The 71,906-nt window shown below is 35.5% G+C and overlaps 7 protein-coding genes and 2 long non-coding RNA genes across 11 annotated transcripts; 5 read left to right on the forward strand and 4 right to left on the reverse strand.

Annotated features, from left to right (window-relative positions):
• Positions 1–2,469: 2,469 nt before the first annotated feature.
• On the reverse strand, positions 2,470–4,727 carry LOC144568778 (putative membrane-associated kinase regulator 2). 2 transcript variants are annotated; one of them, XM_078319165.1, is made up of 3 exons: positions 4,370–4,727; positions 3,647–4,249; positions 2,470–2,865 (listed from the first exon to the last, which is right to left on the reverse strand). In XM_078319165.1, exons 1-3 carry the CDS (start codon positions 4,629–4,631, stop codon positions 2,786–2,788), a joined length of 945 nt encoding a protein of 314 aa, XP_078175291.1. In that variant the 5' UTR covers positions 4,632–4,727; the 3' UTR covers positions 2,470–2,785. The 2 variants fall into 2 exon arrangements, with proteins under 2 accessions (XP_078175291.1, XP_078175290.1); XM_078319164.1 differs by having other exon boundaries at positions 3,647–4,727.
• Positions 4,728–5,490: 763 nt separating this feature from the next.
• LOC144568353 (uncharacterized) lies at positions 5,491–6,971 on the forward strand. Its single transcript, XR_013515647.1, has 2 exons — positions 5,491–5,891; positions 6,550–6,971. It is a non-coding gene; the product is annotated as an uncharacterized LOC144568353 (long non-coding RNA).
• A 13,292-nt stretch (positions 6,972–20,263) lies between these two features.
• On the reverse strand, positions 20,264–32,910 carry LOC144568319 (uncharacterized). Of its 2 annotated transcripts, XM_078318626.1 has the most exons (3): positions 31,519–32,904; positions 20,828–21,757; positions 20,264–20,737 (listed from the first exon to the last, which is right to left on the reverse strand). In XM_078318626.1, the coding sequence occupies exons 1-3, from the start codon at positions 32,897–32,899 to the stop codon at positions 20,343–20,345; spliced, it is 2,706 nt and encodes a 901-aa protein (XP_078174752.1). In that variant the 5' UTR covers positions 32,900–32,904; the 3' UTR covers positions 20,264–20,342. The 2 variants fall into 2 exon arrangements, with proteins under 2 accessions (XP_078174752.1, XP_078174753.1); XM_078318627.1 differs by lacking the exons at positions 20,264–20,737; positions 20,828–21,757 and adding an exon at positions 30,128–30,610 and having other exon boundaries at positions 30,721–32,910.
• On the reverse strand, positions 25,591–26,976 carry LOC144568437 (putative receptor-like protein kinase At3g47110). Its single transcript, XM_078318792.1, has 2 exons — positions 26,177–26,976; positions 25,591–26,082 (listed from the first exon to the last, which is right to left on the reverse strand). Exons 1-2 carry the CDS (start codon positions 26,901–26,903, stop codon positions 25,688–25,690), a joined length of 1,122 nt encoding a protein of 373 aa, XP_078174918.1. The 5' UTR covers positions 26,904–26,976; the 3' UTR covers positions 25,591–25,687.
• A 3,699-nt stretch (positions 32,911–36,609) lies between the features above and the next one.
• Positions 36,610–37,507, forward strand: LOC144568321 (uncharacterized). The gene is made up of 2 exons (XR_013515625.1): positions 36,610–36,750; positions 37,130–37,507. It is a non-coding gene; the product is annotated as an uncharacterized LOC144568321 (long non-coding RNA).
• A 3,961-nt stretch (positions 37,508–41,468) lies between these two features.
• On the forward strand, positions 41,469–42,206 carry LOC144568675 (uncharacterized). The gene has a single exon (XM_078319047.1). The coding sequence runs from the start codon at positions 41,469–41,471 to the stop codon at positions 42,204–42,206; it is 738 nt and encodes a 245-aa protein (XP_078175173.1).
• An 87-nt stretch (positions 42,207–42,293) lies between these two features.
• On the forward strand, positions 42,294–48,381 carry LOC144568677 (uncharacterized). The gene is made up of 5 exons (XM_078319048.1): positions 42,294–43,592; positions 43,980–44,124; positions 44,272–45,011; positions 46,525–46,621; positions 48,065–48,381. Exons 1-5 carry the CDS (start codon positions 42,294–42,296, stop codon positions 48,379–48,381), a joined length of 2,598 nt encoding a protein of 865 aa, XP_078175174.1.
• Positions 48,382–49,065: 684 nt separating this feature from the next.
• LOC144568678 (uncharacterized) lies at positions 49,066–53,121 on the forward strand. The gene is made up of 4 exons (XM_078319049.1): positions 49,066–49,354; positions 52,099–52,167; positions 52,788–52,925; positions 53,047–53,121. Exons 1-4 carry the CDS (start codon positions 49,235–49,237, stop codon positions 53,119–53,121), a joined length of 402 nt encoding a protein of 133 aa, XP_078175175.1. The 5' UTR covers positions 49,066–49,234.
• A 1,157-nt stretch (positions 53,122–54,278) lies between these two features.
• LOC144567938 (GDSL esterase/lipase At4g10955-like) lies at positions 54,279–55,216 on the reverse strand. Its single transcript, XM_078318135.1, has one exon. The coding sequence runs from the start codon at positions 55,116–55,118 to the stop codon at positions 54,315–54,317; it is 804 nt and encodes a 267-aa protein (XP_078174261.1). The 5' UTR covers positions 55,119–55,216; the 3' UTR covers positions 54,279–54,314.
• Positions 55,217–71,906: the final 16,690 nt, after the last annotated feature.

Raw genomic sequence — 71,906 nt, forward strand, 5'->3', positions numbered from 1 at the left:
GATCCAAATCGTTCAACACGATGGATATATTAAAATGTGCTTGCGCATCAAATTTTACATTTTTTGAATAGTTTACTATTTATTAAGTATTTTACAAAATTGTTGTTTTTAGACCATTGAATTTTTGTAACCATCTTAATAAATAGTAAAAAAATTTTAAAAAAAATGTAAAATTTGATATGCTAGCATATTTTAATATATCCACCACGTTGAACGGTTTGAATTAACTGTTTGGACTTTAAAAATATACGATGTTATCTAGGGGTGTAAAGAGTCGGATACAGATCGGATAGTGGTCTTGCCGTATCCGTATCCGTTATAATTTTTCGGATACGAATACGGATACGGATACGGATTGGATATTAAACGTTAAGGATACAGATCGGATATTGGACGGATACAGATATTTTTCATAATTAGCTTGTTGGTTACAGAACATCTATTATATTATTAAAATATTAGTCACTGATTATGTTATAGTATTATATTGTTCATATCTATATGTCATTTAATAAATTAATTTAAGAACATATAGCATATATATTGTGGTTTAAAAGTGTAAACAGTCGGATACGGATAGTTAAAAGTCTTACTATATCTTTATCCGTAATAATTTTTCGAATACAGATACAGATCGAATAATTTAGATAATTTTTCGGATTTAGATCCGGATAAAATCGGATAATATCTGATCCATTTACACCCCTTTATCCAATTTCACAAAAAAAAAAAAAAAAGGTAAGGGTTGCGGATCCATCCTCTCATAGAATAGATATAATATTAGGAGTAAAAAGTACCAATTTTGCTAAATATCTCAAATCAATCAAATCCTGACCTTCAACTTACTAAAATATAACATAAGACAAATAAACTGTTTTATTCTTATCCAATCCTCCTAATGGTCTGTAGAAGCAGCCAATTGTTATTATTTATATACATACATATTACTTCTGTAGTTGTATCAATAATATGATATACATGAAATGACAAAATTGGGTCCACAATTTCTAATTGACCGTTACACTGCCCAGCTTGAGCTTAATAATGCCTAATAATATAACTACTCCAAAGTTGGGCTTTGTTAGACACCCAAACACCATATAATAAAAGGAAGAAAAACCATACTAAAGAGTAAAGACAAAATTTTAGTGATTTTTGTTTGCTAACAGTTCACAATTGAAGTAACTTTTTATGGTTTATGTCATTATGTGCGTATCATATCCACATTGTAGACCCCACCAACCACAATATCACAGAAGTGATCCATATCCCATTCAAACTTGTATACTCTTACAGTTAATTTATACAAAAGTTGTATGGATGTATAAAGTATAAACTACAATACTGTCCGAAATCAGACGACATTTACTGAAGATATGTAAAAGGACGTAGAAAGAGAAGGTGCATGGAGTGGTGGAAGCGAATAGCCGAATACCTACCTTGGTGTCTGTTTTTAATCGCTGTGCCGTGGCCTGTACAGCACGCCAAATAACTAATAAGCCCATATATTTTTCTTTTTTTATACAACCAACCAAAATAAACAATTTTGGGTCGATCATAATTTGAATATTGTCAAAACAAACAGAAGGAAATAACAATAAATTGTTAATTTATAAAATTCCTAGCTCTAAGTACTGATAGCTACAGCAACATAAACATGTTTTTTTTTTTTTATTAACGGCGATTGAGATTATTTACAGTTGAAACATGAAAGCATTGGAATTCTACGGTTGAGATTATTTACAGTTGAAACATGAAAGCATTGGAATTCTACGGTATATTATACGTAGACACTCGAAAAAAAAATATCAATGGCTTGGCAATAGATGCTAATCGCTATAGTAGACACTAGACAATAGCGTATACCGTACAGCTACGTCAATTCTTTCATTCGAAAGTTGCCCGTGCAAAAGAAAAAGTAGACAAATTGCCTCCCGTCCGTACCTGACTGACCAAGTGGTCCTGTCAGAGAAAACCACGAGCTTTGGTACAAACAATTGGATTTTAGCACTGTACTGTATAACTACTATTTTTCTCTTCATTCAAAAAAAAAAAAAAAACTATTTTCTCTTTTGAATTGATAACAGAAGCGCATCTCAAATAGTAAATGCATAACAGTAACAGTTACTACAATTTTTTTTTAATCCAAAAGGTCTCTGAGTAATTTAGTACTGTTGCCTTTTCTGTATGTTTGTTTGTCTACAGAATTTTCGCATAAAGGGATAGCACAGATGTACAGTTTAGACCACTGTCACTGAAAAGTGGTCCCTGTATGAGTCAAACAAAGTCTCTTTGTTTTCTCAATTTTCACAAACAACAATAAAACAGAGAAAGGACTGTTTCTTTGGGCATTGAACCCACGCTAATTCAACCTTCAAAAAAAAAGCTGAAAAAGGAAAACTATGGGTCTATGGCCAATGAAAAGATGAATATACGCCAGAAAATTTAATAATGACAAAGTAGAGGGAAGGATTTCATATCAAAAAAGTTAGCACACTCATAAGTTATAACTAATAATTTACAGAAACCAAGATAACAAAATCAGTGACTGAGACTCTGAGAGAGAGAATTGAGAGCACAAACTAACAACATCTTGGTCGCGGCGCGGCTAAAAGGAGCGCATTTGCGCCGCTCCGCTCTCTGCGGCCAAAACAGACAAAACATGACATGATATAATTAAACTATAGTTAATATTACTAATCAAGATCTAAACACCATAGAGATCCTAATATATTCCAACCTACATTAATTTTACATTTCCCTAGGGATATATCCGACGTCAAGATTAGACGCTTGGTCCGGATTCCATCTCCAGCCGTCCATCTCCTGGATCGCTCATGGATCGTTGTAATGGCGACTCTGATCCTGCCAAAATCAACGTGGTGATTCATATACTGACACTTGCATTGTGATAGTTTATGCAAAAGAAATATTTCTTGTTTTTGTGGTATCTGAGGAAGATATTTTTCTGGAATAGCTTTATAAAGGATCATTAAATTCTTCACGAGGAATGAATCAATTTCATGATCAACCTATCTTTTTATTCTTAAATGCTAAATAGAAGAACTTATGAAGAACTCTAAACACATCGCACCAGAATTTAAATAACTATAAACATCATTGAAGTTTGATGATCTTAAGCTTATGAAATTATAAAGAGGAGGGTTCAAAACTTCAAATGCACTCAAAATTTTGTGCACCCAAATGCACCCTATCTTTCAAGTCATTTTTCTCCATTTTCAAAGTCCGAATAGTCAATCCGAACTGTTAAATACAATCTATATATTAAGATGTGCTTGAAGACCAAATTTTATATTTTTTAGAATTTTTTTACTATTTATTAAGTCACTTCGAAAATCGCTGATTGAAAATTTGTCCAACTCGTTCTATTTCTATATTTTTCTCATAATAATATTATACTAAAAATAAACTTAATATTGGAAATAATAACAAAATTATGTCTCAATCAAAAAATTTCCCCACCTATCCAATAATCGGTGAGAATTGAGACAGTTAATTAGTTAAGAGTTGTATTAATTTTGCAATTACTTCAGGGGTTTTGCACAATCTCCAAATATTCACTGAATAAGTGAATATCAATAGTGAAACTGTGAAAGTAAAAAGATAACTACAAGTCAAAATCTACCAGTAGAAGAAGAGTTGAAGGAGCGCTTGCAATGAGCAATGGCACTCTGTATCCCATCCTGTTGCTGAATCAGCGAATCATCCCTCCTCTGCGGCGGCGGCGCCACCTCCGCCGCAGCCTTTGCCACCACTGTTGCCGACGCCGACCTGCTCTTTCCCAGTCTCTTACACACTTCCTTTAGCCCAGCTGGTACACTCGCTCTAGGTGCTCTTACTCCACACGCTACAACAACTGGTTGCGACACTTTCTCAGGCTCTACAACCGCTGCCTCCTTGGCCGGAGTAGCATTCGCAGGCACCACCGCCACCGCAACCTCCGTCTCAGCGTCGGTCTCCTCTCCTTCACTTGTAGTGAAACGGAGCTTGTCTCCGTATCTCTTGGAAACTCTGACATACAACGGCCTGATCTTGTTCAAATACTTCAACACTACTTCTTTCGCGAATTTTCTTTCCTCTGCTGACGCCGCTGCTTCCTCTTTGGAAGATTTGATTTGTTTCGCACCAGAGTCGCGCGAGAAGAGAGAGACAACAAGGAACTTTGATTTAGGCGAAACAACTGCTGATACGGTCTGATCAGGCGAGGCTGACTGAGATTTCTTCAAGCCTAAAAGGAATACTCTGATCTTAGTAGCAGATTTGAGAAGGGAAACGGGAAACTGATTGAGTGGCTTTGTATCCTGATCAGAAGAAATGACAATCGAGTTGCCTTTGAAGAACAAATCACCTGATGGAGATGCCGGTTCTGATCTGTGGAGGTCCACGTCAGTATCGCATGACAGCGAGGCGAGGTTGGATTCATCCCGGACAGAGAACTCCAGGTCGAAGAAGGAGCCTTCTTCGTCAGAGTCGGAGAGAGAGGATATTGTAGGGGACAGCACGGTGGTGGAAATGGTGGTGGTAGAGGGAGAGGATACGGTGGCGGAAGTGGTAGTAGTGGTGGTGGAACCAGTACTGCGCCAGTATTTGAGGAGGCTGAAAGTTTCCATTGTTGGCAAAGCCAGAGAGAGAGAGAGAAGCGAGGTGCTCTGTTTCTTTTGTTTAGGTTGAGGTCGCTTTCTCTGGCTTTTTTAAGAGGGGATGAGATTTGGAAAGGAGGTTAAAAAGGCTTGGAACAGAGGAAGAAAGAGAGGAGCGTGTGACAGGAATTCATATTAAATTTTTAACTGAGGTACCTTAAATGTAAAGTTTAAATCTGGACTGTCAGATCTGCACAGGCACGAATATTAAAAGGCTTTAGTTGTCCTGGATTCCGATCGAACGGTGATGTTATAAAAATAAATTTATGGTTACTTCAGAGGATTTTAATACCCGACAGAGAGCGGGAAGGAGATTTATTTTGTGGCCCTTATCTTTTTCGCTGACAGGTGGGGTCGTCCAGGACAAATGTTGCCCAAATATGTTTTTCCTAATAAATTATTCACCTAATGTAAGTTTTTTTATTCTTTATATCAAATTAAAATATGATTATTTGATCCATCTCAAAATTTTGAAAGATCTCATTTGAGAAATTCTGAGTTGACTGATAATGGGATTTCGCCAAACTAAAAAGCAAAAAACACATAATATTTGGAAAATAATAAAGCACGTGCCTAGAATTTGACATGAAGAAATTTGTGAAGAACTAAAAAATCCCTCCTTCAACTTTGCTAATGATTAGAAAGCGAGGCATCAATATAATCATTTGTACAGTCATTGCTATATCTAGTGTTCAACTTCATAATTATTAATGTACAGTTAAATTTATTTTTGTGTTCCATGAAAAATTGTAATTCTGAAAAAAAAAAAATGGTCAAACCGATCAAACAAAAACAATACAAGATTGTTTAATGTTTAATTAAAGGGAAAAAAAATTTTATGATATTTCAAAACATGGAAATTAGTTATTTGCCACCCAAAACATGAAATTAGTTATTTGCCACTCTAAAATCATTAAATTTATGAAATTGCCCCAATTATACATCTAATATATATAATTGATTAAAATTATTCTGAAAAGTATTGTATAAAAAACGTATTTTGATATTTCCAAAATTACCCTTCAATTAAGCAAATAAAATTAGAAAATTAATCTCTCCAGTACCCTTACCTTCGTCCCCTTCACCTCCTGCCTTCCCCTTCGCCTCTCTTTCACCCTTCCTCCGCCAGGCCGACGTCACCTCTCCTCCGCCGAACCTCCTGCCTCTCCGCCACCAGCACTGCTCTCCGCCGAACCTCCTGCCTCTCCTCCACCGCTAAATTTGTTTCAGGTAACTATCTGTCTCTATATTCTCTCTTTTCACATTAATTTTCTTTCATTCACATCTTCATTTGACCATAAATCTGGTAAATATGGTTGCTAGTTCGATTGAAGTTTTATTCTGTTGTATGAGCTTTGTTAAAATTTCATTTTTGTTTCCAATATCTCTTAAATCTGTAGCTTGACCACAAATGTGGTTTTCATATATGTTTCCACAATTACTCCATTAATCTGCACAGTATTGTACCAGTACTTGATGGGGTTACTGATCGGCAAACTAAAACATCATAATAATGGTTATAATTTAGTTCTTGAGGAGAAGATTCAAGAGTTTTTCTAACAACCCATCTCAAATAATCCAACATCATCTGAAAAAGCAACAGACACGGAAAGAAGAAACTTCATCTAATTGGGATGCAAATCAAGTTGCTGGACGTGGAATTATAATCAGAGACAGAGATGTGGCACCCAGAGCATTTGTTATAGATCTTAACCAAACTTGTGTGCCGATAATAAATTAACTCTTTCGTGTTATGTTTTATTTTATTTTATTTCCTTGTGTATTTTAATGTTTGTAGTAGTTGTATTTTTTATTATGAAGAAAGCAGATTTTGATGATCATAATAACAATCACGAGTTGTCTAATATATTATCTAATTTTATCTCAGATTGGTGATGAAATGGATGATTTTGATGCGACCCGCGAACCTGTGAGACCTGACAAAATGAAAAGTTACTATCTGGAAGATGAATAGGCAATGTCTAGTGATGTAAGAACATCAGTTTGTAGAGATGGGAAGGGAAAGAGAAAGATCACATGGCAAGATCAAGTTGCACTAAGAGTTTAGCTTAAGTGTTATTTATCTTTCTTTTAAGCTATTGCTGGTGTGCCTCTGGTAAAAAGATGATCAATGTAGTTGTGTTTGTCAAGCCTTAAGTTATCTTTGCATATGAAATGAAGGATCTCTAGAGGAATTAACATAAGAAATGTACTTGTTTCCCTTGCATAAAAAATGAAGAGTTGGATGCATTGACAAATACAAAATAACAACTTGTTAATAGATGTGATAATCTACTGGCACTTGAGATATTTTTTGCTGCTTCAACTGTAAAACTTGTAGGATTAGCAGATTACAAAATTTTCCTACATAAAACTAATAATATTTAAACTACACGTATACTATACTCATCTCTGCCTTGTTTAAACTTGTGAGTATTGGTTCCTCACATTTTTTTTCACTATAAGAGTTTGCTTCAAATAATTAGTCGTCATTGTTTGATTTACAACAAATCCTGCAGAACTTAGTTTTGCTCCCAAAGAAATATTTAAGCTTGTTTGCATCAATATTGGAATACAAGATAAAAAAAAAGACGCCCAATAGAAATCCATCTAACAAACAATTTAACCTCGGTAGATCTATAAAATCCATCTAACAAACAATTCTAACACATCAACGCCTAAATTTCCTACAGCTACACACTAATCACATCAACACCTCTTGTCAATTCCTCAACACTTGTTCTTTTACCCTACTCGGCAGGTTTCTCTTCCTTGTTAGCATCAGAACAAGTCGACGCCACGCTCACACATTTCTCAAAGCAGAAGCAGCTGACAAGGTGGTCATTCGTCACTCGTCAGACCAGTGACCAGCATGAAGGTGTAGATAACAATGGGGCCCACACACCTAAGGCCCCTGCATACCATATCCTTGCTAATTGTTTCGGCTTTGGAGGTCTTTATGGGCACCTGACGTGGGTACCTGAATCGGCTGACAATCGACTTGTGGTTCACAAAGCCCCTTATGTACCGATCGAATGATCCAAACTCATTTATTATCTACATGACAAGAAATTGCAAATGGTACATGAAAATTAAACATCCTAAACTCATCTATTATCTGCACAACAAGACTGGTACATTAAAATTAAACTATCCAAACTCATCTATTATCTGCACAACAAGAAATTGCAAATAGTACATTAAATTTAAACAATCCAAACTCATTTATTATCTGCACAACAAGAAATTGCAAATAGTACATTAAATTTAAACAATCCAAACTCATCTATTATCTGCACAACAAGAATGGTACATTGAAATTAAATGATCCAAACTCATCTATTATCTGCACAACAAGAAATTGCTAATGGTACATTAAAATTAAACAATCGTGGCAGTCAGATCAAGTTCAGATTGGGATTGATACCAACAGATGCATGCTGGTTCTCTCTATTTTGTGCTTTCATCTCTTGGGCAACAGCCAACAGGCTTCTTAGTTCCGGCTTTAGCAATAAAAAACAACTACAATAATAACTTAGATGATAGATACTGAGTTATGAACTGATATAGGGAGTGTACCTTTACTTACAAATATTTTAATTGAATTGTGTGGCTTGTGTGGGACTATTAATAATGTTTGGATATTATAATACCTTGAACACAGTAAGCACAAAATAATCCTACTGAGGTCAGTACCAAATAATCAATACTTGCATGTATGGGTACAACAGACTGGCACTGAGGACTTTTACAAACCTTTAAAATTTGTTTTGAATTCTCAATGACCGCACGCAGCTTTGCCTTTGACAAGAGGGATCTGGCAGGGCTTCCAAGTGCTACTAGCTTTTTCTCATTTATATGATTTGTGCACTAATTCCTATATTTCTACACAGGCTGTACTTGAATCACGAGGGACAATTATCAGATTCAAACAAACCTTGTATTTCTACAGCGGTGACTAATTGTTTCAAAAATCGCTGAAATTGCTAATATCAAAGAAAGGTGGAGGAAGGGTGAAAGGCGGAATCGGGTTTAGGGTGAAAGAGCAGAGGAAGGGTGAAAGAGAGGCGAAGGGGAAGGCAGGAGGTGAAGGGGACGAAGGGAAGGGTACTGGAGAGATCAATTTTCTAATTTTATTTGTTTAATTGAAGGGTAATTTTGCAAATATCAAAATACGTTTTTTATACAATACTTTTCAGAATAATTTTAATCAATTATGTATATTAGATGTATAATTGGGACAATTTCATAAATTTAATGATTTTAGAGTGGCAAATAACTAATTTCATATTTTAGGGTGGCAAATAACTAATTTTCATGTTTTGGAGTGGCATAAAAAAAAATTTCCCTTAATTAAATGAGATATACTTTCAAGGGATCTGAATAATTTATCATGGATCCATTCTATTTATTTCAAGATAGAGAACTAAAAATGAATGGTAGCTAACACGTCACACGTGGCATGCAACCAGTCAAAAGTGAGCTTCAAATTCAATAAAAGGGCTTTCCGACAAAAATAAACCGGGGATCGTGCATTGGTTAAAATATTTTAATGGTAAGTGTTAGTAAATGATTATTTAATGGTAAGTGTTGGTTAGTGTTGGATCCGGTGAAAATCTAACCGGTTAGGGAGGGATGAAATCGGGTAGAAAATAACTGAGAAAGAAAGTTAAAAACTGATGAGATTTTGATCGATTTGGTTATTTTTTGAAATTATGTGAAAAATTGAGTAGAATTTGAAATTTCATTATTGTTTTTTATATTAATAAAAATATACTCTGCATTCTTATCTCAGTTTTTAAAGTCCGAATAGTTGATTTGAATCATTCAATATGATTTTCGTATTGGAGACCAAACTTTTATATTTGATGGAATTTTTTTTACTTTATTTTTTGTATGGATACAAAATCTCTTTTTTTTTATGATCCAAAATTTTATGAAAATAGTAATTTTTGTACCTATCTAAAAAATAATATTTTTTTCAAAAAAATATAAAATTTGAAATCTAAGAAAATTATAATATGAAGATTATGTTGAGTAATTCAGATCGATTGTTTGGACTTTAAAAATAGATAAAAAAAAATGCAATATAAATGAAGCATAAAACCAATAATTATGTTTTTGTCACCTTCATTGGTTAGTTATCTCACAGATAGCAATAGTCCATAACTTTTTTTTTTAAATAAATTATAAAATTCAACCTATTGCCTATAATATTCCATATTTTTTATAATAAATATCCGCATTTCATCATTATTAATTACGCTGGTGCAGAGTCAATGAACTAGTTAATATAAAAAGAGTGAGGTTATGGTACTTTTCAACGCACGGATCATTCTGTGCATTGGATTTATATCTCTATTTTCGAAGTCTAAATAGTCAATCCGAATTGCTTAACATTAGTATTATATGAAAATATACTTGAAGACCAAATTTTATGTTTTTTTTATTTTTTTTTTATTTTTACTATTTTTTGAGACAAGTAGAAAATGACTTGATATAAAAATTATGGATCATCTGAAAGTAATGAATTTATATCTAACAAAAAAATAGTAAAAAGGTTCCAAAAATATATATAATTTGGTCTCCAAGTATATTTCTATATGATAATAGTGTTGAGCAGTTCGAATCGACTATTTAGACATAGAAGACAAAGATATAAATCCAATACACAGAACGATCCGCGCATTACAAAGTACCATAACCTCACTCTTTGAAAAATGAGTCAGCTTACTGTATAAGTGTATTTATCTCTATTCGTGGCCGAAATACAAATTATTTTAAATTTGATTGATCCCAAACCCTCCGTGCTTCCTATATATCAAAATCTTATAATTCTCGTATTTTACCATTTTTATAATTTTAAATATATTTTCGATTATTTGAAAAAAAAAATAGGTCAAAATAATGAAAAAAAAAATGCTAAGGTCAAATTTCAAAATTACAAAAAAAAAAATAGATAAAGGATCTAAAAATAAGTAAAAGGTATAATTTAATTTATTTTTATTTTATCCAAATATAAATATCTGTACAATTTTTTTCATAGTGAAATATGCTATATTTGACTGTGGTATAAGTCATAGAATTAGTAACTCATTATGCACTTATAGTGTCTAACATGAACAAAGTCCGAAAGAATAGCATGAAACAAAATATCACTCATGTCCTCACGAGTTAACCTGTTAGTGTAATAATCTACAAGTTAATAATACGATAAATTATCATAAAACTTTGTTCATGAATTGAATGTTTAATTATATATCATTTTGTTGCCTTATTGCATTTATGAATCATTCCGAGTTCATGACTGAAATTGTGAAACTTCATAATACAGATGATATATACTCTTAAAAAGTCTCTTGTTTTATAATTAGCAGGAACACTAATTACCGCTAGTGTGCGGATTAAAAGATGGTCAAGTTTTACAGACCATTGACAAGATATGTCATTTTAATCACACAGATATATGTTATAGGAACATGATATTAGACAGACCCCGAATGAAACATTAAATAGAATTGTGTTCGTGTCATTAATGTTTTCATTCAGTATCAAGTTCTACAGTATGAGGTATTCATCGTCCCTACTAAGAGATGTGTATGTGTAAGTGTTATCCAACGCTGTCTGTAAAAAGCATTCATAACGGTAGCACTTCCGTATGTATAGCTTAGCTGAGGAAGTGATGGTTTACCAAAAGTACTATTGTCCCTCGTATTTTGTACGAGCTATACCATCGCTGGGCCCCTTGGTAGAGTTAGATTATCTGCATGCGGTATAATTACAAGAGTAATTATATTTGATAATCTGCTCAAGATCAAGAAAAGATTAAGTTAGCAAGGATGACACACATCTACCTTGAAACTGATCTGATAGTTATGTGACAAAAGAACTGACACAAGTAAATTGTTTACTGGATCGTGATATTGTATAGTACAACATCATCTGTGTAATTGGATGGTCATAGTGTATACTGCCAGATGCCTCCTATGATTATAGAAGTTAAAACAGTTTTAATTCTATTTACCAACACAACACATATCCTACTGGGTCACACCATATAGGAGCTATTCGGAGAATCTTACTGATTAATTATAAATTGATTATAATTAATATTAATATGGTTATAATTAATTATACGTGATATAATTAAATTATAAATGTCATATAAAAATGACAAGCAGAAACAACGATTAATTTATAAACGTACACGTTACGTTGTATAAAAGTTACCGAAACAACAACTGCAAGAAATATAATTGTTCATAATAATTATACGGATATTAATTGTATTCGGGCCAAGGGCATTCGGGTCTTTTCAGATTCGTCCTTATCGGCATGACACGTCATCGATCCTATCTAGATGACACGTCATCGATCCTATCTAGATGACACGTCATCGATCCTATCTAGATGACACGTCATCAATCCTATCCACATAACACCTCACCCCTCTAGGTGGCATGCCTTGTCATAGGGGTATTTTGGTCTTTTCACACCATTTTAGAGGCTATAAATAGAGGGGTGCATGAAGAGATTAAAATACTAATTCACTTGTATCGTTTCGTGTCGAAACGAATCGGTATTTTCTCTCTTTCTTGGTTTCTCTCCCAAATAGTGTTTCGGTTAAGAAAAGAAAGTTAGACGTAGTTGACGTATAATCTTGTGGGTTGTTGTGAAGTATATTTACGGGATCGATGAATAGTATTTTCCCAAATTTCGCGGTATCTCAGTTTTGCTCATTGATGAAACTGAGTAACCAAAAATTCGTGTTTACGGGGTTTTGTCTTTTTATCTGTGAATAGTGTTTTTAAAGAATTCCGCGGTTTATAGTATTTCTGGCAAAAGAAATAAACCGCTCTCCGGTTAGTCCTGGTGGATAACCGATAGAGGCATCAGACGTCTGATGCTCCGAGACGAGTCATTCCAGATGTCGCTCTTCTCACTCGGTCTGCATTCCAATCCGAATTTGGAAACAATGTATAAATATGTTATATTAATCTATTTAATTGGTAAGTATATTAAAGTTTTAGAAATCAATCATGGAGTGGATCTGTAAAAGGATTAAATTGGGTTTTGATGCTAAAGGAATACTGAAGGTGGACCGCCTTGGAAGGTTTCCTGACATATCCCGTTTAATCCTTGGCTTAAGTTAGAAGTAAAATTTTGTTTTACGTTCTTTCCGCATATTAAGCAAATAAATGAGTTTGAACAACCAAAACCCCAACAGGCTTAATTAATGGGTTTGAACCGTCAAAACCCAACAAACCCATCTAAATAGGTGGATTAATTTCCAGGTTGTAATTGTTGTTAGTATCATTATTATTATAATTATCTTTGTCGTCATTATCATCATCATCATCATTATTATTACAGTAGTTGTTATTGTTGTTGTTTATTATTATTACAGTAATGTTAGTTTTTAATACTAAAAACCTTCGGTTGTATTTTTTTTTTTTTTTTTTTTTGTATATGCACATTAGTATGTTACATACATTAAAAATTTTACTATATAAAAATACATTTGGTTTATGTACAGCCAGCTAGCTAGTTTCAAATATAAGTAAAACTAAAATATTATTTATAGTTTTATAATTTTAAATTGTTTTGTAATTAAAAAACTTGTTATCATCAGATATGTAAGTAAGACACAATATAAAGATCAAGAAGTTCAACTTATTTCATCATAATTTTAATCAACAATCAAATAAAACATCTTATGCCATCTTAATTTGAAATAAACAACTTATTTCATCATTGATTTAACACATGACCAAAAATGAGATATATATCTTATATAGGTGACTTCTTATTAGGGATGATTAATGAGCGAGTTCGAGTGGGTTAGAGTATGCTCGTGCTCGGTTTATTAGTTTAATGAGCAAGTTGGTTCGAGTTGAAAGGATAATACCGAGTGAAAAGTTGTGCTCATTCTCGGTTCGTTAAATGCTCGAGTTGACTCATACTCATTAAGTGACTCGTTAAGAAATCAAGCTTGTTGCCAATTTGAATTTTATTTTGAGTTTTTTTTTGTTTCAAATACATTATTCAAAAATTAGTTTACATTTATAGAATTTAATAAATTGTCATAATCCAACCTGCTTAAACAGTACATAATTTAGCAAAAATTATTCATAAACAAATTTAACAAAATCAAACAACTATCTTTTTGTCGATTCTCACAGCCCTACATGTTACATGCTCACAAGTCACAACTATCTTTTTGGATTTGATATAGTTGAGATTAGATGTAGCATGATTTCATGCAACTTAGTTCTTAACGAGCAAGTTATGAACGAATTGGGATATGTTTATGTTTGATTCATTAAGTTAATGAACGAGTTAATAATGAGCGAATTGTTAACCCATTGATAATTAACAAATTATTAGCGAGTCACAGATTAGGAGCAATTCACCCTAATTCTCATAGTCCACAAACAAAATATATGGTCCGAGCGTACCTAGTAATAAATAGGATTAGGATACGGCCATACAGGCATGTTTGATTAATTTCTGAATTCTGACTTCCTGAGCCGCAGTACCATTACCATATACTGATTTGATGAGCTGCAGTATGCGACAGCGCTTTGGCAGGAGCTGGTGCTGGTCCCATTTCCAAATTCCTAATCCTCTATATCTATTATCTATAACAGGGGAGACTCTCCTAAAACATCTCTACTATTACATTATAAATTACTAGGTCCCAGTCTCACAAGAACAATAATAACTGGAATAAACCTTTCTACGAGACGAGACTCGGACTCTATCGGCAACCTATTACATAATTTCTTGTACAGGTTTCGTACCAGAAGATCCGGGCATTCGGCTTCCATAATATTTTCACGAGATCGGAGGAGGTTAAACTCACAGCACAAAAAGCTAACTGCACTAAGAAAATCTACGACATGATTAACGGAGGGACATAATGGCCTAAATTTTAGCTTATTGATGTGTGGTAGAAATTGGTGAGTTCCGAATGTGAGAATAGCGTGGCAGTATTAAATCGGATGAAATTTCTACTTCACGTCCGCTCTGCTCTGCTGCTGCACGTACAGAGTACAGGAATAAAAGTAAAAGAAATCACCTACCTATTCATCTCAGGTTCAACAGATAGGATGGAGATGTCAAATTGTCAACTTCTTTTTTCGGTAATTTGTTTTTTGGGCAAAAGATACGGATTTTACAAGACACGCCGTTGAGATGACCGTGAATTGATTTGTTATTTTATTATTATTTTGTTTTAAAGGATGCATAAATTTTTATCTATAAAAATTATTAAAATCAGACGTACAAAAATATAAACAGTTCATTATTTTTAATAAGAGGAGGGTTCTAATACCTCCATGTTTTTGTGCCTCCATCTTTCTTCATCATTTTCAAAGTTCAAACAGTCGATCTGAACCGTTCAACCTAACCTCCATACTAAAATATGTTTGGAGACCAAATATAGAAAGATTTAAATCATCAAATCCGATTCAAATATTATAGATCGGACTCATGATTCGGATCCATGTTTTTTTTTAGTTTAGATTCAAATTGTCCGATTAGAAGAGTATCAAGTTCTGGTCGTCGTATGATTCTAAAAAAGTATAATATTTGGATTTGAATTATTGAGTCAGATCCATATATATTTTAGATCTGACTCAATAATTCAGATATTTCTATATTTGTTGGAAATGAGACATTTTTTTTATTTATGTATTTCTAGATTTAATAATTTTTTATATAAAAAAAAGTTCTCGCAAATTAGTTTGTGATATATTTATTGGTTCAAAAATATGTGAAACATATTGTATAAATAACGAAGAAAAGAAAGAAAGAGTTTAACTTTTGAAGAAAAGAAAGAGAGAAACATAAGGAGTATATTAAGTTTTTAATTAATAGAAAGGTAAGTAGGATTTTTATTGATCTTAAAAATAAAAAAATTGAATCAGTAAGAATTCTATATCGATCCAAAACAGTTTTTCCTTTCAATTTTCTCTAGTAAAGTATAAAATGATTTTACGAAAAATAAATAGAATATCTTACAATATAGATATAATAGAAACATTCCATCTATTTTTTTTAAAACCTTTTTTATATTTATTAGAGATCTACTAGAAAATTCCCTCCATCTATATATCAGATTAGGGCTGCAAACGAACCGAATCGAATCGAATCTGCCTTAGTTCGAATTCGAATTCGAAATTATTTCGAACCAAATCCAATTCGAAATTAAATCTATTTCAAACCTAAAAGGCTAGTTCGAATTTGGTTCGGTATAATTCGAACTAGTTCGATTTGATTCGAAATTAGTTCGAAATTGATAACAATTTAATTAAATTGAGAGCAATTCGGGAAAGGGGAGAAGAAAAAGTAACTCTCAATTCGAATTCGAACTACGGGAAGGGGAGAAGAATAGCTCTACGGGGAAGAGGAGAAGAAAAGCAAGCGGATAACTCCAGAACCTTTTTAATTTAATAATATAAAAAAATGTTAGCGTGTACAAAGCATCCACTGACAGATACAGACATATAGGGAAATAAATCTGCTACGATTCCAACCTACGATCTCAAATCCCAGCCATTGATTTATTGGAATGCAGAATCTAAAAAAAAGTTACTTTTCGGTACACGAATCCCAAAACAAATCAATAGTTGAGATTGAGATCGCATGAACCTACAATCCGTAGGAATCGTAGCAGATTTATTTCCAGCCATATAGTAAAGGAGAGCATGAGTCAAAGAGACGACACGTGACAAGACCGCATAGCTAATGTATGGATCCATGTCAGATTGTCAGGCAGCTTCTCTCCTTTTATCGGTGCAAATGCATTATTCTATTCCAATTCTAGCTATTGATTATTAAAACGAGGAGAGGTCAGAGCCGGCTGCAAATGAATCGAACCCAAAAAAAATTCGCGAACTATCGAATCGAATCTGCTATGGTTCGAATTCGAAATTAATTAATTTCGAATCGAACTGGTTTGAATTAATTTCGAACCGAATTACTGTCGAATCGAATTTTTTTCGAACTTTTTCGAATCGAACTCGAATTGAATCACGAATCTCGAATTTTTGTGCACCCCTATATCAGATTACACTTTTTGATTTTTAAGATTGATAGAAACCCTTCTGATATTTCTATCAATCAACAATTTAATGTACTATTTATTTTCTCTTTCTTTCTTTTATTAATTTCCACAGAAAAAAATTCTCAAAAAAATCCTCACTATTTTATTAAAAAAAACACACTCGTCACTTGAACTCTTATTTTTTAACTATATGTACGGACTGGAAGCAGAGGCTCCTAGGCAGGTCGACTATACTCTTCTTCAAAAGTTTAAATAACGTTTATCGCGTTATAGAGGAATGATTAAAAAAATAGCGTTATGCTCATATAGTGCCGCTATAGTGCAAAATAGCGCGCTATAACACCGATAGCACCATAGATTTTATAATATGAAAACGCTAAAGCGGCACTATAGCGTTATTTAGAACCTTGCTCTTCTTACATGTGTCGTTTATTAATCCTGTGTTAAGATTAAAATGACCATGAATGTAATGTTTTTTTAAAATATTAAAAATTGTAGTGGTAGGAGTGTCATGAATTCTATAATATTTTCATGAGGAAAAAATACGCATAATGAAAGGCATGAATTTCCCACTAAAGTCTAATCCGGGGGCAATTTCTACCAAAATTCTTAGGATGTGACTAATCTCCACAATCAGGAATTTAAATTACATTTTTTAGCACTAATTATGGGTTGCTTTTCTTTTTGACCGGATATGCTTGGTGCCAAATGGACGAACACAATGAAATGAATTGAAAGGTTCTAAATAGCGCACTAGAGTGGCGCTACAGCACTGCTATAGCGTTTTCGGACCATAAAAGCTATAACGTTATTGGCACTATAGCGCGCTATTTAGACATAGCATTGTGTTTTTAGCCATTCCGCTATGATATGATAAACGTTATTTAAACCTCTGATGAATTTTTGTAATATTTGATATTTATTATTTGAAAGATATGGTTACTCTTGCCACATATTTTTTATCCCCACATAGAGCCAATTAAAAATTAAAAAAAGAGCAGCAAGTTGCTTCTTTTTTCAAATGTTCTTAGTATTAAAAACATACAAGTTTTGTATTTCCAATCAAGCTTCACTTTTATATATTTGTTTTAGTAAATGTTCCTTAGATGTCAAAATACAAGGCATGATTGCATATTTCAAGTTCAATCCTTAGTTTATTTATTTATTTTTCAAAATGAAGAACGGTATTTCTGTAATTTACTTTGAATCGACAAAATTGCTGCTAGGATTAGTTATTTCGGAGGATTCTTTAAATATTTTGGAAGGCTAGAATGAAGAACAATACTACTGGTTTATAATTTGTGAACATTGTTAGTTTCATTATAAAATTGACGGTAATCCTGTTCAGGAGCGGAGTTAGACTTTCAAATATGAGAGTCAAATTTGAATGGAGATCAATCGTATAAAATTTTCATACTGAAAATGGAGATCAATTTTATGGTACCGTGACATTTATTGTAAATTATATTGATACGTAAAAAAAATAATAAAAAAATGAGGGTCAATTGACTGCCATTCATACTACATAGCTCCACCTCTGACCCCGCTATTAAAAAAAAGTAATAACCACAACTATAATGGGCGTACACAATTTGATGAACATTTTACATTGATTTAATTGCTGGATCAAACAATGTTAAAGTGGGTCTTTTGAAAAAAATAATGTTAATATGAATTGGAGAACTAGAAAATTGAATAATTTTCTATGAAAAAAGGGATAATTATGAAGTTCCATAATTTTCGTAATTAAAATTGTAAAAGAAAAAAAAGAGAGAAAAATGTAAATCTAAGCCTTACATATACATGTATATTTTGTTAATTGTTTTAAAGGAGGGTTATTTTTTATATTTTTAAAATTAAGTTATTTTATAAAAAAAATCATATTTAAATGGTTGGATTTTTTAAAATCTATTTTGGCTTAATTTACTTGAGTGTCGGAAGATTTCCTGGTTATATTTCGGCTTTCAGTGCAGACGACAAACATAATATAACATAAAAAATTGAGAGCGGACTGTTTTTTGTGATTGGATATTGATGAGAAGTTTCACAAATTCGAATTTACCGCAGAGAATCACCACGATATTCTCGCTGACCGATTGATTGATTGATTGATTGATTAGGAATGATGAATCGCTACAATATTCTTGCAATTAATCATGATTTACAATCCAGTTCACTATTCACCAACCCAAACTCAATTGATTTTTATTAGTTAGCAATTTAAAAATAATAATTAAAATGATACTGTTTGGGCAAAATGTCATATTTACGGGTGTAAACGGATACTGATAATTTGCTTCGTATTCGCTTTGAATCCGAAGATTATTCGAATTCAGATTAAACGGATACATTTGCATAAGTTGAAATAATGGCGGATACAGATAATTTTATGAATGTGAATATTTGTATCTGCATTTGCAATTATCTAGATCCGAAATTGTTTCCAACCGGTTTCGACTTTACTGTTCCAGAAAGAAGTTGTTATAATAGCGCTATTTTTTTTTCTTCTTTTTACCTTCATTTCTTCACTCTCTATTCTTTTATATTCAAGACTTTAGTCTGTGAATGTGGTACACTTTTAGTCTCTATTAAATTGATTTTAGTCATTATCTGAAGACAATAACAAGACACTCTTTTGTATCTTAAAGTGTATAGCTCAATTATCTGACAATTATTAATTTCGTATTCGTAGATTATTAGCTCCGTATCCGTATCCGTTTAAAGCGGATTTGATTTTAAATTATAATATATCTGTTTACTATCCGTTCATTAAAATACAGATACGGATATGATATTAGCATTATCCACTCCGTTTACACCCCTGACTCATATTCTACTACAAACGTTTTTTCAGAAAGTGTTTTGTTTCATCAGAAAATTGATATTTTATTTCTTTGACATCTATATTTGAGAAAGACGCTTTTTTAGTAAGCATTCTACTTCATCAGAAAATCATTAATGTCTTTATTTAATAAGAATGTTTTATTTCTTTAGCTTAAGCAAAATATATTTTTTTTGTGTGCAGAAGATTAATGACATTGTTTTTCTCTAAATCAATGTTTTATTCAGTTTATAAGAATTGAAATAATACATAGATTGTGTTGAGTAAAATGATGTCACTGACAACATTTCACACCTTGAAAAACTATATCAATGAAAAATATTTATTTATGCAAACAACTATTCTTCTTAAGTAAAAGAAATAAAATGATTTTTGAGGAAGCGTTTGTCTCAAACATCGATATAAAAAACAATAAAACATCTGTTATCTGATGAAGTTAACCCAACTGTTAGAATAAAAAACGACCTACTTTTGAACCCATTTGAAAATTATATATTGGTTTTTTGCCTTTTGTCAGAATCCAAATTAACCAGGGCCTCTGAACAAAGTTACAAAACCCATGATACTTTCACAAAAATATCAATAATTGTTGTTTTGTAGAAGCCCAAACTGACATTCTTCTCGGCCTATTAGAAAATATATCCAAGTTTGCTATAAGTGGGCTACATTTTAATTGGGTTTGAATCTGCAAATTCAAGTTGCAATGTTTAAGTGGAACATTGCTCACAAAATTTACCAGTTTACTAACTCCCTTAACACTGCTAATTAACTAAAACACCAATGATATGCTTCCTAGGTATGGGTTTTGTTTAATCTTTGAAAGTTCGACTACGACATGTTCCATTCTCATCCGATCTTTTGGCGCTTCCTTAGAACAGGCGAGGCCGACACGAACTAGCGGAATTATGCACTTCTCCATTACCATGTTCAGAAGGTCATTGCCATTTCCTAGGTTGCTTTCAAGGCATTTCAACTCTTCAAACATGCTAGGATCTAGAATCTCAATAATCTTTTCCGGGAATGCATCGGAAACATACGCATGAATGTTGAATCCATCTCTGAACGTCGCATCTGTCGGCCTCTTTCCAGTCAACATCTCCAACAGAACAATTCCATAGCTATATGTATCACCCTGCGCGGAGATGGTGCTACCCAATGCATAATCTACAGTAAATATTGAAAATACAGCAACATTACATAAAAAAAAATGTGGAAAATTGAGAAGTTGTGAGACTTGAAGTTTTCTTAATTTACCTGGTGGTATATAGCCAATAGTTCCTTTCAGTCCATGCAAGGTTGTTGACACCCCAGCAGAGGTGGAGTGAGAAGCAACCAACAACCTTGCGAGACCAAAATCACTGATAAGTGCGGTCATGTCGGTGTCAATAAGTATGTTGCTTGGTTTAATGTCACAATGGACCATTGGAGTTCCACAGTGGTGATGCAAATAATTCAGAGCAGAAGCAACATCCATAGCTATATATATTCCATCAGCCCAACTCAGTTTCTTTCCTGGGGATTTCGGATGTATCCATTCCTCAAGGCTTCCGTTTGGGATGTATTCGAAAAGTAGAGATTTAAATTCATTCCCTTTAAAATCTAGCGAGGAGCACGAAGTGAAGACACTGACTAGATTTTTGTGCCTGATGTTTCTCAAAGATTTGCATTCAGAATTGAAGCTCCTCAGAGCTCCATGATGCTCAAGGTCGAAAACCTTGACAGCTAGCACTTTGTTATCTAAAATTCCCTTATAAACAGAACCAAAGCTCCCTGAACCAACCAAATTTTCCGAGGAGAAACCCCCAGTTGCTTTTGCAATATCAACATATGATATCTTCTTGTAATTGCCATTACTGAATGAAGCGGGTGTATGCAAATTGCCATTCCTGAATGAAGCGGGTGTATGCAAATTGCCATTCCTGAATGAAGCGGGTGTATGCAAATTGCTATTCCTGAATGAAGCGGGTGTATGCAAATTGCCGATCCTCTTAGTTCTTCTTTGTTGGTATAGAATGATGACAATAATGCAGAAACATATGAGAACAACAATTGAGATTATGACACTAATGATAACCACCATTTTAGAGGATGTTTTCGATGCCTCTGGTACCAAATTGTTGATTACTTTAAAAGCACATGGCGGCAGATGGAGTCCTGAATAATTGCTGCACAATCCTTGATTACCTTGGAGGGATACTGCAGAGGGATATCTAAAAAAAATGCCATGTGTTGGTACTTCCCCATCAAAGTTGTTGAATGCCAGGTTCAGATACTGCAGAGAGTCAAATGATTCAAAGAACTCAGGAATTCTTCCAGCGAGGTTGTTATGAGAGAGACCAAGATATGTTATTACTATCATGTTTTTGAAGATTTCAGGGATACTCCCTTGGATGAAGTTGTCATCCAAAAAAAGAACCTCCAATGACTGACAAAAACCTAACGAATCAGGAATTATACCTGTGAAATTATTCCCTGTAAGGGACAGATAACGAAGGGAACACATACTAGAAACATCAGGTATGGACCCTACTAGCTGGTTGTTCGATGCGTCAAAATTTGTCATCTGACTATTTAACCTGAATAGTTCTCTCGGCATGGCTCCCTCAAGTTGATTGGACCCGATTACAAGAATCTGCAATCTGTTGCAGTTTCCCAAACTTGCTGGGATGGTGCCGTTAAGTTCATTGTTCGTCAAGTTGAGAAAGTATAATTCGGTAAGGTTTCCTATGGAATCAGGGATGGGCCCTGACAGTCTATTGTCAGAAATCTTCATCCTTCCTAATTTTGACAGAGAACCAATGGTTGAGGGAAGAACACCTTCAAGGTCATTTTGATTCAAGTTTAAGTCAATGAGGTTCACGAGATTCCCGATCTCTCTAGGGATCAAGCCAGATATAGAATTATATTCTAGCACTAGTTTCTCAAGCTTGGTTGAGAGGTTCCCTATCGTATTTGGCAAACTGCCTGACAGGTTATTATGAGAAAAGTCAATTGTTTTTAAGGCACTGCAGTTTGCTAATGAAGTTATTAGGTTGCTCAGATTTCCTTGAAAATCATTATAACCTAGTATCTCAAGCTGATTAGACCCGATTACAAGAATCTGCAATCTGTTGCAGTTTCCCAAACTTGCTGGGATGGTGCCGTTAAGTTCATTGTTCGTCAAGTTGAGAAAGTATAATTCGGTAAGGTTCCCTATGGAATCAGGGATGGGCCCTGACACTCTATTGTCAGAAATCCACATCCTTCCTAATTTTGACAGAGAACCAATGGTTGAGGGAAGAACACCTTCAAGGTCATTTTGATTCAAGTTTAAGTCAATGAGGTTCACGAGATTCCCGATCTCTCTAGGGATCGAGCCAGATATATAGTTATATTCTAGCACTAGCTTCTCAAGCTTGGTTGAGAGGTTCCCTATTGTACTTGGCAAACTGCCTGACAGGTAATTGTCAGATAAATCAATTGTTTTTAAGGCACTGCAATTTGCTAATATAGTTATTAGGTCGCTCAGATTTCCTTGAAAATCATTATAACCTAGTATCTCAAGCTGATTGGACCCGATTACAAGAATCTGCAATCTGTTGCAGTTTCCCAAACTTGCTGGGATGGTGCCGTTAAGTTCATTGTTCGTCAAGTTGAGAAAGTATAATTCGGTAAGGTTTCCTATGGAATCAGGGATGGGCCCTGACAGTCTATTGTCAGAAATCCACATCCTTCCTAATTTTGACAGAGAACCAATGGTTGAGGGAAGAACACCTTCAAGGTCATTTTGATTCAAGTTTAAATCAATGAGGTTCACGAGATTCCCGATCTCTCTAGGGATTGAGCCAGATATAGAATTATATTCTAGCACTAGTTTCTCAAGCTTGGTTGAGAGGTTCCCTATTGTATTTGGCAAACTGCCTGACAGGTTATTATAAGAAAAATCAATTGATTTTAAGGCACTGCAGTTTGCTAATGAAGTAATCAGGTTGGTCAGATTTCCTTGAAAATCATTAGAACCTAGCTCTAGTATCTCAAGTTGGGGAAGTCTTTGCCCTAGGTTTGATGGAAGAGCTCCAATCAGAGTATTGTTATACAAACTCAAGTAAGTTAGGGAAGAAATGTTGTAAAGAGAGTTCGGGACTGATCCGTAGAATTTGTTATAAGAGAGGTCTAGGTACCTTAGGCCGTTGATGAGGCCAAGCTTCCCCGGTATTTCCCCGCGCAGGAAATTGTTTTGTAGGTTGATTTTTTCAATGAATGTGAGTTGAGCTATGTCCGGGGATAAGGAACCGTTGAGTCCCAATGACCCGAGGTTTAGTGCAGTGACATGAGGTGGATTGTTGTCGTTGCAAGTGACCCCACGCCATTGGCAAAACTCAAGGGAATCATTTCTCCAAGAAGCTAAGGCTGAGTGGGGATCAGAGAACTTGAATTTGATGTTCAATAGAGTTTGTTGCTCTGAGGCAGCAACAGTAGTAGCAGAAATTATGAAGATGTTAACGAGTATAGAAAACAAACGACCCATCATTAATTATCTTGTGAAGTGTTTCTGATGAGGATGTATATATTGACACTGGAGTGGAGACCATGTTTCATATATTAGGAATAAACACATGACAATATATAAAGAATAAATTACGGTGGCAAATATTGACTTAGAATTTAGCACCTAAATTACGGTCCAAATTACTGTGGTCTCGTCAAAGTCAAAATTGATCAAATTTCCGAAAATAATTAATTTACGAAAAGGACCTTCGGTCTCTTTTTCAAAGACTTCAATGGAAGACTTGAGCAATTGAAAGTTTCAAACTACTTTTATTTTCGTTAAATGTTTCCATCACGATGGATGGAACATAAAAGCATAATAAGAGACATGTATGAATTACGATTTTTATAAAATGCTATTATAAAATAAAACTAAAAATACGAGTACACATGTTAATATATATTTTATTTTTATTCGGTTACAATGTACATGTTTCGACGCAAATAAATTGAATTATTGTCTATGATTTGTGAAAAAGGACGTGACTTGGATAGTGATATATTATGGTAAGAAAAAAATACAAATGCTTATAGAATTATAAAATATAAAGGAAAAAGCTGATTTTTTTTAAAAATTTATAGGTCAGCCATAGTGTATTAATTATACCCCAGTCGGGTATACCGTACCCTGCCCGGGGTACCCGTGCCCGAGCCCGGGTATAGGTCGGGTAAACGGGTACACGGGTACGGGCAAAAACCGGACCGGTCACTGTTTTTTTGGCAAATACCCGACCTACCCTGATCGACCATACCCGTACCCGACTTTACCCTACCTGGGTACCCGTCTATCCTTACCCGTACCCGTACCCTTATACCCGACCCACTTTAATTCAAAAATCAAACCCAAATTTCAAATTTCCCCCCACCCGGTTCAAAAAAAAGAGAAAAAAATAGAAAAAAGAAAAAACAGAAAAATAAAAAAAAACAGAAAAAAAATAGAAAAAAAACAGACAAAAAAAAAACAGAAAAAAAAACGGACCGGATCGGACCGTCTTGCCCCTCAAGGGTACAACGGGTACGGGTATAGGACGGGCAGGGCATGATTTTTGAAAAAAATACCCGAGATACCCGGCTACCCGTGCCCGACCAATACCCTTGCCCCTGTCCGACTTTAATCCACTAAGCAATTTATTCTTGGGCCCAAATTAATTCGGGTGGAAAGCAAATAGGCCTCCTTGGGCCCAAATTAATTGATTTTCACCAAAGTATATGATTAAAAAGAAAGATTGTGCATCATCTTTTCTTTCAATGTTGTCGGTCTATTTTGTGTGATTGTACCCTACTTGCAAGAATTTAAAACCCTTTTAGAACTTGCATTCCTCTTAATTTTCGATTAAGGTATGATATTCTTCCTGTCAATTAAACAAATTTCAATAATTGTTGTTTCGTAGAAGCCCAAACTGACATTCTTCTCGGCCTATTAGAAAATATATCCAAGTTTACTATAAGTGGGCTAGATTTTAATTGGGTTTGAATCTGCAAACTCTAGCCCAGCTAATTAATTGCAATTGCTATTCAAGTTGCAATGTTTAAGTGGCACATTGTTCACATAATTTACTAGTTTACTAACTCCCTTCACACTGCTAACTAAAACACCAATGATATGCTTCCTAGGTATGGGTTTTGTTTAATCTTTGAAAGTTCGACTGCGGCATCTACCATTCTCATCCGATCTTTTGGCGCTTCCTTAGAACAAGCGAGGCCGACACGAACGAGCGGAATTATGCACTTCTCCATTACCATGTTCAGAAGGTCATTTCCATTTCCTAGATTGCTTTCAAGGCATTTCAACTCTTCAAACATGCTAGGATTTAGGATCTCAATAATCTTTTCCGGGAATGCATTGGAAACATACGCATGAATGTTGAATCCATCTCTGAATATCACATCTGTCGGTCTCTTTCCAGTCAACATCTCCAACAGAACAATTCCATAGCTATATGTATCACCCTGCGTGGAGATGGTGCTACCCGATGCATACTCTACAGTAAATATTTCAAATACAGCAACATTACATAAAAAGAAAACAATTGTGAAAATTTGAGAAGTTGTGAGACTTGAAGTTTGTTTATTTACCTGGTGGTATATATCCAATAGTTCCTTTCAGTCCATGCAAGGTTGTTGACATCTCAGCAGAGGTGGAGTGCGAAGCAACCAAGAACCTTGTGAGACCAAAATCACTGACAAGTGCGGTCATGTCGGTGTCAATAAGTATGTTGCTTGGCTTAATGTCACAATGGACCATTGGAGTTGCACAGTAATGATGCAAATAATTCAGAGCAGATGCAACATCCATAGCTACATATATTCCATCAACCCAACTCAGCTTCTTTTCTGGGGATTTCGGGTGTATCCATTCCTCAAGGCTGCCGTTTGGGATGTATTTGAACAGTAGAGATTTAAAATCATTCCCTTTAAAATCTAACGAGGAGCACGAAGTGAAGACACTGACTAGATTTTTGTGCCTGATGTTTCTCAAAGATTTGCATTCAGAATTGAAGCTCCTCAAAGCTTCATGCTGCTCAAGGTCGAAAACCTTAATAGCTACTGCTTTGTTATCTAGCATTCCCTTGTAAACAGAACCAAAACTCCCTGAACCAACCAAATTTTCTGAGGAGAAACCCGCGGTTGCTTTGGCTATATCAGCATATGATACCTTCTTGTACCTCCCATCCTTGGATGAAGCGGGTGTATGCAAATTGCCGATCCTCTTAGTCGTTCTCAGTTGGTATAGAATGAGGACAACAAGGCAGAAACACATGAAAACATCAAATGTGATGATGGCGCAGATGATCACCACCATTTCAGAGGAGTGTGTCGATGCTTCGATCTGGTACCAAGTTGTTGGTTACTTAAAAAGCGCATGATGACAGGCAGTTAGAAGAATACATGGAAAGGAGAAGATTCATGGGACACATCATTAATTATATTGTGAGGTTTTTTTTCAAGTGTTTCTGTGGATGCACTGACACTATTTACCAGTTTTCATTTTATAGAGAGAAACACAAGTCAATATATAAAAGAGTAAATTACGTACACTTATTGAGTTGACTGACCATAGTAAGTCAATTTGGTCCGATCTATTTTTGACAAGCTAGACTCAATGGTATATAAACAGTGGGTGCATGGGAATTACATAAAACACAAAGCAGAGCAATGCATATTTAAAATTGCAGGTCCCTGTGATTTTTTGGAATCACAGTAGATTTATTTCCGTTGATACAGTTTTTTTTTTTTTTTGAAGGACAATTATATTGATAAAAAAGTTTATTTACAAGATTTCTACTTTATTACTAATTACAAGTATATATATATATATTTTTTTTTTGAAAAAGAATAAAAAAATATATTACTTGATGCCTTTAAATCGAATTCATCCATTGATAAATATCTAAGTCCGGACAAGTTAACAAACAATGCACTTAGTGATGCTTGTTTGAAAAAAATATTCCGTTTCTCTCACGCTAGAGGGCCAAACCACTGCCATCCAAATTATACTCCAACATTCCCTCTCTGCCACAGTCATTCCATACATTCCTCTTGTCTAAACATTATGTATATTCTGATTGCTACGGAAGGGAATATTGTGTCTTTATTTATTTATGACTTTGGATCAACCCCATTTTTTTTTCCAATTAAAAATAAAGTGCAATCCAAATTACCGAGGTCTCGTCAAAGTCAAAATTGATGAAATTTCCGAAAGTACTTAGTTTACGAAAAGGACCTACGGTATACTCTTCAACGAGTAGAAATGATAATAACGTGCAATTTACTCAGTCAATTCATGGAAGACTTGAGAAATAAGTGGAGGTTCTTTTCAAAAAAGAAAAGAAAATAGAGAAATAAGTGGAGGTGAGAGCGGACACCCAACGACACGGCATTGAAAGTTTCAACCTACTTTTATTTTCATTAAATGTTCCATCAATCGTGATGGAGCATAAAAGCATTAGGGGAAATTTCATGTATATCTCTCAAAAGTTTTAATATTACGTATTTATCCCTCAAAAATTAATAATTACATATTTATCTTTAAAAATTGTAAAAACTCACATATTTATCCAATCCATTATATTAAACACTAAATTTCTATGTATTCCAATTTTACCCTTCTTTTATTTTATCTTCTAAGAACAGTGTGTTAGAGAACAATATTAAATCATACCAATACCAGTACATAGCTGTACCAATACCCTCTTTGCCTGACTAATTTATTTCTCAACAGGAGCTTGTAGCCTAACTAAAGTATCTTGTTCCTCAATAAGTTTGACTAAAGTATCTAATTAGAGCGAAGCCTTCTGACTGACTCGTTAACAACTCGGCCCAATAACAAGCAAGTCAGTCAGGTGCGAGTCACAATCAAACCAATAGCTACGAGCTTTTTTGCCAACCCTAGCCACCCCTGAGCAATGCATTATTGGGCCCAAATTAATTCGGGTGGAAAGCAAATAGGCCTCCTTGGGCCCAAATTAATTGATTTTCACCAAAGTATATGATTAAAAAGAAAGATTGTTATCATCTGTTCTTTCAATGTTGTCGGCTTATTTTGTGTGGTTGTATCCTACTTGCAAGTATTTAAAACCCTTTTAAAACTTGCGTTGCTCTTAATTTTCGATGAAGGTATGATATTAGGCCTAGGGTGTTCATCGGGTCCGGTTTAATCGGTTTTAAACAGAACCGAGAAAATTTGAGCTAAACGGTTCGGTTTATTTTTCAAAACCGATTCAGATGTTTGGTTCGGTTCGGTTTAAATTTTTTTAAAACCGAAGATACCGAACCCACCGAACTTCAGAGATATGAAGTCAGGGTCTTAGGTTGAGCGGAGAAAAAGTATTAAAAATTTTGAAATTGTGAACCATTCCGTGAACCCAAGTCATCTCTCACCGTCTCTCATTCTTTTTACTTTCTCCCATTTCTTCTTGTCTTCGTTCCGATAACCTCTACTCCTTCCTCTGTTGCCTTTCCTCTCTCAAAACTCTTGACTGCTCTCCCTCGCTTTTAGTTCTAGGTTTCGTTGCTCCATCTCTCTCCCAAGGAAGAATCTAGAGTTTCTTGGAGAGCCGAATTTTATATGGCGATGCAAGCGAGAATGGGTGTCGGGATAATTATTTTGTTCATCTAAGCTGTTAATCGAGTTGGATCTTCTTGATTTTTTTATTTTTTTTTGTTTCATCACGGTTTGTTCTCTTTGTAATTTACTCTAATTTTACGTTTGGTTGAAACTTGACACCTCACCTTGTCTTTCCTTTAAATCATGGTCATTATTGTTGAGGAGGGAAGGTCGGCAAAATTGGTTGGCTGTGATTGTTATATTATTTGATTTTTGAGGTTTTGTTTTTATTGAAAGAAGACAAAATTCATCCTTTTAGATGAGATTAACTCTGTTCTTGATTTGTGACTTTGTGTTTTTTTGCTCATTTGGGCTTTTAGGCGAGATTGAACTCGTTTGTTAGCTGGTTCTTAGACTAATTTGCTTTAAATAAAAAAATTTGATATACTTCGGTTTTTAACCGGACAAACCAAATTAACCGAAATAAACTTTGGTTCGGTTCGGTTCGGTTGATAAGCTAAAACGGTTCGGTTCAGTTCTATTTTTGAAACCGAAATAAAACTTTGGTTTGTCTATTTTATTTCGGTTTTAACCGAACCGAACCGATGAACACCTTTAGGCCCATCAATTAAACACATTTTTTTTAATTCTATAGGCCTAGCAAGAAATACGACCTAATAATGGTGTGTTCTGGGCCTACATGTACAACCACAAAAGAGTGTGTTTATTAACTTAAAATTCTTTTCTGGTAATCTGCTAAATTTGCAGCAACGGGTCAAGTTATAATTATTTTAAATTTATACATTAACGAACGGAATTAATCACTAATAATCATTATATTGTTAATCAAAATCTATAAAAAGATTATAAATCTCAAAAAAGTTAAGATGGAACATGAGTAAATATAGGTGAGTAAAAAGGTATCATATGCTGATATTGCAAAAGCAATTGCCATTTAATTAATTGTTCAAGGCGTCTAATTTCGTAATATAACTCGGTAATTATTATGGTTGCTGTTAACTATTAGAAGGAAGCCTTTACAGCAACAAGGAAAGCTATTTCTTAAACATATTAGTGGCACTTAGCTCACAAACTTATTTACTAGGTTACTAACTAACTAACTATTTATATACTTCCTAGGTAAATTTGTTTAATCTTTGAAAGTTCAGCTGCCACATCTTCCATTCTCATCCGATCTTTCGGTGCTTCCTTAGAACAGGCAAGGCCGACATGAATGAGCAGAATTATGCACTTCTCCATGACCATGTTCAACTCTCCAAATATGCCAGGATCCAAGATCTCAATAATATTTTCTGGAAATGCACTGGAAACATATGCATGAATGTTAGAACCATCTTTGAACATTGCATCCGTTGGCCTCTTTCCGGTCAACATCTCCAGCAGAACAATTCCAAAGCTATATACATCACCCTGTGTGGAGATGGTGCTGCCCAATGCATACTCTGCAGTAAATATTGCAAATTCAACAAATATTACATACAAAAAATTATATGAGACGTGTGAAAATTGTTACAATTTGAGAAGTTGTGATACTTGAAATTTCTTAATTTACCTGGTGGTATATAGCCAATAGTTCCTTTCAGACCAACCAAGGTTGTGGACACCTCCGCAGAGGTGGAGTGAGAAGCAGCCAAGAACCTTGCAAGACCAAAATCACTGACAAGTGCGGTCATGTCTGTGTCGATAAGTATGTTGCCTGGCTTTATGTCACAATGGACTATTGGAGTTGCACAGTGATGATGCAAATAACTCAGACCAGAAGCAACATCCATAGCTATATTTATTCCATCAGCAAAACTCAGCTTCTTTCCTGAGGATTTCGGGTGTATCCACTCGTCAAGGCTGCCATTTGGGGTGTATTCGAAAACTAGAGATTTAAATTCATTCCCTTTAAAATCTAGCGAGGAGCACAAAGTGATGACACCAACTAGATTTTTGTGCCTGATGTTTCTCAAAGATTCGCATTCAGAACTGAAGCTCCTCAGAGCTCCATGCTGCTCAAGGTCGAAAACCTTAACAGCTACCGCTTGGTTATCTAACATTCCCTTGTAAACAGAACCAAAGCTCCCTGAACCAACCAAATTATTCGAGGAGAACCCATCTGTTGCTTTTACAATATCAGAATATGCTACCTTCTTGTACTTATCATCCTTGAATGGAGCGGGCGTAGGTGACTTGGCCATCCTCTTATTCTTTCTCAGTTGATACAGAATGCTGACAATAAGGCAGAAACATATGAGAACAGAAACTGTTATTGTGACACTGATGATAACCACCATTTTAGATGATTGTGTCGATTCACATGATGGCAGATGGAGTTCTGAATCACCGCTACACAATCCTTGATTACCGAGGAGGGATACAGCAGAGGCATTGCTAAATATACCACCTGTTGGTACTTCCCCAACTAAATTGTTGAAAGCCAGGTTCAGATACTGCAGAGTACGAAGGGATCCAAAGAACTCAGGAATTCTCCCTGAGATGTTGTTACGAGAAAGATTAAGGAATGTTATCCCTTTCATGTTTTGGAAGGTTTCAGGGATACTCCCTTGGATTAAGTTTTCTCCCAAATAGAGCTCCTCCAAGGATGGACAAAAACCTAAGGAATCAGGAATTGTACCTGTCAAGTTGTTCGCTGTAAGGGACAAATAATTAAGGGAAGTCATGCTAGATACATCAGGTATGGACCCCACTAGTTGGTTGTTCGATGCGTCAAGTTCTATCATACTAGTTAACCTTAATATTTCTCTTGGTATGGTTCCTTCAAGCTGATTGGAACAGATTTTGAGATTCTGCATTCTGGTGCAGTTTCCCAAACTTTCCGGGATAGTGCTGTTCAGTTTATTTTCCATCAAGGTGAGAAAGTATAATTTGGTAAGGTTGCCTATGGAATCAGGGATGGATCCTGACAGTATATTGTAAGAAATCTGCATCCTTCCTAATATTGACATAGAACCAATGGTTGAGGGGAGAATACCTTCAAAGTAATTTCCATTCAAGTTTAAGTCAGTGAGGTTCACGGGATTCCCGATCTCGCGAGGGATTGACCCAGATATATCATTATACCCTAATACTAGTTTCTGAAGCTTGGTTGAAAGGTTACCTATTGTATTTGGCAAACTGCCTGACAGCTTATTGACAGGAAAAACAATTGTATGTAAGGCACTGCAGTTTGCTAAAGATGTTATTAGGTTGCTCAGATCTCCATCAAAATGATTATAACCTAGGTCTAGTATCTGAATTTGGGGAAATTTTTGCCCTAGATTTGGTGGAAGAGCTCCAGTCAGATCATTGTGAGACAAACTCAAGTAAGTTAAGGAAGAAATGTTGTAAAGAGAATTTGGGAGTAATCCGTAGAAATGGTTATAAGAGAGATCTAGGTGATTTAGGTTGTTGATACGACCAAGCTCCACCGGTATTTCCCCGCGCAGGCTATTGCTTGTCAGGTTAATTTTTTTAATGAATGTGAGATGAGCTATGTTTGGGGACAAGGAACCGGTGAGTCCCAACTCCCCGAGGTCTAATGCATTAACATGAGGTGGATTGTTGTTGTTGCAAGTGACTCCACGCCATTGGCAAAACTCGAGGGAATCATTTCTCCAAGAAGCTAAGGCTGAGTGGGGATCAGAGAGCTTGGATTTGATATTCAGCAGAATTTGTTGCTCTGAGGCGGCGGCAGCAGCAAAAATTATGAAAATGGAAAAGAGTATAGGAAGCAAAGGATACATCATTAGTTATCTTTTGTCAAGTGCTTCTGAGGATGCACTAACGCTGGAGACCAGTTTTCATTTTATAGAGACAAATTACTGTGGCAGTATGGCACACTGGTACTTGTTGACTTGACTAGAATAAGCCAACTTGAACTTATATATTGGAATATTTTACCGAAATTATGATGAGTGCGGATGGCACCGTAATTAATTACAAAAAGGAAGAAATATTTAAATTAATTAATAGTTTTGAGAAATCGAATATTAGTTTCACAGAACTGCCAGAAAAATCGTTATACTGTGGTACCTGTCCCACAAACTAACAAATTTGCTTTGATGAGAAAGTAACTAATTAATGTCCGAAAAGGACCTACCTTTCATGGAGGGGAAATAATAATTAATGGCAGGAAATTAAGTCAGTTAATGGAAAACTCGAATAGTAATTATTGCCTTATTGGTCAAAACACTTCTTTGAAAGTTTCAAACCAACCAACAAAGCATGTTGCTAGCTGCTTTTGTTTCATTGAATGTCGCGTCACAATTAAAAGATTGAATTAAAACAGGGTAGTAAGAGAAGCTGTTTTTGTTGTTATTTCGGGCTAAAATTTTATAAGCTACGTTTTGAGTTGGAACTTGGGACCATTCAATTTAAAAAGAATGTGTCAGTCTGTCAGATGGATTCACTGACACTATTTAGAAGCGGGGTTCTGTTTATGTTATTAATTAAATCATCAGATTAATTTGATGCATTTATATTAGATTGGATTGTCCGAATCCATCAACTAAAACAAAGGTATAATAAGAGATATATAAATGATAATACATTTGTCGGTGTGAAATGAGACTTTCAATTACATTGTGTCTCTTAATATTACTTCCATGTCAGTAAACAAATGTTACAAACTACGCATATATGAATTTACCATGCCTGATCATCCTAGTGAATATAATTAATAAAAACTACGCATGTTGTTTGCATAAAGATAATTTCGTGCATCTATCGGCCTACAGAGTAATTATAAAAATTATAAATGTAGATATATACCTATATGGAGATGAGGTATATATGATAAGATATAATTATTTTCATGATACAAAATATATTATGTAAGCTTTAATTAATTTTATTTCATACATTTTTCAAGTTCTAGTTAACTATTGTATTCAAATTCGCATAATTAAGACACGTAGACAAGAAAATTATACTTAATAATAGTCTTCTCTTCTATTGATTATGTACTTTTTCAATAATGTTTATAGCCGTACAAATATATAGCTAAAATTGATTGCACATTTACATTTTCATTTTTATATTAATAATGTAATGTATATTTATTGTTTTTTTTAAGGTTAGTAATTTTAAATACCAACTAACAATTTCATTGATAAAAAACTTATTTACAATGAATTAAATGACCGTAATTTCTAAATTTACTCTTTTATTCTCATAAAATTTAATCTAGTATTCTAATTTTCATTTCGCTCCACGACCGGATCTGCTTCTTTAACTGCCGCCACGCTTCGACGACAACATGATCTACTTACTGTCGTGCTCCAATCAAGATATTGATCATCGTAATACTTTAATCGTCATCTCGCTCTACAACCGGATCCACTTCTTCGGCCGCCACTGCGCTCCGACAACAATCAAATCTACTCACCGCCGCACTCCAATCGAGATATTGACACCCTAACGCTATCTCGCTCTACAACCGGATCCGAATTCTCTACGGTTGGACCTTGATAAAACTTGGTTTCACAAAAAGTTCTGCAGACTACCAAACATTCAAAAACCTAAACTGTTATTAAAATAGGGAGAAATAATTCAATCATTACTGAAAACAATAGTCATGAAACTAGGGAGAAATAATTCTGATATTTGTACTACCAACTTTTTATGTTTTTTATTATTGTGTTTATTTTGTGAATCTAGTACGTAAAGAAGCACTTATATATTTTCTCTGTGCACAGTTGTACAACGGACACTCAATACTACAACGGCAAAGTGAATTAATTCATGCACAACACATATGATCACATCCCTTTACGCTCGAAGGATAACAAGCTGAGATAGCTAGATTCTAACAGCACTCTACTTTCTCTTGTAGAGAGAAAGATGTAGAAATTTTTTCCAGGAACACAATAAACCACATGAATTATTGGTCATGGAGATAACACAAGAAGTGGCCTGTTGTTGGTTTAACATAGTGCGAGGTGCAATGCAAAACATTGTACTATTTCTACCTTTTATTTATTTATTTATTTTTTTTGCTTCTTTCGTAATTTTCTATTTTGTGTACTCTGACACAACTTGTGTTCTTATTAATAGAATTTGAACGCTAAACCTCCACATTGATCTGTCAGAAAAAAAAGAAACACTTATTAGTTGTCCATACATAAAGTATTCATACAGTATCTCCTTCCTATTTTATCTCTTCATTTTACTCACCACCTGTCAGTCTGTCACTGTAAAACCCACACAAATGCAATTCAAATTAACTAAAACATATGTACAAGTATACGGTATTGAATGTTTCAAACTGATTAAAAATAATTAGACTATGGTAAGAACTGTGACGCAAATTGACAAAATAATGTCTTTTTCATCAGCAAACGGAAGAGTTGAACAACATACTTGGATGTTACAGCAGACACTCAACGACGACACAGTATTGAATGTTTCAACCTAATGTTATTTTGCATTAAATGTTTGGTATTTCTATAAATGGATCGTGACCAATGATACCTTTTTCTCTTTTTTATTCTATCCGTACCGTATTTCATAAGAACTGTAGTCAGATTTTTTTCGTTACGTAAAGTATTCTTAGTTAGCTAAATAAGTAAGGTTATAGATAAAGATAATTTCGCGCATGTATCGGACTACAGAGTAATTATAAAGATAATAGAGTAGAACTAGGGTGCTCTTAAGCTCACCAAAGTTTTGGTGAGCTTAACTCTAAAACTTATCAAATCGATTTCAAATGACGAATCCGAACCGTTGAAACCCGCCTACCTTACGTGTGATGCATCTACATGTGAAATTTTTAAACATTCGAATTAATTTAGTATAAAGTCAAGCGGTCAAAAAACGTTCAAAAATTAATGCACTAAATTAATTTATTAACCTTCTAATTTTGACCGCTTAACTTTATACTAAATTAATTCGAATGTTTAAAAATTTCATATGTAGATGCATCACACGTAAGGTAGACGGATTTCAACGGTTCGGATTCGTCATTTGAAATCGATTTTATGAATTTTAGAGTTAAGCTCACCAAAACTTTGGTGAGCTTAAGAGCACCCTAGTTCTACTCAAGATAATATATGTAGATATATACCTATATGGAGATGAGGTATATATGACAAGATATTGTAATTTTCATGATACAAATATATATTATGTAAGCTTTAATTAATTTTATTTCATACATTTTTCAAGTTCTAGTTAACTATTGAATTCAAATTCGCATAATTAAGACACGTAGACAATAAAATTATACTTAATAATAGTCTTATCTCTTCTATTGATTCTATACTTTTTCAATAATTTTATAGCCGTACAAATATATTGCTAAAATTGATTGCACATTTGCATTTTCATTTTTATATTAATAATATGAGTAGAACTAGGGTGCTCTTAAGCTCACCAAAGTTTTGGTGAGCTTAACTCTAAAACTCATAAAATTGATTTCAAATGACGAATCCGAACTGTTAAAATCCGCATACCTTACGTGGAATGCAAAAAGCTAGCATGGCACTCAAGAGCTTCCATCTCCTCTCTATCCTCCTGCTAATTTTAACCATTGTTGGAGCCGCTTTCATACCCTCTGTGGTGGCCACTAGGCCTGGCGTTAGCAATTCCGCGCAACCTGGTGAGTTACATAATCACTTAGCCTATTTGCATTATAATTTATGTTCTTTGTGAAGTCGGGGTTATCATCTGGAATTAGTGCTAATTAAGGGCCTGTTCGGCCGACAAATGGGAATGGGCGCGGGCACGGGATTTGAACTGAAAAACACTGTTTTCGTGGGAAAAAAAAAATTCAGTTCAATTGAATTTTTTTTTTCCCACGTGAATAGTGATTTGGCCGAACAGGCCCTAAATAACACTCTAATATAAGAAAACACAAATGTGCCCCCAAAAGTAAAAATAGCAATAATAGCATAAATATAAAAATTCGCTTTCATACCAGCTTTATGTGTACATTTTGACTGTAAGAATTAAATAATTGTCTATGATTTGATTTGCAGTGAACAAAAGATTGCTTTCAGAGTGTCCTATTGGTTATGGTAAGGTGCCTGATCCATATTGTTCAAATAATCCGCCATAACTATAATCATGGTGCTAGATATGGGAGGTTAATTAAGCTCTACTGGAGGAAGAAGTATCCTACTAATTAAGCTATAAATTCAAGATAAATAAAATCTCCTTTGGTGAACTGATCAGTTAGCCCAAGGAACTGTTTGTCTGCCTGAGAAGTTCTTTAGGTTAAAAGCATCAGGGGTGACAATTACTAAAAGTAGATGTATATTTCAATTTTCTGTTGTATGTAAACCTTGCTTTATTGATATAATCAGTGTGATATGTTGTGATGTGTGCACGTCAGTATGATTCTTATATATCTAATTTTGATTAGGTTTATCAGCACAAAGACTAGCTAATCAGTTATCAGATTTTATTTTCGAGAGTACGCAATAAGATGTTTATGCTAAACCTATCACGAGGAAAGGAAAATTCAAATAAATTCAAAATCCAACAATTCATGGACTGCATGCTTCTCTCAAAACAATTCATGGGCTGCAGTACTCCAGTGGCACATGAAAAAAAAATTAGTGAACTCTTAATGGATCTGTCTCAACCAAAGTAATGCTTTTAATGAAACCTCCTTGGCTAGATAGCTGCTCTAACTACTGTTCAATTCTTCCATTGACTAACTTGCATGCCATGATCATTTTTTTAATTACTCTATCGATCTAAATGGAGAAGTTAAGAGTGGAAAGACTACCAAAACATAAGTGAGTAACAGAACAGCAATGGAGACATCCAGTATTGGTACTACTGGACTGCACAAACAATAGTTAAGATAGAGATTAGTGATATTGTTGTAACAAACATTCTGTTACGATTCTGTTACCAGTAGGTGGTTCGCAATAAGGATTCTGTTATAGCAATTCACAGTGGATCCGGAGTCCGGACATCTATAGCTCAAATTCTAGTACAGCTCACCACCTACTACATTAACTAATGGGCCGTGTAATAACTAAAAGCCCAATAGCATTGGCAATGAAAAATAAGAGATTATTTTTCTAAAAGTTGGAGTTTTGGAGGTCAAGTCACTCATTTAGTATTCACAAATGATTGTTCTTTCTGAATTTCGAACCTGCGACTTTTCATATAGAGAACATTGTCTTTGACACTAGACCAAAGACTAGTTCTCCAAAATAAGAGATTATTATCAATCGTTTTCGATAATTGTTGTTAAAAACAACCATATAAGCTAATTACATATCCTAAATGGATTGTATTTGTATGATAATTTGTATCGTAAAAATTCTTTATCGTATAAAATTAATTAAAGTAGGACCATAGTTGTATTGTAAATGGATTTAACAAGTACCAGACATATTGAATTTAATCATATTTGTATCGTAAAATTCATATAACTCAATTATCCGATGATTATTCGTTTTGTATTTGTATTTGTATTTGTATTTGTGGATTATCCGCTTTGCATTTGTATCCGTTTAAGGTGGGTTTGATTTTGAAATTTGACATCCGTTCACTATCCATATCCGTATTTGTATTTGTATCCGCTTAATTATTGGAAGGTGAATATGAATTTAATTTCAGCATTATCGCTTCAAATCCGCTCCATTTACACCCCTAATTATTTAAGAAGATCATAACATCTAAGATAAATTACATCATATTGAAAATAGTGGTAGTAGCGACTTGCAAGATGGCAAATATTGCTGAGAACTGTGTTCTCAATTTCACATCACTTGGTTAATGATCTTCAATTAATTCGGGTGGAAAGCAAATAGGCCTCCTTGGGCCCAAATTAATTGATTTTCTTTCAATGTTGTCGACCTATTTTGTGTCGTTGTACCCAACTTGCAAGCATTTAAAACCCTTATAAAATTTGCATTGCTCTTAATTTTTATCAAAGTATATGATTTTCATATGCTGATATTGCAAAATCAATTGCCATTCAAGTTATTGTTCAAGGCGGTTAACTTAAAAACTTGCATTGATCTTAATTTTCGATTAACTTAAAAACTCACACATTTGACTGCTTAACTTGATACTAAATTATGTAGCAGCGAAAAAGATGGGAGACACAGAGGCGACAGGAGGATGGCAGCTAGTAACTCACCGGCGCAGCCCACCACCCACAACCACCACCAAGGTGGCCTCATACAAACCCTATAGCAGCTCCTACGCAGATGTAGTCCGCAGGACGATCCTTCCTCCCAACCACCAGCAAACAATAACTCAACCTTCCCAACCTAAACTCCATTCAAACCAGCCTTCTACCAAAACAATACCTTACATTTCACCCCACACCTCGTCTCACCTACGCCTCCCACCGTCACCCCGCTATTTAGAGTGGAAGGGCCGCTGCTTCCGCTGCTGCCGTATGGGTCATAGCACGTCTCATTGCACGAATCCTAAGAAATGCGGCATCTGTTGGGGAGATGGACACATTGGTCCAGTCTGCAAGCAACATAAGCTAAACCCAGGGGCAAAACCTTACACACCAGCTAATGCCAGTCCTATCACCAAACCTAAAATTAGAGGCGAGCCTGATTTCAAAGAACTTCTACATAACCCAATCAATAAGGGGATGCCATAAAATAGACCACAGAAAATAATCTGCTACGTTGAAAGAGACGAGGAGTACTATGAGGAAAGGGCAAGGCTTGAGAGGGCAGTAGTCATGTTGAACCCGGAGTTGGAGATTAATCTTACTATAGAGCAGATAGCTGCTTACGCGGCCACTTCAGGTCTGGTCAAAGCTGACGAGGTACGGGTTGGTATCATGAGCAGATCGCGTTCCATCATTATCCTACCAGAGAGTATAGACCCAGCAGTATTCATTGGTGCAATTCCGTGGGAGGTATGGAACAAAGGCTTCTCATTCAGCCTTTGGAGCCCTTCAGAAGATGCCATTTTGACAGTGCCACATTTTAAGGTTCTAATTGACCTTATTGGTATTCCATTGGACCTGTATCGAGAGAAGGAAGTAGTTCGGGCAGTCAGTTCCATTGGAACATACCTTGGCATTATAGAACAACCCATAGAGGGGGATATTGCTTGCTGGACAGTTGCACTTGCAACCACGGATTTGACTCTAATTCCACACCAAATTGGCTACAGAGTTGGTGGTTTAGAAACACCTGTCGATGTTGTTACTAAGACATGGATGCAGTGTGATGTCTACAAACCGGAAGAGGTGGCACAGCCGGTTAAACAGGTTTTCAAACCGCCACATCCACCAGTGTCACAAGAGAACAATAGTTCTGATGATGAGGACCATTTTATTGGGTCTAGGAAAGTCCTAGAGATGTTGTGCATTGGAATAGAGTTTGACAAGCTTCCGGTAGGGGTCCAGGCTATGCTCAGGGGAGGCAAATCCATGATTGACCAGCCAGAAACTTTTAACGAACAGACGCAACATGAAGATGCCACAGAAAATCCGGTTTTCATGCATAACCATTTGGATGTGGGCATAGAGAATCAAGAGACGGATTTTGAGGCAGATTTGGCTCCAACAGTTGGAGAAGGGAGGAATGGTGTTAATAAGGAGGCAGATTTTGAGGCAGATTCGGCTCCAACATTGGGGGAAGGGGGGAATGGTGTTCAGATTTCGATGGCTGTTGAGTGTGCAAACATCAGTATGGCTGCTCCCAAGCTTAATTTGGCACCAATTCTTCCGTGTGTTGTACAACGATCGCCACAGCCAATCACTCGGTCTGAATTAGTTCGGGAAATAGAGATTCCTGTGCAAACGGTGACATTAATGATGTGTATCTCACCAAATCAGGGAGGAAAGGATTAAGTGAGGAAGGTCCCAATAATTCGCCTACAATATTGAAGAGGAATAAAGGTAAGGATAATCAAGCTGAAACAACCAGCTGCCATATTCCTTCTACAGAGGTGCAACGTGGCAAGCATAAAAAAAAGGTAGTTGAGGCCCATGGGCTTATGACACTTCGTGAATCAACAAGGGAGAAAAGAAGGAAGAGTGAGGAGGCCCGAAATAAAAAACCTCCTAAAACAAAAAATCCAAGAATTAATAAAAAGGCCCATCTGACCAATGAGTCGGGTCTGGTGGATGTCCAGGTGACCTTTGAGCATTGTTCAAAAGTGGCACAGGTTACAGGGTTCCAAACTTCACAGGTTATTAAGGTGTTACAGGAGGATAATGCAGAAAGGCAGCAAGCTAATCTGGATGATCATGTTACCGACTACGACCCCGAGGAGTGTGATTTTGTTTTCAATTCTGACTCAGAGTTTGAGGGGGACTCTGACTTGGAATAGTCGGACTGCCATCAGTGGGTTTGTTGTGTTGTGCTAATAGTTTAAATGATTTACAAAAAATTTAAACTTCTCTCTTGGAATTGTCGAGGATTGGGGGATTTAGACAAATGTTTAGTTGTGAGGAACGTGATTAGATCCTCGAGATGTGATGTTGTTTGCTTGCAAGAGACTAAGTTGAATAATTTGGATTGTTCATATGCCTCTGCTTTCCTTCCTTCTTTCTTTGTCAAGCAGTGTGCTTTCATTGATGCAATTGGCACTTCAGGGGGTTGTGTCATTGCTTGGAAGAAAAATTATATCCTACTGTCATCATGGGCAACAATGCACACGATCACAGTTCTATTATTACAGTCCAATTTTGGTAGAGTATTGCTTATTACAAATGTCTATGGCCCGAGTAGGGATGAGGAGATGGCGGCTTTTATTCAGGAATTTAGAAGTTTATCTGACCACATATCACACCCTTGGTTATTGGTTGGTGATTTTAACCTTGTACGATGGCTAGTGGACCGCTCGGGGGACATGAGGGGTTTTGGATTGATGAGTGAGTTCAATGAATTTATCATGGACTTGGCATTGATTGACATCCCTCTCAAAAACAGAACTTACACTTGGTCTAATAAAAGACCACAACCGACCTTCTCAAAACTCGACAGAGTTTTCATTACACAGGATTGGTCAGTCAACTTTACTTCCGTCAACCTATCATCCATGGAGGTCATAGTGTCAGACCATGCTCCACTACTTCTCAACTGCAAGAAATCGCAACCAATCAGCAAATAATTCAGGTTTGAAAAATCTTGGTTCTCATTTCACCAAGTTAGAGATATGGTGAGAAGAGTTTGGCAGCAGCCAAATTTTCAAGGAGTCATGACTTCACAGCTCATTAACAACAAAATCAGGCAGCTACAGTACCAGTTACGGCAATGGCATTTGCAAACTCAGAAACACATAGAGAAGGAATTGAGTTCCTGTAAGGAGGCTATCCTGACAATGGATCGGGTAAAGGAAGGTAGGCCACTATCTGGGACCGAGTTTTCTCAAAGGCAAATGTGGAGAGAAAAAGCTTATTACTTGTCATCGATCATTGAGATACGGTGGCAGCAACGAGCGAGGTGTAGGTGGCTTGCAGAAGGTGATAACAATACACGTTTCTTCCACTCTTTTCCATCAACTAGGCTACGTGCCAACACTGTTCATTCACTGCTGTTTGAAGATGAGATAATAACTGATGCTAATCGGATCCGGCTTTTATTTCACAATCACATGCAAGCACTGCTAGGCACACAAAGACAGGTTGGAAATTTTAATCCATCTCTATTGTTTGAGAATGAGCCCGACCTGCATGCTTTACAGGAACCTTTCTCTGATCGTGAGATTGAAAGCACGATTTTTAGCATGGCAAATAACCGTGCATCTGGACCGGATGGACTTCCAAGTGAGTTTGCCAAGATCAATTGGACCGAAATTAAGGGGGAATTAATTCGACTGGTGCAGGAATTTTACCATGAAACAGTGGATTTGAGGCCCTTAAACACAGCTAATATCATTATGATTCCCAAAAAGAATGATGCGGTTCAGTTGAAGGACTATAGGCCTATAAGCATTATAAGTCTCGTCCCAAAAATTATCTCTAAATTGTTGGCTGTAAGGCTATCCCGATTCTTGCCAAGTCTCATTTCAATCAACCAAACAGCTTTTGTACGTGGCCGCCAAATTTCAGAAAATTTCGTGGTAGTAAGAGAAATTATGCAATACGTGTCACAGGCTCGACAATTTGTAGCCTTCTTTAAGATTGATTTTGCAAAAGCATTTGATACTGTTAATTGGGACTTCTTGCTCACTGTGATGCGTGCAAGAGGTTTTCCTTTGAAATGGATTAATTGGATAGAGATGTTACTCAACACGGCTAGTTCTCGGGTAGTCATAAATGGAGAGGCTTCAGAATACTTTCCTCATAAACGGGGCCTCCGACAGGGGGATCCGTTATCACCCATGCTATTTCTAATAGCAGTGGATGTTATGCAAAGAATGCTCAACCGTGTAACAGATACCCTTGACACGCATATTTCTGCTAAGTTACCTAGCCCTATATTAGCATTTCAATATGCTGATGATACATCCGTAATTGCCCATGCTGATTTACCAACCATGATTACTCTAAAACTGGTCCTCAGGTTATTCTCCAAAATTTCGGGTTTACACATAAATTTTGAAAAAAGCTCTTTCTGTCCAATTAACCTTAATCCATATAAAATATGGATGGTGGGCACTGTTATGGGATGTGCTCAAATTGAAATGCCTATTTCCTATTTAGGTATGCCTCTTTCAATTAAAAGACCTCGCAGGCAAGATTTTTTGCTTTTAATCGAAAAAATTGAGAATAAAATTGAAGGTTGGCTTGGCAAACTATTGTCTAAGGGAGGCCGATTACAGCTTATCACCTCTGTGCTTTGTAGTGTACCTATCTACCTCATGACGTGCTTTGCCTTGCCCAAGTGGGTAATTCAGAGAATTGAAAGACTCTATAGGCAATTATTATGGGGTAAATCACAGGGAGAAGGAAAGGGCATCCCATTAATTAATTGGGAAATTGTTTGCACTCCGAATCAGTTTGGTGGATTGGGAGTCCCTGATTTAGAGTTACGAAACTGTACGCTTCTAATGCGTTGGTGGTGGAAGGCCACAAGCCAGCCAGGAGGTTTGTGGTACGAGGTAGTCAACTCTCTACGAAAGCACAGACCGCATAGACAAGGGCCCAAAGTCTAGTTCGTGAATGGTTCGTTCTTTTGGAAGCACTTGATTAAAATTCATCCTCTCTTTCAATGGTGTATTCAATGGGTTATAGGTGATGGTAAACTAATCTCATACTGGTACGATAATTGGGGAGAAGAGGGATCACTAAGAGGCATTCGTGATAGACAACCACGGCCTTCTTCGCAGCTCATTTCACTAAATGAGGCTATTTCTGCACGCTCTGACCTGCTGCAGCAGGTTGCTGGTACGGTACCAGTACCGGTACCGGTTCTGACAGACCGCGTTGATGCTATGAGCTGGCGCTGGTCGGGTACAGGGCACTACTCGGCTTTATCTCTATACAATTTGATAATCACTACTGGGAAAACTAAGTGGAAATTTATGGAACTTTGGGTTTCACCAGCACCTTCAAAAGTGAAATTTTTTTGTTATTTGGTTCTTCAAGATAGGGTGCTAACTCATGAGATATTACAAAGAAGAGGCATGACCTGTGATTTGAAGTGTGTCATGTGTGATACGTGCCCTCTCGAAACTGCTCACCATCTATTTTTCCAATGCCCAAATGCAATTGAGGTTTGGGGAAGATTTCTACATCTCTTCCAACTTGCTGACACAGTAGAAGATACATGGGAAGCATCTTTGCGACATCACTGTTACACAACAGGTCAGAGGAAAAGTGAATGGGCAACTTCATTCATGGCAATTCTATGGTCATTATGGAGGCAAAGAAATGAATTAATTTTTCGAGGTGCTAAATTGCCAACATGGCTAGTAGCTAATCGGGCAAGGGAGGATGCGGGTTTGTGGACCCGATACTGTGGCAACTCAAGTGTAAGAAGGACTTATCAAGTGAATGGAGGGGGGGCTATAGAAAGGGTCACTTAGTTTTCAGTGTAATATTTAGTGTAATATCTAGTGTTGGATGTTGTAAACACATTTATTAATATAATCTTGGTAGCCGCTACCAAGTTTTCAAAAAAAAAAAAACTTGATACTAAATTAATTCAAAAAATTATAAATTTTGCATGTAACTCACAACTAATAAAATAGATGGATTTGAATGGTTTGGATTCACCGTTTGAAATCGATTCGATAGGTTTTGGAGTTTGTGTTATATAAGTTGAAATGACACTGATGTCATCCTAGCTAGACTCTTATATGGTTGCTCTTAACTATTAGAAGGAATCCTTTACAGCAACAAGTAAAGCTATTTCTTAAACATATTAGTGGCACTTAGCTCACAAACTTATTTACTATAGTTTACTAGCTTAACACAGCTTGTTTACTAACTAACTAACTAACTAATTATATGCTTCCCAGGTAAATTTGTTTAATCTTTGAAAGTTCAGCTGCCACGTCTTCCATTCTCATCCGATCTTTCGGTGCTTCCTTAGAACATGCAAGGTCGACATGAACGAGCGGAATTATGCACTTCTCCATGACCATGTTCAACTCCAAACATGCTAGGATCCAAGATCTCAATGATTTTTTTTCTGGAAATGCATTGGAAACATATGCATGAATGTTAGAACCATCTTTGAACCATAGTTTGCAAAATCGGCCGAGTCAGAACGAAATCGGACGACCCCGATCAGATTGAGTTACGCGGTGACCAATTTTTCATAGAAAAACTGGATTAAATGGTGGTCATTTGGCCGAATCAAGTGAGTCTAGACCAATTATCACGATTTGCGTCAATTTGGGTTTATCGGAAGAATCGTAGTTAATTTGGGAAGAAAGAAGATAATCACCTCTGGAGAACAAAGGCCATAGATATATCTTAAATGGACTCGGTGTACAAGGTCATAAAGCACATAAATACAAAAAATAGTTGGTCCATTGTGAACCAAGAGCAACGAAAACACTCTGATTGAAAGATTTAAAACATTACGCTGCCTCCATCTTTTACTTCACCTCTCCATTTTAGTCTACACTGGACCTAACCATTTCCTCAGTTTTTTGCATTTTATATTTGTTTTTGAATTGTTTTTTCATGTTTTCTACGCCTGGCTGTTTGATGTTCTTCCTCTATTTTTCTTCTATATATATATTATTAATTTATAAATTAAAAGTATTTTATTTACCAATTTTTTATATATCATATTTTTCTTTGTTTTATAACTCAATAGACCTGTGCGCAGAAAAGCTCATCGGAAACTTGACAATCAGAAAGACAGTTCCTAGAGATTTATATCAAATCCTCTGACAGTTTTATATTGCAAATTAAGTACCCAATTCAATGTGCCTCATGTATATGTATTTTTCATGAAATTATATTCTTTCCAAAGGATTTTTTGGTAAAGGAACTTTTGAGTTTGATGTTTAAACATCATTAATTATTCAGATGGATGGTTTTGAGGAGTTTGAATCACGAAGGAGGAAGAAATTCGATAAACAGATTGATTCAAATATAATGATGAGTTCAAATGCACTTGATGAAGGTCTCGATCATCAGTAGTTGGATGGGAAATTATTTCTTTCAAAATTATTTTGATTGTTTTAATTTTGATTTTCATGCCCTATATTGTAGCTGTATATAGTGTTGTTATAAATTTTGTAAGGAAGATTTAACTTTTTCAAATTAATACTAGTATTATGTCAATCCTTTATCAAACGAGTAACATATCAATGGTAAGGTGACAATTAGAGCAGCTGCTAATAGTTGTCAGAGTACGTATGACGGATGGAAACGAGTATTTATCTTTGAAAATTCCAATATCAGCAATAAAATTAGAAATGTTTCGGTTTAAAATTTTTTATATAATCGAATTTTATGGAATCGAGTATTCTAAAACAAAAGCACAAATAAACGTTTTGATATTAACCATTCTCTCTCTTTATATATATATATATAAATAAATGACGACATATGCTTGTAAGTCATTTTTGTATTTTTAAAATCAAATAATTGATATGAAACATACATGCTCACAACAAGAATGAGACACTTTTTGCAAGGATAAAAAAGTGACTTTTTGCGACGGAATACTCTCATTGTTCAGTTTTTTTCTTTTGGCAATGGACTACCGTCATAAATGCGTTTTTTTTCTCTCAAAAAGTGTCTACTTTATTATAGTAACGCTTAAGATGTTCACCATGTTTAAATGTAGACCAAATTTTAATTTTTTATTGAAAAAAAATTACCCAAAAAATGTAAAAGGTTAAAATTTCGATCAATATGATACAAGTATTTGATTTCACCGAACTCAGATAATTTGAGGTTTCAGATCAATCAAGATGATGATATCACTGAGTTGCTGTTGAGCTTTTTTTCATGTCAAATTGTCAATAACACACATACAAACGCGCACACAAACTCAGTGAAATCAAGGTGGACAAAAATATTAATAATCCAAATTTCATGAATATATTAAAACACAAATTAAAAAAAAAATACAAATTGCATCATATGGTAGAAAATTTGATATTCACACGGTAGGACAAAAGTTTTTTCTTTTAGAATAAGACAACAATCCGATACAATATGAATTTATAAAAAAAAAAATTCAAAATTCATGATAGGGACAATAGTCTCTCTCCGCCGGTGCACAAACACACAAGCACACACATACATACACAAAATAATGAGATTTTGTTTTCAATTCATAAACTTAAAAATTGTGAATTAAAAGAATTCAAAAATTTAAGGCTTAAAATCACATTTATGAATCAGAACTCCAATAATTGCACATTAGAACAAAGGGGACTGAATGATGTATCTGTTCAAAGACGCTCTCAATCTTTCATTTATCAAATTTGTACTATCTTCAGGAAGAAGTGTTAAAAGAAATTATGCTGGATTTAGAACGGATTGTACAAATTTCTTCCTGAAGATAGTACAAATTTCTTTTAACACTCCTTATACTACTCTGCACACATGATAGCTTGCTGCGCTTTTCAAACTGAAGCTGTGGCTCTTCTGGAGGCTATCAAGTACGTTAAAGGGAGCGGACTGAGTGAGTGCACTTTCTATTCAGACAACAAGGCATTGGTAGAATTGGTCACTTCTCTCCAACCGCCAACAGAGGCTGATTGGAGGGCGTATAAGGAGTGCTATGAGAGTTGGAAGTTGATCAAGCAAAACTCTTCTCTGAAGTGTTCTCATATTCTAAGAAGCCAAAATGACGTGGCTGATTGCTTAGCAAAGAAGGGAAGGGAGCATGGGTGGAAATATATGGGATACACCTTCCCTATGTTCTGATCAGCAAGGACTGGTTCAATGATAGAACCGGAGCTAGAGAATGCAGTTTTATAACTCATGGTTTTGGTGTTTCTTTTGTTTAGGAAGCATTAAGCCTGATATTATGTAATGCATGTGGTTTTTTGTACCTGCCTACGGGCTTTAAATCAAAAATAAATAAATAAATAAATAAATTGTGTTGAATATGAGATATTGTATATACATTTTATGTATTCATTCGTGTACAAGATTGAAATTAACTATAAAATAACTCGCCACATGCTAGGACACACAAAAATTATAGCTCTTTTTTTCTTCCCAACGCACTGAATACTGAGTGCGTATCCTCTGAGATATCTCAATTTTTGCGTGACCGACGTGTCCGGTGCCTATTAGGTGATAGGGTAGGGGGCCTGTATTATTTGTGCTTTGAGATTCGTGCACAACATATTTAAACGGTTGAGATTTTCCATAAAGTCACGCAAAGTTTGAGATATCTCAAAGGATACGAATTGCTGAATACTCGCATTTCTCACTTTTCTACCTTTTTTTCTTTCCCAATGCACTGAATACGCGTCTTTCTCCATTTGCTTTCCTCTCTTCCGTTCCCCCCTCCTTTTGCTTTCCTCTCATTCGTTCCACCTCTCCTCTATTTTGCTTTCTCCCCAATTTGAAGACGACGAAGGACAGAAAGAAGAACAGAGAGAAGGTCTCAGCACTGCCTCCTGCTCCTCGTCATGTCACAAAAATACCGTGTACCATGGCTCAAGAGAAGCTGTGAATCAGCAATGGCTGTGAAACTGACACCGGACAATATCTTAATGTGTTGAAGCTTGCCAAATTGTGCGACACACCAAGGCTGTACCAGCGATGCATGCAGCTGGTGGCGAAGGATTTCTTGGTTGTGCAGGAATCAAATGGCTGGAAGTTTGTGCAGAGGCACAATACAGCACTCGAGCTAAAGATTCATCAGTTCATGGAGGATTCTGACGAGGTTCGTTGCATTTTTTAGATTTTGGTTTAGTAAATGTATTAAATTTTTGTATCATAATATTGATAAGATTTGAACTGAACGACATGTATTAATTTTAATAGGGTAATTATAATTTCCCCCACCTATCCATCCCCCATTTCATCCCCCAACTAACTTTCTATTTTAACTATAACTATAACTACTATTTCTAACAACTTTTATTTCTTTCCTCTTTCTCCCTTTCTCTTCCACCTCTATTTTCTTTTTTCACCTCCATTTCTTCTCCCACCTCCACCTTCTTCTCCCACCTCCACCTTCGCCTCCCTCTCCCACCTCCGCCCCTCACCTCCCTCTCTCACCTTCACCTCCCACACCTCACCTCACCTCCGCCTCTACCTCCCTCTCCAACCTCCGCATCCCACCTCCTCCTCCGCCTCCGTTTTTCCATCGATAAGCTCCCCTCCCTCTCCCACCTCCCATCCTCTCCCATCTCGAAATGATAAATACAATAAGCTCCCTCCCTCTTACACTTTCGCCTCGATTTTTTCCCTCTATGCCTGCTGCTCCCGCTTCAGCGAACGTTCTGCCGGATATCATCTGTCACTCCATCCCAATCAAGCATGCGTGCCAGGAATGAATACTTCAACGTGTATGAATGAATACTTCAATGTGTATGAATGAATACTAGAGCACGTCTATACCGGGTCAGATCCGTCACTGTCAATCGTATCAAAATAATTTTGTATATGTATATGCAATTAATCATTTTCATGTTTATGTTCCCCTTCCTAATGAAGTAACGAGTTTTGCAAAGAACAAAGCTTTATTAATAGTGAATTAGGCCACTGCTTATTAAATAAATGACATAAAAATAAATTTTGAAAAAAAAATAGAGATATATGAATGAATACTTTATTTCTTAGATATGAATACTTCAATGTGTATAAATGAATACTTAATATCTTAGGGTGAATACTTGCGTGACAAGATATTAATACTTGTGCAACAGACAACTCGAAAGTATGTCATCATGGATCTCATTTGAAAGATAAAATTGTGTAGAAAACGTTCGTGATTTTAGATTTGCAAAATTCTTCACAGATCGTCAGAAATATTGGTTAGATTGAATGAAGAAAAAAAAACTCACTTCTAAAAACGTGTAAAAAATAGATGAGTGATGTGTCCAGTTTTTATATTTACACTTACACGATGAGGATTAATACTTTCTCGATAAGAGATGAATACTTGTGCAACGGACAACTCGAAAATATGTCATCATGGATCTCATTTGAAAGATAAAATTGTGTAGAAAACGTTTGTGGTTTTAGATTTGCAAAATTTCTCATAGATCATCATAACTATTGGTTAGATTGAACGGAGAAAAAAACTCACCTCTAAAAACGTGTAAAAGATGGATAAGTGATGTGTCTAGTTTTTATATTTGCATTTGCACGATGAGGATGAATACTTTATTGATAAGGATGAATACTTGTACAACGAACAACTCAAAAGTATATCATCATGGATCTCATTTTAAAGATAAAATTATGTAAAAAACATTCGTGGTTTTAGATTTGCAAAATTCATCACCGATCGTCAGACATATTGATTAGATTGAATGAAGAATAAAAATCCCACCTCTAAAAACGTGTCCAGTTTTTTTTTAAGAAAATACTTGATATGTTAGGTATGAATACTTGATGTGTTATAGATGAATACTTGATGCATTACAGATGAATACTTGCGCGCGCCAGTTGTAAAATCTTTCAAATATTATGTGGTCTCCAAATAGTAAGTGGTCCCCCTAGGTAGTTAGTAGTTATTGAAGTAGTTAATGACCGGGGGATGAAATGGGGGATTGTTACGGGGGGATAGCTAGATGCTCCCATTTTAATAAAACAAGTCTATTTGCACAGTGGTGTTAGATTTGGAAGTTATATGGAATAAGCGTTAGTGCTAATTTGGTGCTACCTAATTTGTGGCTGAAAATTGGATTTATCCTAAATATTTGTGATGAGCTTGAGATGAGATTTTTGATAAATCTTTACACAGTAAGAATCTAATTGGTAAAACTATAGTTAGGGGGAAAAATATATGCTGATGGCCAATGGTTGTTACAATTTAGTTTGCATAAATATCTTGGGTTTTGGCTGCATTTCAAAAAGCAGCCTTAGGAAAAATCAGAAAAGATGATCGGATGGGAAAAATAGAGGAAATGTAGGATTGCTTTTCAGAAAATTTGTATCACGCCTTACCATAGGATGAAGACATCATTTATGTCTTCAAGATAATACAATAAAAGTCTGTTAGATTATATAAGATTCATGGACCATCCTTTGTGATGCTCCATGGCCAATTGCCAATTGGTTTCTGAAAGCAAAATCAGCCATGGCGAACAATACTTCTCCTTCCATTTTATTTCTTCCCACATTATTTCCTTTAATGCTTCATCGTTGTTTGTTTCTTTGTTTCCCTTTTCTCATTGGGAGGGTTCATCCAACAAATTTCTAAGTTGCTTGCTTGGAGACTTTAATTAATGTAATTTGTTAGTTTTATGTTCGTTAATATTTCATTTAATTTCTTTTGGAAGCTGAGATTCGATTTGGTTTGGTACAATTGGCATCCTTTTGTAAAAAATTTGCAAAGGGGAAACAAACAAATTGGCAAAGAAGAAACAAGGTTTAAAATAGCAACCTAGGAAAGTTATTTTTATTATGTCTTCATTTAGAGTAGAAGTTAATTTAAATTGCTTTTTTTTTTGCAAGGTAATTGAAGCAGGTGGTATCCATGCAGTTGGAACAGAGCAGCATGAGTCATGCCAGATTGATAATCAGGTAGTAGTCTAGAGAATTTTAGGCAGATATGTTCAATTAAAACTTAATTTCTAGAAATATCCCATCAAACCCATCATAGATGTTACATTAGATAGGAAGCTCAGAGGAAGAATGAGAAGAAATCTTGGGTGGCATGGCAATTTATGCCCAGAACAATGGTACTTATTTTTCCATTTTTTTTTCCAGTTTAGAGAATTTATGAAACTCACCTTGATTTCTCTTGACATGTGAGAAATCATGAATTGGTCAGTAGTGTGATCCTTATACTAATTTGAGCACTGGAGGATACTGGTACTTCTATTTTCTCCTTGTGTATGTTTGTGTTTGCATGTGTTACATTTTTTCTTCCTACTTAATAGATTTACAAAATCAAAACAAAATTGTCTAATTAAGCGCTTCAAATCAAATGAAATACCACTGTACCCACCAACACCATCCAAAGATAGTAGTATATTTTTCTTCTGATCTCTAACAGTGAATGGTAATTTGATGAATCCTTTTACTACTAAGGTCGACTTATTTTAGCAAAATTTAAGTTTCACCTTTATTCAGGGGAAAAACAAAGAAAACAAATTACCATTTGTAGTTAGTAACTAGAAGATCTTTGATTGCAGGGGTAGGTATACTTCCCAAATGGGAATGTCTTCAGGCATGAACTTCAACAACCAGCCACTGCCAGCCATGCTCCCTCCTCGTCAGCTCCACCCAAGGTCATCCAGGCTCCACACGTGACTCTCTTTTGCACCAGGAATGCTTTTGTTTTTTTTTTTTTTTTATTTTAATCAGAATCCGAGAAGGGATGATGTTAAACCTTTGATTAATTACATTCATTGGCTTGTTACTTCTATGGTTTGACTGGTGTTCCTGGCGCATTGTCAGACTTCCTCTCAAACCTATCTCAGCAATTGCTGGTTTCTTGTACACTCCTTTGCTGGAGACTTTGAAGATCCATAGAGTTACAATGAAAGAAAGGTCAAATATGCATTTTTCTATAAGGTTAAACCAATAATGGGTGGTTTATTCTTTATTCCTATTGGAGTAATTGTTAGTGTAGTTTTGATAGGCAAATCAACAGAACCGGTAAATGGTTCTATAATTGCAACTCTTGCATTTGGTGTCGTTGGATTATTTGATGATGCTTTGAGAGGTTCTGGTAGGCATGTTGGTTTCCCAGGATGGCTAAAGCTAACAATACAAGTACTCTTGTTGTAACATTTAGGTCAAGTTTGTTGACCTTCGCAAAACGCGGATCGGCCCGTACTATGGATTCATATCTATTTTTTTGAAATTCAAACAGTTGATCCAAATTGCTCAACATTAAAATGTAGCTGAAGTTCAAATTTTACTTTTTTTAGAATATTTTTACTATTTTTTTAGATAGGTTGAAAATCACTAATTTTGGATGGTCCAAATTTTTTAAATTATGCGATATTCTACTTATCTTAAAAAAAATAGTTAAAAAATCCTAAATTTTTTTATCTCCAAGTACACTTTCATTATGAAGATCTATTTGAATGGTTTGGATCGACGACTACTTGGACTCTAGAAATGAAGATATGAATCCGTACTATGGATCGATGTGTGCTTTGCAAAGTACCATAGCCTCATGACTCCCTAATTCTAAAATGGCATGCCATCCAAGATTCGGTGCTATGAAATAGCATATTACATGTCAGACCATTATTTAGTGGGAAACTCACATTGACCATTGTGAAAACTGGCCGTGCATGCCCGGCAGTGAATTACTCATGACGAATGATTAAATGACACTTCATCAACTAATTACTCATAATTTACAGCGCAGCTAATTGACAGGATCCTGATAAATGTTCTTTATATGGATGGGATAAATAACATGTGAACTTTTATGCCTGTCTAATATGAAGCTTTTATATAGTACATAGATGTAATGAACATGTGTATTCCGTAAGGGTATGTATTTACAATTAATTCTCCACAAATAATATATATCCTGACTAATGTATTTATAATTAATTATCTCCACAAATAATATAGTATTAAGCTCTAAGGTCATCATTTGCTTTTATTATTGATGAACAAATAATGAAGAAATTAATTAAAAATTAATCATATTTAAAGAAAGTAATCAGAATAATATTTCAATCTCCGTTGCAACTCATGGACACTCAACTAGTTTTCAAAGATACATCTTGTTGCCACCATTGATGAATCCCATGAGCCTCAAGACAGTTATTTCGGTTCACTACTAATTTCGCTGATGGAAGCAGATGTGGCATCTCTGACCCCGGAACAACAGCACAAATTTCCCTGAAAGAGACATAAGATGTCACTGATTGCTCTATGCTTCCAATTACCGTCCCTTCCAATTCCTTGCGTCTTTTGAAATACGGTATATATGATGCCGAGATCGTGTCCCGTGGGTTCACAAATAGATATGGGATCCATGGAGTCAACTTTAAGAATTCTTCGGATGATTTGTTGTGTTGGTTTTGCGTAAAAAGTGAGACTCCCTCCTTAAAAATGATCTTACATTTGTATAGATTTGGAAACTTATCGGCAGAGAGAGATGGGAAAGGAGGGTTGAAAAGGAATGCCTTGAGGTTAATATTCTTGGTCTTCATGAAGTACTTCCCGATAACAGTCGCGATTGAAGCGCCTAGAGAGTGACCAGCGAGCCAAATGTCTTCAGGTTGATATTTCGATATGAGGTTTCCGACAGCAATTAGAGAAGTTTGGGAACGTGTGCTCTTGTTGATACCACCAAAGAACACACTTGCGTCTAGGCAAATATCTCGAATACCATGCCTTCGATCCAGCATTGTGCCTCTCAAGGCGACAACAAATCTTGGTGCCGAGCGGTGTCGACCAAAAGGTGGTTTGAACTCAAAAATGCAACCACAGACAGAGGAATCTTTGACATCTCTAAGCACCTCTATTAAATCAAAATGGAAATGCTCAAACCAAGCCATCGCGAGCAATTCGGATTTGACACGTCCTGCCACCCTATCTTTCTCTGTGATGTATGAGGCTTGCACCAGAGATGCGACAACTACTCTCTGATCATCTAGACATGTCCTGTTTAAATAATCAGTGAGTTTAGATTTCTGGAGATTGTCATGTTGTGTTAGAAAATTATATTAAGTAAAAGTTGTAATTATTCATGTCGAAAATTTTATGAAATTGGTTGAATCACGAACATTTGCCCAAAGCAAGTGAAGCTTAAATTTGACACATGAGTGACAATATTTCTAGGTGGTAGCCAACAATTTTAGAGTTTGCAATCTGGACATTTGCCTTTTACCATTTTTTTTCCATTAAACCTTAAATTAAATAATAAGTCATGCGAACTTCAGAACAAGTTGTTAAACTGAGAATCGGTTCCTCAAAACAAAACAAAACAAATGAGAAAAGGTTTTGACTCTCAAGCCTTTATCTCAAATCGGACCCTCTACTAGTTCAGTTCCTAACTACTTTTATCTCTAATTAAGTCAAAAAAAAAACTTTCACCCACTTTTGTCTCAAATTGGTATATTTTTCCGACGATCTATGATAAATTTTGCAAATCTTAAATTACGAACATCTTCTGCTCGATTTTCTTTTTCAAATGAGATCAATAATGAAATACATTTGAGTTATATTTTTCTCGCTATTTTTTTTCTTGAATATATGCTACGTATAAAAAACTTGATATGCTAGATTTAAAGGCTTCGTATTCTAGGTTTAAATGCTTCATTTGCTAGGTTTAAAGGTTTACACACGTAGGTTTAAAAGTTTCATATGCTATGTATAAAGATTGCACTTTACTAAGATACGTGTAAGATTTAAAGACTGGACACGAGTACTTTAATGGATTGTATAAAGATGTTTATAACCTCAGAAATAAAATTTAAAATCAACGATTTTTTTTTTGTAAAAAAATATTGATAAGTTACATGTCAGGTTTAAAGGTTTGACACAATTACTTTAAAATATTGTACACAGATATTTAAAAGCTTGAGAAACACAATTTAAAGTGCTTACGGGCTTTTATATAAAAAATTGATAAGTTACATGTAAGATATTCTCGACTTTAAGGACTTGTTAAGAGGCAATCTCAATGACGAAAATGAAGATTTCAACTATAGCAGATGGATGGAGCACTGTTCTCAACAAATAGCAACATCGCCACCTACGTCAGGAAGCTTAATTACCCTGCTACAAGAAACCACAACTAGCGAAACTCCTTCCCTATGCGTTTTCAGGGCTCAAACTCAAACCGTACAGGCCAAAAGGACATAAGTAGGTACTTTTTTTTAACAACTATAGCTCTCTTGGACATCAACAATATGTCAAGAACATTCAATGCTCTAGTATTATTTCCTCTTTATTCCCAAGCGCCTTCACATCATTAATGGCTAAGGATAAAACCACCCCTCAAAACCAGATGACCTCTAATTAACAACAGCAATGCCACTGCTAAAACACCGAACCATCCTCTCACCCCATCCTCCTCAACCGCTAACTATACTCAAGCCACTTCAAATAACTCTTTCAACAATCTGGCAATCTCATCTCGCTTTAAATCACCTCCATGGTCGCACTATTTGGATCAAAAACCTTTCATCCCCTCCAGTTAGCCAATCACCAACTCACCACACTCCCCTTCCCCCGAGCCATTACCCCTCCCTCCCAACCCAGCCTCTCTAGCATGGAGAGGCCAATGCTACAAATGTCTCTAAAAAGGGCACAACCAAAATAGGTGCACATCTGATGAGAGAGTTTGCGCAATTTGTTGGCTTAACTACCGAGACATACACAAGGTTGTAGCTGAGGCATGAGGCTCCACCACAAATCGTAATTTGGTCAGGAGAATAAAAAAGAAAATCCAAGCTGTCAGGAAAAGTTTAACCTTGTGGTCCCAAGAAAAAATTAGGAAAAAAGAATCCTATCTGACCCGATCAAAATGGGTCCTTCAACAGCTGGATAAAATAGAATCAGACTACGATAACATATATTCAAATTGGCAGTGGATAATAAACCAAAAAACAGATCTTACATGTCATTTGAATCTAATTTTACCTTGTGATTTGAAGGACCTGATAGGGCGTACAATGGTCATTTCCATGGAGGCTACACAAGTTTCAACCCCTATGCATGGAATAGAGATCATTTCTAGTGATGAAGAAGGTTCCTCAACTAGTGCAGGATATAGTGGAAGCAACTTAACAATAGCGGTGACCTAATATTTTAGGGTCTTTTATGCTAAAGTTCTCTTTTGTGATGTTCTATACTTGTCTGTTCGGGTTTCTGGTTTATGGAGGCTTTGATGAACTGTTTTGAGATTTCTTTGTTTACAGGGACTATTATGCATATGTTGATTCGTTGGTGATATGTTAGCCTTTTAGGGGCTGGTGAGCTTATTTCTTTAGGTATTCATAACCTAGAGTAGATGACACTATATGATGAGGATCTATTGGACCTGGCTTCATTTGAAGATCTTCGAACCGGCGTTTTTTATTATGACTGCCTTTAGTTTTTGTTGTTTTGTTGTTACAAAGCTATATTTCTATGTGGTGTTTTGTTCTAATTCTAGCTATGAGGATTGCTGTAAGAACATAGGTGGGTTGGTACCAACTTGGTACCATCTTCACCCTTGGGATTTTCTAATGAAAATCGGTGGCAATGACCACTTTTTTCAAAAAAATAAAATAAAAAAATAAATCCAAATGGAAACATTGGTCGGGTTGTACCTGGCTTAGGTTAGGTGATAAAAATACCAAATACTTCTACACGGTGTCAAACGAAATGAAAAATAAAAATACGCTCATCTCCATTAATATGGACACCAATGCTCAGAGTGCAGGTCAGGTCCAGCATGCAAATGATCTCCCCGGTATTTTGAGGAATCATTTCAAAAACATAATGCGGAAACCGGAACCTCAGCCAAGACCTTTCGATTTGTCAGGAAGAATAGGACCGCAATTATCTGACCAGTTAACTCATCTCGATGACCCGATCTCGAAAGCCAAAATCCTCCAGGCAATCAATGAAATGCCAAAGGGTAAGGCTAGTGGCACAAATGGTATGTCATGCGAGTTTTTCCAGAGCTTCTGGCAGATTGTCAAGAAGGATTTGATAGACCTCGTAAGCGCATTATTCAGTAACAGTGCACCATCATTTAAACCGATAAACAAAACATCAGTCACACTAATTCCAAAGAAGCAAAACCCGCAGTTCATCTTAGATTACAGACCAATTAGTGTGATAAATACAATCGACAAACTTATCCCAAAAATCCTGGCAAACATACTACAACAGTTTTTAAATCAGCTCATTTTACCGAACCAAACGGCTTTTGTCAAAGGTAGATCTCTAATGAAATCTTTTCTGTTAGCAAGAGAACTTCTAGCCTTTTGGTCCAAAATAAAACTGCCTTCCGTTCTGTACAAGGTGGATTTCAAAAAGGCTTTTGATATAGTAAGCTGGTGTTTCCTTGTTAACCTGACCTATTGATTAAACGGGGATTCCAGCCCAAATGGACGGCAATGGTGCTGAACATCCTATGCTCCTCCTTATCATCAATAAAAGTAAATAATACCCTAACAAGACCTTTCACTCACAAGAGGGGCCTACGCCAAGGTGACCCACTATCCCCTATGCTTTTTATCTTCACCTCAGACTCTTTGAGCAGATTCCTCCAAAGCGCGAGCTAGCAGATGCCTCAACACGCATGCATCCCAACATAAATCATTCAGTACGCGGATGACACACTGATCATAAGTGAAGCACACCCGGATACCCTGAGAATTATTATAGCAGTTCTCACAAGGTATACAAAATTATCTGGCCTCAGACTTAACCCAAATAAATCCACATTTGTGCCGATAGCAATACCGAATGCCCTGACAGAGACAGTGCGCCAAATTCTATTGGCACTACCAACTCAACTACCAATCACTTATCTTGGTCTATCGCTTATGGTAAAGACATCGAGGAAGATTCATTTCCAACCTATGGTGACAACTATACAAAATAGGTTGGAAGGATGGTCATCCTTATTCCTATCATATGGAGGCAGAATCACACTAGTTAAGGTCGTTCTGTCAGCAATGCCATTGCATTTTATACAAGCTATACAGATTCTGGTAGGGGTTACCAAACACATTAATAGAATGAGAAGAAACTTTATGTGGAAAGGCCTGTACAGAGGGATCAATTGTTGGTAAATTGGGAGAGAGTATGTGCTCTAAAAGAAAATGGAGGACTCGGCATCATCAACCTGACAACACATAATCATGCGTTATTAACAAAATGGCTCTGGGAACTGGAAAAAAAATCGAATGACCTTTGGTTCAACACCCTAAACAGGCTATATGTCATCACATCAATGGGGCAGTTGGCGGGTTATGGAGTGGACTCATCCTTCTTGAAAGAACTCACATCACTCATGCCCCTTGATATCACTTTATTAGACCTATTATTTCGACTTGTTTCCATACAAAAATCTATGTTTTGAACCAACAAATGGTGCCTTTTACATTGAATATCCATAGAATGTGGTACTGCTATGTTTTGGTTCTTACTTTGCAGGAATCAGGCGAAAACGGGCAAAATCAGGGAAGTTACTGAAATCTGAGACATCTGATGCGACCCTCATCACATCCGATGCGACCCTCATCAGAGCCGATGCGACCCTCATCAGAGTCGATGCGACCCTCATCAGAGTCAATGCAGGTTGCATCAGACCTGATGCAGGTCGCATCGCGAGTTTCCAGAGCAGACAGCAAAGGCCCAGAATTGAAGCACTCGTTTTAAAAAGCCTATAAATAGGCCACCCCTGCTACCAGAGAGGGGGTTCCGAAATTTAAAGATTCAAAGCCTCAAGGAGAGAGAAAAGATCAAGAGAGAAGAGAGAGATTGGAGATCGCTTGGAGAAGAAGAGAAGATTGCAAGATCCTCTCCAATCCACCTTGGATCTTTGAGCTTCATCATGATCTGCCTATTCTCTCTCTCTTTTATGCTTTCTTTTGCTATGCTTGAGTAGATCTCTAGTTCTTAGGGTTAGGATGTAGTCTCTAAACCTTGTCTTTGAGTTGAATGATGTTTTGATCTAAGTTTGAACTTGTGTGATTGTTGTTTGAGTATTCATTGTTTGCTTGATTGTGATTTCTTGATTGATTCTTGATTGTCTACTGTTAGATGTCTATAGCATCTCTTCTAGTAATTTGGCCTTGATGTATCTTGTAATTGTGATTGAGCATTTGAGGTAGATCTAAGATCAATAGTAGCCGAGAGGTGAAATTTTTATTATCGAAAGGTTGTAGATACCTCTAGTTAACCAGACAATCAATTTAGGTTAGATACCAGTAGGCGAGAGCCACAGGTTGAAGCCTCGCACAAGAAATCAACTTAGATACGAACACATGTCAGCTCTGCTCGAGGGCCATGCGACCCGCATCAGAGATGATGCGAGTCGCATCATACGGGTCGCATCAGAAATGATGCGAGTCGCATGATAGGTCCAAAGAAGGCAAAGTTTGGGATGAAACCTGAAACCCTAGGAACGCCTTTTATCTTTGATTCAAAACTAAAACCTTTAACTGCTTTCATTACTGTTAATTGAATCTTCATTTGAAATTAGGAAATATAAATAAATCAAACCCAACTCTTCGCACTTCTAGTACTTAGCTTGGATAAGTGGTGATTTAGAATTGAATTAAACCGTCCCTGAGGATCGATACCTTAATATACTATACGGATAGGGTTGTGCACTTGCAACCCTAGACGAGAGTAGATTCAAGGTTTAAACTGGTATAGCTTGCTATACCTGAGACTTTGTAGCCTACTTTTGTAAGCGAACACCCCTCTATTTTTGTTCGGTGAACACATAAGGAGAATTAACATGGCAATGTTCTTCGTCAGGGCTATTTACCTATGCATCGACTTATAGGATCATCCAACATAGAGGCATGCTGCGGGAAAATCAAATGCCCGATGAAGGTTCGAATATTTATTTGGCTTATACAAGACAATAAAATCCTAACTCAACAGGTTCTAAGTTCACGCGGCTGCACAATCCAACTGGGTTGTCATCTTTGTGACGACTCAGCTATTGAGACGAGAAACCACATTATGTGGACATGCCCGTATGCTAGGAGCTTTTGGCAGGGTCTTCTTGCACATCACAACATTAACTATTGAGACAGGCATGACAAAAAGAGCGAAAATGCGAGCAAACGTGGTTTGGTCGGCAGTGGCATGGGCAATATGGAGGGAAAGGAACATAATGTTTTCTTTTCAAATAAACAGAAACCGATGTCAAATTTAATCAATGATACGGCAACATATATTTTCTTCTCGATGCAATATGCGTAGTGCGGAGGAGAATGGTCTTGGAGGATAGGATGGCTCCTATTGCGTACTACTGGCGACAATCTGGGAGAGCTAGGCTTTTGGAGGAGTGTAGTTGTCGAGTACAGACTATAAGCCTGGACTCTCTTTTTTATTTTTATTTTATTTATAATCCGATCTCCGATCTTTCGGAGATGCAGAATTTTGTAAATAACTTTTTTCTATTAATATACAAATCAATATGTTGGCGGAAATTCGCTGCCAACCATAAAAAAAAAAGTTACATGTAAGATTTAAATATTCAAAAAAATTAAGAGCCTAGAGATTATTACAATCAACTTTTTCTTGATAAGTTACATATAAGATTTAAAGGCTCGACACAAATATTTTAATGGATTGTAGATAGAGGTTTCAAGACTTGAGAAACAAAATTTAAAGTGCCTACAGCTTTTACTGTAAAAAAAAATGACAAGTTACATGTAAGGTTTAAAAACTTCACACGAGTAGTTTAAAACGTTGTAGACAGAGGTTTAAAGAACTGAAAAAGCAAAATAAAGTGTCTACAGACTTTTACTGTAATAAAAAAAATATATCAAGACACAAATTTAACTAAAGAAATATTTCATCATGGATCTCATATATATAAAAGAGAAAATCAAGTAGAAGACGTTTGTAATTTAGATTCACAAAATTTATCACAAATTGTCAAAAAAATAAACGAAAATGGAATATTTCATTTTTTGGCTTGGAGACAAATTGGGTAAAATATTACTTAGAAGTTGAACTACTTAGATTTTAGATTTAAAGATTTGCTAGTAGTAGTTTAAAGTATTGTAAACATAACTTTAAAGGGTTAGACATGGGCGCTGAATAGGACGCTGAACAAGAACATTTTTGGAGATTGGATTTGGAGGGCAGTTAGGTCATCACTATTAAATTATAACTGAAATGAAGAAACTATCCAGATATTCTCAACTTCTATCCTTTTCTGTAAACACCATCCTTCGCCTCTTTATAACAAGAACATAATTAAGTCCATTTGAAGCTTCTCAAAAAGGAAGTTGCATATAAATTCCCCTTTTTATCTATATATGTATGATATATTGATATATGTTTAAACATTGACATTAGTAAATTCAGAAGAAATTGCTCAAGGCTACTTTATTTTTCAGCGAAGAGATGGGCGGGATATATAGTCAAAACTTGTATTTTCTTCAAAATTAAGCAACAACCACCTTGAAATAATTATGAATACATTTTGCAGTAGAAAATCGGGTGAGATGCCAAAAAAAAAAAAAAAATCAATTGAAAAGAAATTTCTTATCAAGTGTACTCACCAATCTATATCTTCGGACCTCAAGTGGACAGGCCCTGAAATTCTAAAGACGTCATCCATTAATTGTACTATCGCGTCGTCTTCTTTTATAAATGAGGTTGCAAAGACATGAAGTTGGTTCTAACTTCTAAATCAACAAGACAAAAATGGAGTGAAAATATGCCCAGAAACTAGTGAGGAGAAAAAAAAAAGTAGCTGGCAGAACTAATTAATAGATATTGGAACTAATGTATGATACTACAACATACAGAATAATAAAGTGAGAAAACCTGACCTTTAATTAAAATTCACTGGAGAACTCTTTGTCAGGTCAGATCGATCTGACGATTTATATATATATAGCTTCAATCGAAGGAATCAATTGGATCTGTATTCTGCATTAACTCAAATTTTGAGTTTAGCATCTCAACCGTCTAATCAGAATCCGGACCAATCTGGTCCAAGGTAAAACTCTTTTTTTTTTTCAATATAAAAAAAAAGGTGCAATCCTAATTACTGTGGTATCGTCAAAGTCAAAATTGATCAAATTGCCGAAATGAAAAGGACCTTCGGCCAATCAGCCTACTCTCTTCAAGACTTTAATGGAAGACTTGAGTATGGAAGACTTGAGCAATAATTGGAGGTGAGAGCAAACACCCAACGACACACGGGATTGAAAGTTTCAACCTAATTTTATTTTCATTATATTTTCCATCACGATGGATGGAACATAAAAGCATAATAAGAGACATGAATGAATTACGATTATTATAAAATGTTATTATCACTACTACAAAAAAAACACTTCTATATAGGTTGAAATCACGTTCCGCCATCAAAATTAATTAATACTGCTAGTTGTTTCTTTATAATCAAATATATTTCTGCCTCATTTCAGTATATTGCAACTTGTCTGTAAGGTTGTATATGAAAATTTAAACTTACGTTACTTAAATTGGCAGCGTTGTCGCACCAGTCCATTCATTGATTGCATCCTGGACATGTATAAAATTTTCTCCCCCGATTTTTTTTGGTCTTCGAAAGCATCACAACAGTCGGCTTAAGACATCTATTACAATTATAAAGTTTTGATGAGTAATGACTACTTTGGCTACTCATTTTGTCTATACAAAACAAAAAATAACATTAATTAACTAAACCCTAGTTTAAATTAGTTGTTCTCTAATTTAAAAAATCATTCAAAGTAACGATTAAAATAAACAGAAAATAAAAAAGGGAAGAGTGATATAGCATACAAATTAATGACTCCGGGAGAGGAAATGCTGATTTTTGTCCGTCGATTTGGGAAGTTAAAATTCGCAGCGAGCAATATAGCACAATACTTAATTTGGGGATATACTGGAAGGCTCTGGAGAGATGAATCGATCGACCTAGATTTAACATATTGAGCAGATAGTGTATACTAAACCCGAGGTTCTAATTATTTATAAAGCGTTGCCCTAAGAATATGTCATCGGTTCAAGATGGTAACGAGTTGTTATTACTTTTTAATATCACCAACGAATCATGTACACAACGGATGGTAAAAGTAACCCCCTCAGTACCATCGGCCTTTTAGCCGAACCGATGTTGAAGAGACTCTCAATACTAATTGTTCGTGAAATTTAACCGATGACAAAGGAGGGGATCAGGAGAGGGTCTATTAATGTCATCGGGTTTTTTTTCAGAACAAACAGTAAAAAGTTCAAAGTAATTACAGCACTGTCACTCGCGACGTACACCATCTGTGCGGAAGCACATTCGATGGTAAAGAGGCGATGACAAAAATGTTTTTTGTAGTAGTGAAAGTACTTGGTGGCCTTAAAATATATAATAATTGAATTTAATAACTTTTTGTGTTGAGATACTTGCAGGTTCATAAAACAACATGGACCGTTGAGCCAAATTATGTATGCATGTTTTAGTTATTATGGCTAGTAAATTGGAACAGGGATAAATTCTTTCAAAAAAAAAGTTCTCAATCAGTACATAACATATCATGAGTGATAGAAGAAGAGATTCTAACATCTATCAGTATGGTAACAATTACTGATAGAAAAATAAATTTCCTTCTATGGTAATGGGTACCATAACGATAGAATAATGTTTATATTTTAGGAAAAATTTCTAGTGTACTCATTATAATTTTCAAAATAGCCAATTTTCCCATCAAATTATTGAAATTTCTTATTTCTCCATGCTAAGTTGAAATCCTTTCTTATTTCCCCATGTGTTTGATTAAATCTGAAAATTTAAGTTGAATTTATAATTTTATTGTATTTTAAAGTTTAAATGTCTATTTTGTCCCTCTATCTAAAACTAAGATCTCATTTCTTCCTCTTGACCCCATCTTTTATAGAGAAGCTCTCATCTTAAAAATGGTGATTTGAAAGAGAAAAGTAAAGAGAGCTTTGAATGATAGAGACGGTAGCTTCAAATAGCCAAGTCTTAAACATTCAGAACCTTTAAAGCATCTATATTTCACATTATGAAATGACACGAAATCTCATATGTTTATTCGAAACATGAACATCCCAAATTTCGATGCATATGTATAAAAAAATGGTGATAAACATAGGAAATTTTGGATTAACATCTGACCGCCTTATTGAACTCGTTAACATTATTGTTGATTTGTTTTCAAAATAATATAATACCTGCCAACATTATTATAAGAGTTATTGCAAATTGCTTTTGAATGATTGTCTAGTTCATGGCCGTGGTTTGGGAACAAAAATATTGTTGTTTAGTTGGTCAAATTTCATGCACAGGAAGTGCTTGATGAAATGCTCCAGTGGTAATTAGTTGGGTCTTCACTCCATAACTCCATATCATTCACCAATGAAGATTCTATTTTGAACTGATGGCAATGTGCTATAATGTGAAAAAAAATAAAAAGAAAAAAAGACAAAGTCCACCAAAGTCAAGTCAATGCTTATTGTAAGGCAGCTACTACTGATTATGTCGAGAAAGAGAGAGAAACACTGAATCAGAGAGAGGGGGCAACAACTGAATAAAACATTTGAAGACCACCTCTAACATTTGAAACTCTCTCTATTTTTCTCTTTCAAATTGCCATTTTTAAGTTGAGGGCAGCTCCATAAAAGATGGGATCAAGAAGAAGAAGAAAGGAGATCTTTAATTTAAGATAGAGGGGTAAAATAGCTAGGCATTGAAATTTCAAAATAATATAAATTAAACTATAAATTTAGTTTAAATTTTCAGATTTAATTAACATATGGATAAATAAGAAAAAAAAATTTAATTAGAATGGAGAAATAAGCAATTTCAATATATTTTCATGGGAAAATTGGCTATTTTGAAAATTTTGATGGGTACGCTAGAAAATTTCCCTATATTATAGGTATGTAACCGCTAGAAATTTTGTTATTTTTTATATTCTCTAGTGTTAGAGAATCCGTTAGCATCCAAATAATTTGTAGTTCTTCAGTGGTGAAACTGATTGAATATAATTAGACTATGATAAGAAATTAATGTGGCGCAAGTTGGCAAATGTGCTCTTTCGGAAAATTTATCAGTAAACGGAAGACAATTGAAGAGTATACAGATACTTGCAGACACTGAACGACCCGGCGCCATTACTGCATGCATTGAATGTTTTAGCCGACTGTCATTTTCATTGAATTAATTAATGTTCCGTGTATGGGTCGCTGTCTCGCTGATGACTTTTTTTTATTCTATTTCTATCATATTTAATAAGATCAGTATTGAATAAGTCCTTGTTTTTTGTTATCTCATCGTTATGGATATGGGTAAAGTTTTTTTAATTAGTAAAACGGATTAGATTACTGATAAAATTATTTCATATCCGTTATCGGTCTATATATATATAGGATAATTATGAAATATATATATTCATATATATAGAGAGAGAGTCGGGCTAAATTATTTCCAGTAGCACTTTGACCGAAATGTTTTAAATGCACTATTGATTTTGTGTTCTAATTATGCTTAGTTTCTATTACTGTGTTGGTTGTTTTTTGTATGTTTTCTATCTTTTGCTGTGGAATCTTTATTGTTGTAGATCTTTTCATATTTGATTATGGTATCTAATTTGGGTATCATATCAAAATATGTTTGATTTCAATGAAATCGGTAGTATTACCACTACTTTTCAAAAAAAAAAAAAATATGCTTCACATCTATATTTTTATATTCAAAATTTGAATTGTCGATTCGAACCGCTTAACATGATCTTCATATTAAAATGTGTTTGGAGATCAAATTTTATAATTTTTGAATTTTTTTTACTATTTGTTTTAGAGGTGCAAAATCACTGTTTTGGATGATCCAAAATCATTTGAAAACAATGATTTTATACCTATCTAAAAAATAAGTAAGACCATTTTAGAAAAGTATAAATTTTGGTCTCCAAGCTTATTTTATAATATGGAAATCATATTGAGTAGTTTAGATCGACTATTCGTATTTTGAAAACGGAAATATAGATGAGCATGATTAGAGCACAAAATCAATGATGCATTTTTTAACTCTTTTTAATTAAATTTTTTTCATACATTTATCAAGTTTTAATTAAATATTGAATTCAAATTCACATAAGGCATGATAGACAATCAAATTAAATACTTAATAATAAATTTATCTCATATAATGATTATGTACTTTCCCAATAATGCTTATAGCAGTATTAAAATTTAGTTGGAATTGATTGTGCATTTGCATTTTGATTTTCATATTGATAATGTAATATATATTTGTTAAATGAATTATGATAGTTTATTTATAGAAAATAATAAAATTAATTCTTATATTAATTAGTATTTGTTCGTTATTTGTTGTTGACTTTCGTTATCTAATAATTTTAATATGTAAGAATAGATTAAAATTCTGAATGACTATGTCCCTAATTCTGTCCCGCGCGTTGGAAGGAACATAAAAATCCAATAAGAGATGCACAAATTACGGTTATTACGAAGTGCAACTTTGGATTATAAAAATGAAAAATTAGAATATGAGCATGCATGTTAGTATAGATTTTATTTTTATCCGGTTTAAATGGAATTGGAACAAATAGCAACACCCGCTATCTCTCAAGAAACCACTAGTAGAAGGCAGTTCCTCTTGCCGAGAAAGAGCCTTAGATTGCAGACACAGGAGGGACCCACCACTGCGATGACAAAGGCCCAGAAAAGGCTAACTACATCACAGGTCCTAGACTTGTTCAAAATTTATAAAATCCAATTAGGCAGTGATGATAATGCTAGTGTACCTATAATTCAAGCTATTCAACAGCTAGATAGAGCTAGATTTGAAAGTGTTGCAAGGACTTATCGTGCAAACTAAAGCTGTGCTCAGGACTAGGAGTGAGGGGGGTGTCCGATGGGCATCGGACCAAATAGGGTTCGATGAGGGGTTTAAACCGTCGGATCTGCTTTAAGATTCGCACTCGCAATTTCGCGTCTGCTTTAAAATCCGTACACACGAATCCTAAAGCAGATCCGACGGTTTAAACCCCTCATCGAACCCTATTTGTGTCCGATGCCCATCGGAAACCCCCCTCTCCCCAGGACTAGTGGATTGAATTCGGGTAGGGTACGGGTACCTCGGGTACGGGTAGGGCGGGTAGTCGGGTAGGGCGGGTACGGGTAGGGCGGGTAGTCGGGTAGGCGGGTACGGGTAGGTCGGGTAGGGTTTTAAAAAAGTGTACCCTACCCGTTTCAAACCCGTGCCCGTCCCGGGTAACGGGTACGGGTACCTCGGGTACGGGTAGGGCGGGTAGGGTACTTTTTTTTTTTTTTTTTTTTCCTTTTTCCTTTTTCCTTTTTCCTTTTTCCTTTTTCCTTTCTGTTTTCCTTTCTGTTTTTCTTTCGGTTTTTCTTTTGGTTTTTTTTTTTTTTCTGTTTTGTTTTTCCGGTTTTTTTTTTTCTGTTTTTGTTTAATTTTTTTTGTTTTGTTTTGTTTTTCCGTTTTTTTTTTTTTTCTGTTTTGTTTAATGTTTTTTTTCTGTTTTTTTTGTTTTTTGTTTTTTTTTCTGTTTTTTTTTTCTGTTTTTTTTGTTTGTTTGTTTTATTTTACAGTGTCGTACAAATATTATTACATGTTTATAATTCGATTTTTATAATATGAATAGTTCGATATCAAATAGAGTATATATAAACATGAAATTATCAAGTCGCAACTTTATAATAATTTAAAAACAATAGATTAAAAAATAAAAGTTACCCTCCTCCTTTATTCCGGGCTTGGGACCGGCTATGTAAAATAACATAGGCGGAGTTCTAACTTTTTTTTTATTAGTAATTGTTCTTTAAAATGAATAATTTAAAAACTAATTAAAATGTTTAGAAATTATAATTTTAAAAATAACCATAAATATTAAAAGAGGTTAGAAAATTATACCGACACTACCTATCTAGTAGTTTGGATTCATATACCATTGTTCGCTTTCTTCCGCACCGTCTGAATCTGAATTAGCTTGGGGCTGCGGCTCGGTAACACTTTCTTCAGTATCAGCTGCGGATGATGATTCTTGATCTCGATGTTGGTTGCGCTCGTCAGCATTAATCCAATCTTTCAAGCACACAAGTCTCTCAAAAACATGTGGACCCAATTTACTGCGTCTGTCGGAGAGGATCCTGTTCGCCGAACTAAAACAACTTTCTGAAGGGACGGTTGACACGGGTACGGCAAAGACGTCACGGGCCATCATCGCCAGTGTTGGATAAGACCTTTGATTCCTCTTCCACCACGTCATGATGTCAACGTTTTCATTTTCGTTGCGCATATTTAAATAGCTCACTAACTCGTTTGAGGATGCGTGCGGTTCGCTATCTGACTGAAAATCTGCTAACAATCCACTACTGCTAGTGCTCCTGAAAGTGGAACTATTAAAAAATAAAAAAAAATTAGTGGACAAATAATGCAGATATTATAAATAATAAAGATTAAAAGCATAATGTATATTTATTCATACCTAGGACCAGCCCGGGACGAAGAGGGGTTCTGGTTGGCACTAATTCTTGAGTTGTATATGTTAAACATCTCAGCGAACTTCGCATCCACGTATGCCTCGACCCCGGTTGCGTCTAAATGTAGATTATCTTTGTACGCTTCAACCATTTTGATCGTGTAATATTTCTTGTATGCCGGGTTGAGGCAGCTTGCGATAATTGCCATGAGGGGTACATCTTCCCAATATTTTAGAAATTTTAGTTTCATGGCCTCTACGATCGGTGTGAGAGATTTATCGTGTATTTCTGCTTGTTCCAACTTACGATACACCTTGGAAATTTGGTAGATTTGCCGCAACAACTCAAATGCCGTCGGTGAATACGAGCAGGATAGTTTGACGGTTGCTTCAAAAAAGGTTCCTAGGAATGTTGAAAGCCTTTCTAGTTGGTCCCATTCCCCGCCGGTGGGTTCCAATTGCATTCCCTCAGGGGTGGATCCCCTCAAAAACTCCCCTATGACAGCTTTGTAAGGAAGGCATCGGTTCAACATCCTATAGGTTGAGTTCCAACGGGTATCTATATCCCAAGGTACTTTCAACTTGCTTAGTCGATAGGTTACGCACAACTTTGCAAACTCTTGTCTTCTTTCATGGTTTGAAACAATGTGGTTGAGGGCATCCTTAAATTTAACTATCAATAATTTTATAGCTTCAGTTTTAAGCCCCGCCTTCACGACGAGGTTAAGTATATGACAAGCACACTTTTGGTGAAACATTTCACCATTCATAATAGGGTTTAGTGACCGTTTAAAAATTTCAATGGAAGCAATGTTGTTGCTAGCATTATCGAAAGATATAGAAAAAACCTTGTTAGCCATATCCCTCTTAAGGTTATACTCTTGTAAAACCTCAATAATAGATTTAAAAATTACATTTGCGGTGTGCGGGGAATCTAACACTCGAAAACTTAATATCCTCTTTTGTAATACCCACTGATCATCGATCCAATGCCCAGTAACACAAGAGTACCCAAGGCCATGTTTACCAGCAGTCCATATATCGGAGGTAATTGAGACCTTATTGGATTGATATGCAAATGTACCTTTGAGGTCATCTTTTATGGTTGTAAACTATTTTTTTATTTCACCAACCAACTTTCTATGATGCATCCTCTTGTACATTGGTTGAGCACACCCCCGAATGACCAACCGGGCAAAGGCTGTGCAACCACCCATACTGATTGGTTGTTCTTTGTGGGTTACGTACCGGGCCAATTCACTAAGCATTTTTTTTTCATCAAATTTTGGGTTGGTTCTGGTACCATCCGCATTAATAAGGGTTTGGATTTGTCTCGATGGTACATTTGCACTTGGTTCCTCACCCTTTTTTTCATGCGTTTCGGCATGTCTTTTAAAGCTACTCATACCACTACTTTGCTTATACACAAAAAAAGGTTTCTTGCAATTGGGTACCTTACATTCAAGGGTTTCCATAAAGCCATCATCATCTTTTTTAATCTCATAAAATCTGGCCCACGGCTGATTGTATTCCGGAGCTCTTCTAGCCTTCTTTACCACTGGTTGTTGCGGGGGGGCACTTGTCGAAGGAGGGATAGCTTCTTCCTGAATTTCAGGGGCACTTCTCGAAGGAGTACCTTCTATAGAGGGAGTAAATTGACTCGATGCTACAGAAGAAGTGCCTCCATATGCATACGGTGGTGTCGGTTGAAATGTTTCTTGTGGAATGTAGGTGTTTGGATCGTTTGAAGTATAATACGGTGCATGCATTTGTGGGGGTTGTTGATAATTTAAATCTAGGATTTGGTCCCTTCTTTGATAATTGTGTGGATAGTTAGGTGGATAATTAGGTGGTGGCATTTGGGAGGAACTATCAAGATAATTAGGTGGATAATTAGGTGGTGGCATATCGGGGCCAAAAATAGAAGCCGACATTCTCGCTTCAAATGTTTCTTCCACCGATTCGTGATGAGGAGATGCCATTTTTTAACCTATTAAAAAACATAAATTAAAAAACAGAAATTTAAAAAACAGAAATTTAAAAACAGAAATTTAAAAACAGAAATTAAAAAACAGAAATTAAAAACAGAAATTAAAAGACAGAAATTAAAAAACAGAAATTAAAAAACAGAAATTAAAAAACAGAAATTAAAAAACAGAAATT

The sequence above is a fragment of the Carex rostrata genome, chromosome 17 (genome assembly GCF_964058835.1).
Source record: "Carex rostrata chromosome 17, lpCarRost1.2, whole genome shotgun sequence".
In the NCBI taxonomy this organism is placed as follows: domain Eukaryota; kingdom Viridiplantae; phylum Streptophyta; class Magnoliopsida; order Poales; family Cyperaceae; genus Carex; species Carex rostrata.

Coding starts and splice junctions, on each gene's coding strand:
- LOC144568778 (XM_078319164.1), bottom strand. CDS start 4,631: ATGGAAACTTTCAGCCTCCTCAAATACTGGCGCAGTACTGGTTCCACC. Junction 2,866..3,646: donor CTTCAACTCTTCTTCTACTG/GTAGATTTTGAC, acceptor TGATTTTGGCAG/GATCAGAGTCGCCATTACAA.
- LOC144568437 (XM_078318792.1), bottom strand. CDS start 26,903: ATGGTGGTGATCATCTGCGCCATCATCACATTTGATGTTTTCATGTGT. Junction 26,083..26,176: donor TATTGGATATATACCACCAG/GTAAATAAACAA, acceptor TATTTACTGTAG/AGTATGCATCGGGTAGCACC.
- LOC144568319 (XM_078318626.1), bottom strand. CDS start 32,899: ATGATGTATCCTTTGCTTCCTATACTCTTTTCCATTTTCATAATTTTT. Junction 21,758..31,518: donor CTCTGCTGTATCCCTCCTCG/GTAATCAAGGAT, acceptor TATCCCTCCAAG/GTAATCAAGGATTGTGCAGC. Junction 20,738..20,827: donor TATTGGCTATATACCACCAG/GTAAATTAAGAA, acceptor TATTTACTGTAG/ATTATGCATTGGGTAGCACC.
- LOC144568675 (XM_078319047.1), top strand. CDS start 41,469: ATGATTTACAAAAAATTTAAACTTCTCTCTTGGAATTGTCGAGGATTG.
- LOC144568677 (XM_078319048.1), top strand. CDS start 42,294: ATGACTTCACAGCTCATTAACAACAAAATCAGGCAGCTACAGTACCAG. Junction 43,593..43,979: donor CCATGATTACTCTAAAACTG/GTCCTCAGGTTA, acceptor GGTAAATCACAG/GGAGAAGGAAAGGGCATCCC. Junction 44,125..44,271: donor GGCCACAAGCCAGCCAGGAG/GTTTGTGGTACG, acceptor AATGGGTTATAG/GTGATGGTAAACTAATCTCA.
- LOC144568678 (XM_078319049.1), top strand. CDS start 49,235: ATGCAGCTGGTGGCGAAGGATTTCTTGGTTGTGCAGGAATCAAATGGC. Junction 49,355..52,098: donor TCATGGAGGATTCTGACGAG/GTTCGTTGCATT, acceptor TTTTTTTGCAAG/GTAATTGAAGCAGGTGGTAT. Junction 52,926..53,046: donor TTTGCACCAGGAATGCTTTT/GTTTTTTTTTTT, acceptor GCGCATTGTCAG/ACTTCCTCTCAAACCTATCT.
- LOC144567938 (XM_078318135.1), bottom strand. CDS start 55,118: ATGGCTTGGTTTGAGCATTTCCATTTTGATTTAATAGAGGTGCTTAGA.